The sequence below is a fragment of the Rutidosis leptorrhynchoides genome, chromosome 1, assembly GCF_046630445.1.
Source record: "Rutidosis leptorrhynchoides isolate AG116_Rl617_1_P2 chromosome 1, CSIRO_AGI_Rlap_v1, whole genome shotgun sequence".
In the NCBI taxonomy this organism is placed as follows: domain Eukaryota; kingdom Viridiplantae; phylum Streptophyta; class Magnoliopsida; order Asterales; family Asteraceae; genus Rutidosis; species Rutidosis leptorrhynchoides.
This window is the reverse complement of record NC_092333.1, coordinates 347,805,108-347,877,196: the sequence shown is the minus strand read 5'-3', so window position 1 is coordinate 347,877,196 and position 72,089 is coordinate 347,805,108. Positions and strand designations below refer to the sequence as shown.

General features: G+C 33.4%; 1 non-coding gene across 1 annotated transcript; it reads right to left on the bottom strand.

Annotated features, from left to right (window-relative positions):
- Nucleotides 1–32,245: 32,245 nt before the first annotated feature.
- Nucleotides 32,246–32,352, bottom strand: LOC139887167 (small nucleolar RNA R71). The gene has a single exon (XR_011773008.1). It is a non-coding gene; the product is annotated as a small nucleolar RNA R71 (small nucleolar RNA).
- Between the last annotated feature and the right edge of the window lie 39,737 nt (nt 32,353–72,089).

The window sequence follows — 72,089 nt, the reverse complement described above, 5'->3', positions numbered from 1 at the left end:
GGTTTACAATACAAATATGTTACAACGAAATAAGTTTCTTGAATGCAGTTTTTACACAATATCATACAAGCATGGACTCCAAATCTTGTCCTTATTTAAGTATGCGACAGCGGAAGCTCTTAAAAATCACCTGAGAATAAACATGCTTAAAACGTCAACAAAAATGTTGGTGAGTTATAGGTTTAACCTATATATTATCAAATCATAATAATAGACCACAAGATTTCATATTTCAATACACATCCCATACATAGAGATAAAAATCATTCATATGGTGAACACCTGGTAACTGACATTAACAAGATGCATATTTAAGAATATCTCCATCATTCCGGGACACTCTTCGGATATGATATAAATTTCGAAGTACTAAAGCATCCGGTACTTTGGATGGGGTTTGTTAGGCCCAATAGATCTATCTTTAGGATTCGCGTCAATTAGGGTGTCTGTTCCCTAATTCTTAGATTACCAGACTTAATAAAAAGGGACATATTTGATTTCGATAATTCAACCATAGAATGTAGTTTCACGTACTTGTGTCTATTTTGTAAATCATTTATAAAACCTGCATGTATTCTCATCCCAAAAATACAACAACAGCACAACAACAACAGTACCCAATACCACTTGAGTGGTGTATGGGGGAGGTGAGATGTAGACAATCCTTCCCTTATCCGAGAATAAAAACAAGTCATTTCTCCACCCAGAAAAGTAGAGAAAGTCATCCCTCTCTTTATTCGGCGGATAAAGAGATTGCTTCCGAGTGGACCTCCGGCCTTTTTTTTTATTTATTTATAAAAATAGTAAAAAAAAAAAAAAAAAAAAAAAAAATATATATATATATATATATATATATATATATATATATATATATATATATATATATATGTATATATATATATATTGAGACGCCATGAAAGTGATAGAATCAAAATTTCATGGGTTTAAAAGTCTCCCTGAAAATCAATTTAGGCTCTAAGCGGCTAAAAAATAAAAATACTAATACTAGTACTAGTGTTAGTAAAAAATAGTTAAAAGCAATAGTAATAATATTAATACCACAAATAATATTAATAATTAATATTAACACACCCATAATACAATAATAGTAATAATAATAATAATAGTAATAATACTAATAATAATAATAATAATAATAATAATAATAATAATAAAAATAATAATAATAAAAGTAATAGTAGTAGTCGTAATAGTACCAGTACTAGTAATACCAAGAGTATTATAGTAGTAGTAACAATAATAAAAATAATACTAATAGTAATAGTAATAATAATAATAATAATAATAATAATAATAATAATAATAATAATAATAATAATAAAAATAATAGTAATAATAAAAATAATAATAATAAAAATAATAATAATAATAAAAACTAACAATAATAATATAGAGATAATAATAATAATAAATATAGTAATAATAATAATAAAAAAAGTAATAAAAAGCAAAAAAAAAGCAAAAGTAAGAAACCTAATGAGAAATACCATTAAAAATAAAAAATAACATAATAGGACGTAACCCTACTCGACTATTCTAATTCTAGCCCTCCACGCACCCCTATCAGAAGTCATGTCCTCAGTCAGCGAAAGCTCTCTCATGTCGAGCCTAAGTCTATCCATCCACCTACGTGTAGGTCTACCCCTTCTCCTTACGCCATCGACCGTGAGTGCCTCGACTCTCCTTACCGGGGCAATACGAGGTCGCCTCATCACATGCCCAAACCATCGAAGCCGTTCTTCCCTTAGCTTGTCGATGATGCTACAGACTCCAAGGTTTTCCCTAAACACACCATTTGGGATCCTATCTAACATGGTTTTACCACACGTCCACCTAAGCATCCTCATTTCTGCTACTTCCATCCTTCTCTCTTGGGCCTTCGTCATTGGCCAACATTCTGATCCGTACAACATGGCAGGTCTAATAGCTACTTTAAAGAATTTCCCTTTTAATTTGAGTGGGATCTTCTTGTCGCACAAGACCCCTTTCGCCGCTCTCCACTTCAACCAACCTACCTTAATACGATGAGTCACGTCTTCGTCTATCCTCCCCGATTTGTGGAGGACCGAACCTAGATATCTAAACGACTCTTGTGGGTGCAAGATCTGGTCCCCAATGTTGATAATCCCTCCACCATTTAGTTCATCCTCAGTCCTACTGAATTCGCACCTAAGATATTCTGTCTTTTGTCTGCTGATCCGTAACCCATTTTGTTCTAAGGCCTCCCTCCATTGTTCTAGTCTTCTGTTAAGCTCCTCATTTGATTCTGATACAAGCACGATATCATCGGCAAAAATCAGACACCAAGGGATGTTCTCTTGTATTCCTCGAGACAGCTCGTCGAGAATCAGAGCGAAAAGGAAAGGACTAAGGGCCGATCCCTGGTGCAAGCCTACTTCTATCGGGAAATACTCTGTGTTTCCCACAGGCGTCCTGACACAGGACTTCGCCCCATCATACATATCCATAATAGCTCTAATATATCTACTTGGGATACCCCTAACATTAAGTGTCTTCCAAATCAGCTTTCGCGGTACGCTATCATAGGCCTTTTCTAAGTCTAAGAAGACCATCTCTAGGCCCTTTTGTTTCTCCCTATACTTCTCCATAACGCTTCTTAAAATATGAATTGCCTCCATCGAAGAGCGCCCTGGCATGAAACCAAATTGGTTTTCTGAAACCGTAGTCTCGCGTCGAAGTCTAGTCTCAATCACTCTCTCCCAAAGCTTCATAGTATGACTAAGTAATTTTATGCCTCTATAATTACCGCAGATTTGGGCATCCCCTTTATTTTTGTAAATAGGGATAATCTCGCTGAGTCTCCATTCCGTAGGCATTTTATAACTTCTAAGCGTCTTATTGAAAAGACACGTCAACCACCTGACACCATCCTCGCCCAGGCACCGCCACGCCTCTATTGGGATCTGGTCTGGTCCTACAGCTTTGTTTCTACCCATCTTTCGTAGTGCCGAACTTACTTCTTCCTTCCTGATTCTCCTACAGAAACTGTTGTTCCGGAATTGTCCTATTCCCAAGTCCTGCGGAACTTCTTGGCGCCCAGGTCCTTCACCCACGAAAAGAGTTGAGAAATACCCTTCCCATCTTTTCCTAATTTCTTCTTCCTTCACTAAGGTTTGACCGGCTTCATCCTTGATAAACTTGATGTTATCTATATCCCTCCTCCTACGCTCCCTAGCTTTTGCAATCCTGTAAATATCATTTGCTCCTTCTTTGGAGTCTAGTTTCCTATACAAGTCTTCATACGCTTTATCTTTTGCACGTGCAACGGCCTTCTTAGCTTCTCTGTTGGCTTCTTTATACCTCTCTTCTGCCCTAGTTCTATCTTCACGTGTCCCGTCCCGGCATGTAATGAGCTCCTTAAACCTCTGTTGCTTAAGTGCGACTTTGGTTTGAACCTCATCACTAATCCACCATGATTCTCTATTAGACTTATGTCCTCTCGATGTCCCTACTGCCACACCTAAGGTTTCCTTGGCAACATCCCTAATAGCAGATGCCATCCTATTCCACATCTGATCTGCGTCCACTTGAGTAACGGTATCCATTCCTGCCTCTACTCTTTCCAACACTGAAGTTTTAAAAGTTTCGGCTTTCCCTTCAATCAGATTCTTCCAAAGGATCCTAGGTTGGACGGGTCTCACTCTTTTAGTAACCCGCCTCTGCAGAACCAAGTCCATGACCAATAATCTGTGTTGGGTGGAACAAGTCCAGGTAGTCAGGGCTCTACAGTCTCTGCAAGCTCTAAGGTCCCCTTTGCGAAGCAGCAAATAGTCAATCTGGGTACTATGTCCCCCACTGTGGAAAGTAGCTAGTTGTGCTTCCGTCTTCCTAAAGGAGGAGTTTGCAACAACCAGTTCGTGGGCAACAGCGAATTCGAGAATAGATCGTCCTTCTTCATTCCGAACTCCGTACCCAAAGCCCCCATGGACACCCGTATATCCGTCCGAGATCGTTCCTATATGACCATTAAGGTCTCCCCCAATAACCAATCGATGGTCGGCGGGGCAACTCCTCACAACTTCATCTAACGCTTCCCAAAAGCGAACTTTTTCATCATCTCCTAAACCAGCATGGGGTGCGTAAGCGCAAATGACCATGTAAGTCTCCTCCTGGATAACTACCCTAACCGACATAATCCTATCGCTACACCTATCCACACCCACAATATTATCCTTATAAAGGGGTCCTATAAGGATCCCTACCCCGTTTCTAGCTACTCTAGAACCCGAGAACCACAACCTGTAGTCGTCCACGTCAACCGCCGCTTCACCCCTCCATCTGGTCTCTTGAACACACAATATGTCCACTTTACTCTTACGTAGCGTATTTACAAGTTCACGGGCTTTGCTAGTCAAAGTTCCTACATTCCAACTACCTACTCTAATCCTAACGCGAGTATCTCTACTCCCTCTAGACCTACCCGCCCCTAAACTAATAGGACATGACCTCAAGTAACCATGCGTATGTGACGAGTTAATCTTACCCTATAAACAGCGCACTAAGTAGAAAAGAGTTGCTAAAGACAAAGTAGAAACAACTAGCAAAAACGCTAACGATAGCAAGAGTGCAAAAAAAAAAAAAAAAAAAAAAAAAAAAAAAAAAACAAATACCGTAATAAGTAGTAACAGGAATAACAGGATTCCTACAGGTTGAAAATCAAAGCTATTTAACACTAACCTTCTAACCAAACGAGGCAGCTAGTTACAAACAAAGGTAAGTAGTACCCTTAACCCGTTAAAAACAAATACAGGGTAAGTGGGGTCTCAAAATTTTTTTTAAAGGAATCTATATTATAAATTATAAATACAGAATAATGCTAAAAAAAAAAAAAAAAAAAAAAAAAAAAAAAAAAAAACAGTAGGTATATGGGAAAAAATTGTAACTAAAAATAATAAGTAGTTATATGTAATGAAGAATCAAATAGAAGTGTAAACAGCACCGTTAGGTGCAAAAAAGGTAGTAGAACAGAAAAGTTAAGGGTCAGAGAAAACAAACACGGCCTTGTAAGAACAAGGGAGTTCCGGCAACCGGCGGCTACCGGCGGCACAGAGGTAGCAGAGCAGATAGCAAATTAGCGAGGTTTCTGGTTCGCAAGGACTTTTGCTCCAAGCTCGGTAATATTCCCTGCAAAAAAAACCTGGAAAAAAAAAAAAAAAAAAAAAAAAAAAAAAAAAAAAAAAAGTGACCGGAGTACTATTCCGGCGACCTGACAGGCAGCGCGTGGCGGCGCGTGGAGAGAGGTTTGTCGGCGAAAGTTGTACTCTCAGGTTCGGAAAATTGCTGCGAGTTTAATGATGACGATTTCGACTTCCAATTCGATCGGATCTAAGAGCAAAATGTGTTCAAATGTATGTGTTAAAAGTGGGACTATAACTCACTTTCACAGATTTTTTACTTCGTCGGGAAGTAAGACTTGGCCACTGGTCGATTCACGAACCTATAACAAATATGTATATATATATCAAAGTATGTTCAAAATATATTTACAACACTTTTAATACATTTTGATGTTTTAAGTTTATTAAGTCAGCTGTCCTCGTTAGTAACCTATAACTAGTTGTCCACAGTTAGATGTACAGAAATAAATCGATATATATTATCTTGAATCAATCCACGACCCAGTGTATACATATCTCAGTATTGATCACAACTCAAACTATATATATTTTGGAATCAACCTCAACCCTGTATAGCTAACTTCAACATTCACATATAGAGTGTCTATGGTTGTTCCGAAATATATATAGATGTGTCGACATGATAGGTCAAAACATTGTATATGTGTCTATGGTATCTCAAGATTACATAATATACAATACAAGTTGATTAAGTTATGGTTGAAATAGATTTGTTACCAATTTTCACGTAGCTAAAATGAGTAGTTTTTACCAATTTTGTTTTGCTCGCCATTTCTTCGTCTCTAATCCGTTTTGAGTGATTTAAGCGGCCACGGTTTCGTATTGAACTTGACTTTATGAAACTAAACAGAAAAGGTATAGGTTTATAGTCGAAAATACATGTTACAAGTCGTTTTTGAAAGAGGTAGTCATTTCCGTCGAAAGAACGACATCTTGATGACTGTTTTGAAAAACATACTTTCACTTTGAGTTTAACCATGATTTTTGGATATGGTTTCGTGTTCATAAGAAAAATCATTTTCCCAGAAGTATAGCTTTTAAATCAAAGTTTTTCATAGTCTTTAATTATCCAAACCAAAACAGCCCCCGGTTGTAACTACGACGGCGTAAATCCGGTTTTATGGTGTTTATCGTGTTTCCGGGTTTTAAATCATTAAGTTAGAATATCATATAGATATAGATCATGTGTATAGTTGATTTTAAAAGTGTAGTTAGAAGGATTAACTTTATTTGCGAACAAGTTTAGAATTAACTAAACTATGTTCTAGTGATTACTAGTTTACCACTTCGAATATGATAGCTTTTTATGTATGAATCGAATGATGTTATGAACATTATTACTACCTTATGTTCCTTGGATAAACCTACTGGAAAAGAGAAAAATGGATCTAGCTTCAACGGATCCTTGGATGGCTCGAAGTTCTTGAAGCAGAATCATGAAACGAAAACAAGTTCAAGTAAGATCATCACTTGAAATAAGATTGTTATAGTTATAGAAATTGAACCAAAGTTTGAATATGATTATTACCTTATATTTGAATGATAACCTACTGTAAGAAACAAATATTTCTTGAGGTTGGATGATCACCTTACAAGATTGGAAGTGAGCTAGCAAACTTGAAAGTATTCTTGATTTTATGTAACTAGAACTTGTAGAATTTATGAAGAACACTTAGAACTTGAAGTTAGAACTTGAGAGAGATCAATTAGATGAAGAAAATTGAAGAATAAAAGTGTTTGTAGGTGTTTTTGGTCGTTGGTGTATGGATTAGATATAAAGGATATGTAATTTTGTTTTCATGTAAATAAGTCATGAATAATTACTCATATTTTTGTAATTTTATGAGATATTTCATGCTAGTTGCCAAATGATGGTTCCCACATGTGTTAGGTGACTCACATGGGCTGCTAAGTGCTGATAATTGGAGTGTATATACCAATAGTACATACATCTAAAAGCTGTGTATTGTACGAGTACGAATACGGGTGCATACGAGTAGAATTGTTGATGAAACTGAACGAGGATGTAATTGTAAGCATTTTTGTTAAGTAGAAGTATTTTGATAAGTGTCTTGAAGTCTTTCAAAAGTGTATGAATACATATTAAAACACTACATGTATATACATTTTAACTGAGTCGTTAAGTCATCGTTAGCCGTTACATGTAAGTGTTGTTTTGAGACCTTTAGGTTAACGATCTAATTAAATGTTGTTAACCCAAAGTTTATAATATCAAATGAGATTTTAAATTATTATATTATCATGATATTATGATATATTAATATATCTTAATATGATATATACATTTAAATGTCGTTACAACGATAATCGTTACATATATGTCTCGTTTCGAAATCCTTAAGTTAGTAGTCTTGTTTTTACTTATGTAGTTCATTATTAATACACTTAATGATATATTTAATTATCATATTATCATGTTATATATAATATAACAATGTATTAATATGCTTCATATATATTTAGTAAGACGTGGTTATAACGATAATCGTTATATGTATCGTTTCGAGTTTCATACGTCAATAGTCTCCTTTTTAAGTATATAACTTATTGTTACTATTTTTAATGAGATACTTGATGATCATTATATCATGTTAAAAATATATATTTATTCATTTATGTATCATCATGTCATATACAACTTATAGCGTTCGTGAATCATTGGTCAAACTGGGTAATCAGACGTTTACAAAATTTCCGTTTCAATTAACCAAGTCTTAACAAGTTTGATTGCTTAACATGTTGGAAACATTTAATCATGTAAATATAGTTTTCATTAAACATATAATCATAGAAAGGTTCGGAAAAGTTCGGGTCACTACAGTACCTACCCGTTAAATAAATTTTGTCCCGAAATGTTAAGCGATTGGAGGTGTTGGCTCATCCTCTGGAAATAAGTGCGGGTACTTCTTCTTCATCTGATCTTCTCATTCCCAGGTGAACTCGGGTCCTCTACGAGCATTCCATCGAACCTTAACAATCGGTATCTTGTTTTGTTTAAGTCTCTTAACCTCACGATCCATTATTTCAATGGGTTCTTCAATGAATTGAAGTTTTTCATTGATTTGGATTTCGTCCAACGGAATAGTGAGATCTTCTTTAGCAAAACATTTCTTCAAATTCGAGACGTAGAAAGTGTTATGTACAGCCGCGAGTTGTTGAGGTAACTCAAGTCGGTAAGCTACTGGTCCGACACAATCAATAATCTTGAATGGTCCAATATACCTTGGATTTAATTTCCCTCGTTTACCAAATCGAACAACACCTTTCCAAGGTGCAACCTTAAGCATGACCATCTCTCCAATTTCAAATTCTATATCTTTTCTTTTAATGTCGGCGTAGCTCTTTTGTCGACTTTGGGCGGTTTTTGAAAGGACCCGTTCATATACATTATAAACGATTCACAATAGTTGATTACATCGCGAGGTATTTGACCTCTATATGATACATTTTACAAACATTGCATTCGTTTTTAAAAGACAAACTTTCTTTACAACGAAAATTGACGGTATGCACACCATTTCATAATACATCCAACTATAATTGACTTAATAATAATCTTGATGAACTCAATGACTTGAATGCAACGTCTTTCAAAATATGCCATGAATGACTCCAAGTAGTATCCTTAAAATGAGCTAATGCACAGCGGAAGATTTCTTTAATACCTGAGAATAAACATGCTTTAAAGTGTCAACCAAAAGGTTGGTGAGTTCATAGGTTTATAATAACAATCATTTCAATATATTAATAGACCACAAGATTTCCGTTTATAAATATATGTACACTCGCAAGTGTATAAAATTATTCTATAAGTTGTAGGCACCCGGTAACAAGCCTTAACGTTCATGTTTTACCCTCTGAAAGTACACCGAATCAGGTGTGTTATATAAACCTCGAAGTACTAAAGCATCCCATAGTCAGGATGAGGTTTGTCAGGCCCAATAGATCTATCTTTAGGATTCGCGCCTACCGTACATAGACAAATGGTTTAATGTTACCAAGCTAAGGGTATATTTCTGGTTTAAACCCACATATAATTAGTTTTAGTACTTGTGCCTATTTCGTAAAACATTTATAAATCAGCGCATGTATTCTCAGCCCAAAAATATATATAAAAAGGGAGCAAATGAAACTCACAATACTGTATTTCGTAGTAATTATGTATATGACGGCACTGAACAAGTGCAGGGTTTGTCTCGGATTCACGAACCTATATTAAGTATATATATTTATATGTTGGTCAATATCTGTCTAACAATTTAGGTCAAGTCGTAGTGTATCACAATCCTAATGCTCGAGACCTACATGCAAAAGTCAACAAAAGTCAACTTGACCCAAAATGACTTTCAAAATCTATACATGTTTATTATATAACTTATATATAGTAGTTTTATATATTTAAATATATTTATCAGATCTTATTATACTAAATAATACAAGTCATTTATTAATAAATAAAAATTTATATTAAAATTCATATATGATAAAAATATACTTTTATATATCTCAAGTAATAAAATTTATAAAATTCACTTAATATTATAAAAATATAGTGGTATGTATTATTAATGTAATTACATTACATGTGGTAAAAATATCTTTGTACGCATATTTATTTGATACAATAATATTGATAATAATAATAATAATGATTAAAATAATAAAATGATAGTTTCAATAAAAATATTAATTTTTAGTAATAAAGATAATTTTAGTAATAACATCAACTGATAACATTTATAATAATCGTTTTAATAATAATATTAAAATTAATGATAATTCAGTTGACCATATCTTTTAATCCGTTCATCGAAACCACACGATTTCTAAATGAAAAGTTATTAATTTTTTTCTTCAGCTTTTCAACGACATGCATATCATATAACTTATCTCAGTAGCATATGTATCAAATTCGTGATTTATCATAAACTATTTAACGACGAAACTAAGCATACAAACATGCATAATCATGTATACTCGAGCACTAGTCAGGGATACACTATTAATATATAAAAGATAAGATATGAATGCTCACGTATCAATATTGTGATTCAATATTGCAGGAAAGTACGTAGACGCAATGAAAATGATAAACGTTAGGTTGACCTCACGAGCAATACCCTCGATCAATACCCATAACCTTCATAGCTATAACCCATAATTTCCTTAGCTATATCCCATTTGAAAACTTATTTTGAAATCGTCTGAATATAACTCCGTCGTAGTATTTTATGTATACTAATAATATCTTGAAATAGTACTAAGTAAATATATATATATGTAATTCGATTGAGAGAGTTTAGAGAAATATATTTTCAAGTTTCTATGAAATAATGAAACCTATTCAATTCTATTTATAATAGATTTTTGAATTATTAAAGTATGAATTATTAAAGTGAATTATTAAAGTATGAATTATTAAAGTGAATTATTAAAGTGAATTATTAAAGTATGAATTATTAAAGTGAATTATTAAAGTATGAATTATTAAAGTGAATTATTAAAGTGAATTATTAAAGTGTGAATTATTAAAGTGAATTATTAAAGTGAATTATTAAAGTATGAATTATTAAAGTGAATTATTAAAGTGAATTATTAAAGTATGAATTATTAAAGTGAATTATTAAAGTATGAATTATTAAAGTGAATTATTAAAGTATGAATTATTAAAGTTAAAGTAAAGTAAAAGTAAAGTAAAGGTAAAGTTAAAGTATAGTAAAAGTATAAAACTATATACGTATAATACGCGTATAAATATATATAATATTAATTTAAATCGTTATATATATTTAATAAAATAAAATATAAATATCGTTATCTTTATCATACTGGTTAAGTAATGAGTTGTCAAAAAGAATAGATTTCTTAAATCACAGTGGACCTCATAACATAGGCCCGTAATCATATCATAATGTATCTGATAATTCAATCATTTGATATTATCTCTTAATTCTGTCGATAAATATATCAAAACAAATATATTTATGTAAAGTATCATATATCTAATACTTTGTTAATGTTTTCAGTTAATATTATATATTATATATACATATCTATATACACATAATTGTTCGTGAATCGTCGAACACGGTCAAAGGGTAATTGATTACATGAATGTAGTTTCAAACTTTTTAAGATTCAACATTACAAATTCTGCTTATCGTGTCGGAAACATATAAAGGTTAAGTTTAAATTTGGTCGGAAATTTTCGGATCGTCACAGTACCTACCCGTTAAAGAAATTTCGTCTCAAAATTTGATCGAGGTCGTCATGGCTAACTATAAAAATGTTTTCATGATGAATATGAGTTGATAAATAGAGTTTTATCATCATTGAGTAATATAGAAAAAATAATTTAATTACGCGAAGAGTATAAGTGAAGCTATCGCAAGAGAGTGAAATGAGTAAACGTATATTCATTTTAACCGATGACGTAGTTATGATTGATTTTCGGAATTCATGGGATTTAAAGAAAATCTTTGCAATAAGATTTGGTTCTTCGACGATTAAGGAAATCAGGATCTTCTTTGATTAAATGCGATAATCTGTCTCGATTTCTCTGTCTGATATTTTACTATAATTCCACCCCCTTCGTTTCTTTATTTTCACATCTCACACCTTCTAGTCTTTCTCCCCAATTCATACTTTAAAGCATTCGTTAATATGCTTCATCCAGTATTGATTCTTGATATACTCTTAACTTTCATATATGTCATTCTTCTTTTTCATCTACCATCGGAGGAAGTTATTTTCTTCTACCATTACCTTGGGGTTATTGTGTTTTTCATTCTCCCGTGTCTTTATATTGCTATACGCATTGATATACACGGTTTGTAATTTCAGGGTTGTTATCGGGCTTTATATTCTCCATTATATTTCGGAGCTTCATGCTTTCGTTTTCTCTTTCCGACCTTAAGTCAAGCGGATAATGGTCCAGAATTCGTAGATATGAATTTTTGGATGAACATAGTTAATGTTCCAAGAAGAAAATCGTAATGGCATGATCTTGATTTGGCAAATTACCAGAATATCCGAAAATATAGAGCTATCAAGATGATATGTTCTTAATATGTTTGGAAATTGGGTAGAATGTAAGAGTCGTGTAAACAGTACATGATGACGGTATGTTCTATGAATCATCACGTTCCATTAGAAACTCAGCATGACTTACTGTAATATAATCACGTTGATCAAGTGTCATTATATTATACTAACTCATGCTTGAGTTCCCAACACTACTTCAAAGACATTCCTATTTTAAATTCAAATTTTTTTTTTAGAATTTAGAAACTAACACAGTTTCTTTTTATGTTGTAACGCAGATATTCTGAAGAGATAAAAGATTTCAGATAAGAATAGTTGTGAAAATATCTTCAGGAATATCGAATATATTATAATAAAAGATACGATAATATAGATGATGAAGAAGATTTGTCTGTGAAGGTTTAGAATAAGAAGTAAGTTGTTTGCTAACGATTTCAGTAGACACTGAATCATTTGGATCCTTTGAAGGCAGGTTTAGTCTTTGTGATTTGTCCACAGCCTCCTTCATGGTCTGCTCAATCCGTTTTCCAGTTTCAAACCTTCTCTTTTTCTCAGCTTTACCACCATACTATTCTTTATCATCAAACTTTTGACTGTTAAAGTCGTTTACAGTTTTTGCTGCTTCATCAGCATTTTTCCAATTTCAGAGAACTAGTTCATGGTTTGGGATATTTTTCAGAAAATTCACATTCGAAGTATGTAAGTCTAGGAGATAGACGTTATATGTATAACTTTTGACGTAAAATTGTCGCGAAATTCAAAATACTGATTGCTAATTCCCAGTAGTTGGTGTGACAATTATTCTTACAGGATGTAGGTGAGTACATGATGGGGTTTTAATGAATAAGTATAGTGGCTTTTCGGAGAGGCTTAAGTCGAAGGTTAATGAAGTTGTTGATAAGTTTACTGCTAATGTGGCGAGATATGAAAGGTTCCCCGGTAACAATGATGAAGGGGTAATTGTTATAATAAGGTTTATTCGTATAAACAAATGAAGGTGATTTGCTGGAGCTGTGACAAAACTGTCTATTTTGGAAAGAGATTGAAAAAATTATATTTGGTAATAAATATCAAAGGATCTGACATGGATACATGTTAAACTATAACTTTGGTTTCGAGAGCTTTTCAGATGCATGACAGTGGGTAATATGTGGTTGGATCATCATCTCGCATGTCTTTAGGAATTTCGAAGTGTTTGAACACATATTGTAATTGTTAATATACATATGATGTTCTAAGATTTTGAATGATACAAATATTTTTGTGAGTTCCATGAATAGAAATGAGGTTCTAGGACAGTTTTGAAGTCAAAGTATAGTTTTGAAAGATGTAGGAATTTAAGAGTGACGATTTCGGTTATATCTTGAATCGAATTCTGAGATTTCAAAATCAGAATATGTAATTAGATTTTGAATGAGTATGGTTGTTTTGATTTTTATAAAAGAATGTATATTGTTGTGAAAGTAGGGAGTATAATGGATGATTTGCTGAATCAGATTCGAAGAATGTAACATATTAATTGTGAATTTATATATCTCTCGGGTATTACCTACCCGTTAAAAAAAATGTCACAATTAATATTTTGTACAAAAGATTTTTATTACAGTCTTTATGAAAATATATGTGTATATTTCTTCAGATGTAATATAGATTTAATGAGTTAATATTAAATTAAACTCACTTGATTTATGGTTAAGGCTAGGATAGATAATTTCTAAACTTTAGAAATTACGTAATCGTCGTAGAATGTTTTCCCAATGAAGTTATGAATTAATACTTCATCGTTGTGGTATTCCTTAGTATCTACAGGGCGTATGACGTCGATGCTCATGGGACAGATTATGAAGTTGAGGTTTGCGATGCGGTTGTTGTTGGTGGTGGTAATGGTACTGTTGATGTTGTTGATGGTGGTACTGGTTATGTTGTTGGTGCTTCTGCTGGTGTTTGTAACCTTTGCACCATATTCTCCAAAGCCACTACCCGAGCGCGAAGCTCGTTGACTTCTTCTATTATACCGGGGTAATTGTCGGTTCGGACGAGCGGATAAATAAGATCTAGAATTTAGTGTAGTATACAATCATGACGAGATACTCTAGAAATGAGAGAGAAAATGGTGTTTCGGACAGGTTCGCCGGTAAGTGCTTCAGGTTCATTGCCAAAAGGGCAATGTGGTGGATGGAAAGGATCGCCTTTTTCTTGTCTCCAATGATTAAGGAGGATACGAACCCATCCCCAATTCATCCAGAATAGATGATGGCTGATTGGTTGATCCATTCCAGTCACACTGCTTTCGGAGCTTGAGTGGGATTCCATTTCGGAATCCGAGGAACTTGAACTGATGACGAATTCCATTTCGTACGATTTGATAAAGGATTTTTCGATATTTAATGATTTTCCGGCTATCGGGTGGTATTCTAACTACATAGAATATCTATATATATAGATCAAAATATTTCATAGATTACGGAGGAATTTACGGAATATGTCAGGCAAAGTTTACGGTAATAGATACGATAAGATATGATTTAGCAGATACGCTAAGATATGAATTTTGTCTATAGACTATTCATGCAATCAATGCAGCAAGACGTGTCTAGACTAAGAATGATAAGCAGGTAATTTCCTAAGGATGGTAAGTAGATGATTTCCGACTAAAAATGATAAACAAAACTTTTGACATGCAGACACGGTCGAAGTCCAGACTCACTAATGCATCTTAACAACTATCAGTTAGACACACTAACGCAAGACCTGGTTCGCTAAGACCACCGCTCTGATACCAACTGAAAGGACCCGTTCATATACATTATAAACGATTCACAATAGTTGATTACATCGCGAGGTATTTGACTTCTATATGATACATTTTACAAACATTGCATTCGTTTTTAAAAGATAAACTTTCTTTACAACGAAAGTTGACGGCATGCACAGCATTTCATAATACATCCAACTATAATTGGCTTAATAATAATCTTGATGAACTCAATGACTCGAATGCAACGTCTTTCAAAATATGCCATGAATGACTCCAAGTAGTATCCTTAAAATGAGCTAATGCACAGCGGAAGATTTCTTTAATACCTGAGAATAAACATGCTTTAAAGTGTCAACCAAAAGGTTGGTGAGTTCATAGGTTTATCATAACAATCATTTCAATATATTAATAGACCACAACATTTCCGTTTATAAATATATGTACACTCGCAAGAGTATAAAAGTATTTTATAAGTTGAAGGCACCCGGTAACAAGCCTTAACGTTCATATTTTACCCTCTGAAGTACACCAGATCAGGTGTGTTTAAAATAACCTCGAAGTACTAAAGCATCCCATAGTCAGGATGGGGTTTGTCAGGCCCAATAGATCTATCTTTAGGATTCGCGCCTACCGTACATAGACAAGTAGTTTAATGTTACCAAGCTAAGGGTATATTTCTGGTTTAAACCCACATATAATTAGTTTTAGTACTTGTGCCTATTTCGTAAAACATTTATAAATCAGCGCATGTATTCTCAGCCCAAAAATATATATATAAAAAGGGAGCAAATGAAACTCACAATACTGTATTTCGTAGTAATTATGTATATGACGGCACTGAACAAGTGCAGGGTTTGTCTCGGATTCACGAACCTATATTAAGTATATATATTTATATGTTGGTCAATATCTGTCTAACAATTTAGGTCAAGTCGTAGTGTATCACAATCCTAATGCTCGAGACCGACATGCAAAAGTCAACAAAAGTCAACTTGACCCAAAATGACTTTCAAAATCTATACATGTTTATTATATAACTTATATATAGTAGTTTTATATATTTAAATATATTTATCAGATCTTATTATACTAAATAATACAAGTCATTTATTAATAAATAAAAATTTATATTAAAATTCATATATGATAAAAATATACTTTTATATATCTCAAGTAATAAAATTTATAAAATTCACTTAATATCATAAAAATATAGTGGTATGTATTATTAATGTAATTACATTACGTGTGGTAAAAATATCTTTGTACGCATATTTATTTGATAAAATAATATTGATAATAATAATAATGATTAAAATAATAAAATGATAGTTTCAATAAAAATATTAATTTTTAGTAATAAAGATAATTTTAGTAATAACATCAACTGATAACAGTTATAATAATTGTTTTAGTAATAATATTAAAATTAATGATAATTCAGTTGACCATATCTTTTAATCCGTTCATCGAAACCACACGATTTCTAAATGAAAAGTTATTAATTTTTTTTCTTCAGCTTTTCAACGACATGCATATCATATAACTTATCTCAGTAGCATATGCATCAAATTCGTGATTTATCATAAACTATTTAACGACAAAACTAAGCATACAAACATGCATAATCATATATACTCGAGCACTAGTCAGGGATACACTATTAATATATAAAAGATAAGATATGAATGCTCACGTATCAATATTGTGATTCAATATTGCAGGAAAGTACGTAGACGCAACGAAAATGATAAACGTTAGGTTGACCTCACGAGCAATACCCTCGATCAATACCCATAACCTTCATAGCTATAACCCATAATTTTCTTAGCTATATCCCATTTGAAAACTTATTTTGAAATCGTCTGAATATAACTCCGTCGTAGTATTTTATGTATACTAATAATATCTTGAAATAGTACTAAGTAAATATATATATATGTAATTCGATTGAGAGAGTTTAGAGAAATATATTTTCAAGTTTCTATGAAATAATGAAACCTATTCAATTCTATTTATAATAGATTTTTGAATTATTAAAGTATGAATTATTAAAGTGAATTATTAAAGTGAATTATTAAAGTGAATTATTAAAGTATGAATTATTTAAGTGAATTATTAAAGTATGAATTATTAAAGTGAATTATTAAAGTGAATTATTAAAGTGTGAATTATTAAAGTGAATTATTAAAGTATGAATTATTAAAGTGAATTATTAAAGTAAATTATTAAAGTATGAATTATTAAAGTGAATTATTAAAGTATGAATTATTAAAGTGAATTATTAAAGTATGAATTATTAAAGTTAAAGTAAAGTAAAGGTAAAGTTAAAGTATAGTAAAAGTATAAAACTATATACGTATAATACGCGTATAAATATATATAATATTAATTTAAATCGTTATATATATTTAATAAAATAAAATATAAATATCGTTATCTTTATCATACTGGTTAAGTAATGAGTTGTCAAAAAGAATAGATTTCTTAAATCACAGTGGACCTCATAACATAGGCCCGTAATCATATCATAATGTATCTGATAATTCAATCATTTGATATTATCTCTTAATTCTGTCAATAAATATATCAAAACAAATATGTTCATGTAAAGTATCATATATCTAATACTTTGTTAATGTTTTCAGTTAATATTATATATTATATATACATATCTATATACACATAATTGTTCATGAATCGTCGAACACGGTCAAAGGGTAATTGATTACATGAATGTAGTTCCAAACTTTTTAAGATTCAACATTACAAATTCTGCTTATCGTGTCGGAAACATATAAAGGTTAAGTTTAAATTTGGTCAGAAATTTTCGGGTCGTCACAGTTTTCAACCGTTGTTGAATTTGGATGATCTTCTCAGTAGTTTCTTGTATTATCTCCGGACCCGTAATCTGTCTATCCCCCACTTCACTCCAACAAATCGGAGACCCGTACTTTCTACCATAAAGTGCTTCAAACGGAGCCATCTCAATGCTTGAATGGTAGCTATTGTTGTAGGAAAATTCTACTAACGGTAGATGTCGATCCCAACTATTTCCGAAATCAATAACACATGCTCGTAGCATGTCTTCAAGCGTTTGTATCATCCTTTCACTCTGCCCATCAGTTTGTGGATGATAGGCAGTACTCATGTCTAGACGAGTTCCAAATGCTTGCTGTAATGTCTGCCAGAATCTTGAAATAAATCTGCCATCCCTATCAGAGATAATAGAGATTGGTATTCCATGTCTGGAGACGACTTCCTTCAAATACAGTCGTGCTAACTTCTCCATCTTGTCATCTTCTTTTATTGGCAGGAAGTGTGCTGATTTGGTGAGACGATCAACTATTACCCAAATAGTATCAAAACCACTTGCAGTCCTTGGCAATTTAGTGATGAAATCCATGGTAATGTTTTCCCATTTCCATTCCGGGATTTCGGGTTGTTGAAGTTGACCTGATGGTTTCTGATGCTCAGCTTTGACCTTAGAACACGTCAAACATTCTCCTACGTATTTAGAAACATCGGCTTTCATACCCGACCACCAAAAATGTTTCTTGAGATCCTTGTACATCTTCCCCATTCCAGGATGTATTGAGTTTCTAGTTTTATGAGCTTCTCTAAGTACCATTTCTCTCATATCTCCAAATTTTGGTACCCAAATCCTTTCAGCCCTATACCGGGTTCCATCTTCCCGAATATTAAGATGCTTCTCTGATCCTTTGGGTATTTCATTCTTTAAATTTCCCTCTTTTAAAACTCCTTGTTGCGCCTCCTTTATTTGAGTAGTAAGGTTGTTGTGAATCATTATATTCATAGATTTTACTAGAATGGGTTCTCTATCCTTTCTACTCAAGGCGTCGGCTACCACATTTGCCTTCCCCGGGTGATAACGAATCTCAAAGTCGTAATCATTCAACAATTCAATCCACCTACGTTCCCTCATGTTCAGTTGTTTCTGATTAAATATGTGTTGAAGACTTTTGTGGTGGGTATATATAATACTTTTGACCCCATATAAGTAGTGCCTCCAAGTCTTTAATGCAAAAACAACCGCGCCTAATTCCAAATCATGTGTCGTATAATTATGCTCGTGAATCTTCAATTGTCTAGACGCATATGCAATTACCTTCGTTCGTTGCATTAATACACAACCGAGACCTTGCTTTGAGGCGTCACAATATATCACAAAATCATCATTCCCTTCAGGCAATGACAATATAGGTGCCGTATTTAGCTTTTTCTTCAATAACTGAAACACCTTCTCTTGTTCATCCTACCATTCAAATTTCTTCCCTTTATGCGTTAATACAGTCAAGGGTTTTGCTATTTTGGAGAAATCTTGGATGAATCTTCTGTAGTAACCAGCCAATCCTAAAAATTGACGTATATGCTTCGGAGTTTTTGGGGTTTCCCACTTTTCAACGGTTTCGATCTTTGCCGGGTCCACCTGGATACCTTCTTTGTTCACTATGTGACCGAGGAATTGAACTTCTTCCAACCAAAATGCACACTTTGAAAACTTAGCGTACAGTTTTTCTTTCCTCAATACTTCTAGCAATTTTCTCAAATGTTCTTCGTGTTCTTGATCATTCTTTGAGTAAATAAGTATGTCATCGATGAAAACAATGACAAACTTGTCAATATATGGCCCACACACTCGGTTCATAAGGTCCATGAACACAGCTGGTGCGTTAGTCAATCCAAACGGCATAACCATAAACTCGTAATGACCATAACGCGTCCTAAAAGCAGTTTTTGGAATATCATCCTCCTTTACTCGCATTTGATGATATCCAGAACGTAAATCGATCTTCGAATAAACCGACGAGCCTTGTAGTTGATTAAATAAGTCGTCAATTCTCGGCAGTGGATAACGGTTTTTGATGGTAAGTTTGTTCAACTCTCTTTAGTCATTACACAAGCTAAATGTACCATCTTTCTTCTTGACAAACAAAACAGGAGCTCCCCATGGTGATGTGCTTGATCGAATGAAACCATGTTCTAATAGTTCTTTCATCTCGCTGGGTGCGAGTCTGTAAGGAGCACGAGCTATTGGTGCAGCTCCTGGTACAAGATGTATTTGAAATTCAACAGATCGATGTGGAGGTAGTCCCGGTAATTCTTTCGGAAATACATCGGGAAATTCTTTTGCGACAAAAACATCATTGATGCTCTTTTCTTCAGTTTGTACTTTCTCGACATGTGCTAGAACAGCATAGCAACCTTTTCTTATTAGTTTTTGTGCCTTCAAATTACTAATAAGATGTAGCTTCGTGTTGCCCTTTTCTCCGTACACCATTAAGGGTTCTCCTTCTTCTCGTACAATGCGAATTGCATTTTTATAACAATCGATCTCTGCTTTCACCTTCTTCAGCCAGTCCATACCAACTATTACATCAAAACTCCCTAACTCTACTGGTATCAAATCAATCTTAAATATTTCGCTACCCAGTTTAATTTCTCGATTCCGGCATATATAATCTGCTGAAATTAATTTACCGTTTGCTAATTCGAGTAAAAATTTACTATCCAACGGCATCAATGGACAACTTAATTTAGCACAAAAATCTCTACTCATATAGCTTCTATCCGCACCCGAATCAAATAAAACGTAAGCAGATTTATTGTCAATAAGAAACGTACCCGTAACAAGCTCCGGGTCTTCCTGTGCCTCTACTGCATTAATATTGAAAACTCTTCCGCGGTCTTGTCCATTCGTGTTCTCCTGGTTCGGGCAATTTCTAATAATGTGGCCCGATTTTCCACATTTATAACAAACTACATTGGCATAACTTGCTCCGACACTACTTGCTCCACCATTACTCGTTCCGACACCATTTGTTCCTTTCGTTCTGTTAAACCCTGGTCAGTAGACCTCACACTTTGCCGCGCTATGACCATTTCTTTTACACTTGTTGCAAAATTTGGTGCAGAACCCCGAGTGATACTTTTCACACCTTTGGCATAGCTGCTTCTGATTATTGTTGTTGTTGCGGTTGTTATTGTTGTTGGGATGATTGTTGTAGTTGTTGTTGTTGTTGTTGTTGTTGTTGTTGTTGTTGTTGTTGTTGTTGTTGTTGTTGTTGTTGTTGTTGTTGTTGTTGTTGTTGTTGTTGTTGTTGTTATTGTTGTTGTTGTTGGGCCGTTTGTTGTAGTTGCGATTGATGTTGCGATTGTTGGGATAGTTGTTGCGATTATTGTTGTAATTGCTATTGTTGTTGTATTGGTGATTCTTATCACTGTTTTCCTCCCACTTTCTTTTGACTTGCTTCACATTGGCCTCTTCAGCCGCCTGTTCTTTAATTCTTTCCTCAATCTGGTTCACTAGTTTGTGAGCCATTCTACATGCCTGTTGTATGGAGGCGGGCTCGTGTGAACTTATATCTTCTTGGATTCTTTCCGGTAATCCTTTCACAAACGCGTCGATCTTCTCTTCCTCATCTTCGAACGCTCCCGGACACAATAGGCATAATTCTGTGAATCGTCTTTCGTACGTGGTAATATCAAATCCTTGGGTTCGTAACCCTCTAAGTTCTGTCTTGAGCTTATTGACCTCGGTTCTGGGACGGTACTTCTCGTTCATCAAGTGCTTGAATGCTGACTACGGTAGTGCGTAAGCATCATCTTGTCCCACTTGCTCTAGATAGGTATTCCACCATGTTAACGCAGAACCTGTGAAGGTATGCGTAGCGTACTTCACTTTGTCCTCTTCAGTACACTTACTTATGGCAAACACCGATTCGACCTTCTCGGTCCACCATTTCAATCCGATTGGTCCTTCGCTTCCATCAAATTCCAAAGGTTTGCAGGCAGTGAATTCTTTGTAGGTGCATCTGTAACAACCTAAACCAACCCGCGACCAGACCACGTGAAAATACAAAATAAAAAAAAAAAATTCTGTGCAGCATACCCGCGCGGCGCGCCAGGTAGGGGCGCGGCGCGCCAAAGTGGACTGTCCGGAAAGTGTTTAAATGCGAAAAAGATTGACTAGTTCCCGACACTTTTAGACGAAACGCTTTTTACCATACATCCAAATATGTAAAACTAACATGTTTCAAACATAAAATCAATATTTTACAAGCGGGGCCTACACGACCCAAATTACAAGTTTAGTACAAGTTAAGAGTTTCAACCACCAAAAAGTTTAAGTTCCAAACTACGCAATGAGCATGGCGTTTGGGATAGTTACCAACTATCGGTCAAACTCCAAGAGCTACTAAAGCCAAAAGCGTCCCCTAGCATCAAGCGAGATCTCTAGTCCAAAACGATGCCCTTACCCTTGTCCAAAACTGAACCTATAAAATGGTAAACAACGAGAGGGTAAGTAAAGCTTAGTGAATGCAATAATTATACGAATACATATATAATTATACCTACTTGCATACACTTACACACCAACCCGCAAACACGCTAGCATACACATTTAGCTTATCGTAACAATAACAAGCTATAAATCTCCAATACCACAAGCTAGCATAACAACCGCATAAGAATATAACTCGAATAATATAATATGCTTACAACACAAATAACCATGGTTAACCAATAGTACAAGGGAACGGCGCTAGCGAAAACGCCATCGGTGTTCACAACATCCGTTAGGGCACTTAACACCTCGCACCACTAACCCCTAGGGTGTCACCTTAACACCTCGGCACTTCACCCCGAGTGGCATCTTAACACCTCGATGCTTCACTCATCATTTTACGGAGTGGTGTCTTAACACCTCGACACTACACTCCTAGGTGGCATCTTAACACCTCGATGCTACACCCGAGTGGCATCTTAAAACCTCGATGCTACACTCTTCACGTGAAACGTCGTGTCTTAACACCTCGACACTACACATTTCACGATACAACAAATAGATACATTATATACCTACGCATATAATTATTCCACTCACCTCAAAGTCTTGTGAAAAGATACCCGAGCTTGCAAGACCTCAAAGTAACGTACCTATCATTAAATACACATCATCAAACGCAAACTCAAGTTGGTCAACCAAACCCTTTCACCATTCCAAGCCATTTTGACCCAAGGTGCAATTTCAACCCATTTGCACCCTTAACCCTAAATTGGGTCAACACACACCAAAACCCTAATCATTCGTCAAGATGGGTTTAAAACACATTTAGGTCGCAAGGCTAACTCATTTTCATACTTGCTAGGCCACTTAGGTCATTAAAGACCCATTTGACCCATTTCAAGGTCAACACACCCATTTGGGTCATCCATACCCAATAACACCCATTTACATATTATTAAAGTGTTCTAGCAACTAACTAACCAAATTTAAGACTCAAAAGTCCAATTAACACATTCAAACCCTAGGTTAGTCATCAATGGGCCTTCATAACCCATATTCACCCAAAATCCCCAAAATACTAACAAAATGGGTCTTTGGTTCATCACTAGCCCAAACCCTAACCCTTAAAGCAATTAAAGTAAGAAATCAGGTTTTATAACTTACTAACATAATCACCACGTAGCCATCGACTAGATGAACGACTTTATAACTTGCACCAAGACCCGATTCAACCTCTTTCACCCTTTAATGGAGCTTTCTCTCTCAAGGATTGCACTCTCTCTCTAGAGTTTAATTGGAGAAGATAAGGTTGTTGGGAATGGAGTGAATGAAGCTTCAAAACTGATCCAAGGTATTAAATTCGGGCTCCAATGTGTTTTGACCAAAATGCCCTCAAAATATCTATTTTAAAAGAAGAGGAGAATCTGTCGCAGACAGATGGCGCGGCGCACCACCAGGCCGCGCGGCGCGCGACACCTCTAGTTCAGCTTCTTTCTTGCTTTTAAATATATACAACCAAAACCCCGTTTCAAGTATCGTACATTACACTTATGTGCACTACAAATACTCGGGTTTTACAACTCTCCCCCACTTATTCAGATTGCGTCCTCGCAATCCAAGCCGCATGACACGAGGGAAGATAAACTAACACGAACTCTTCGGGTTCCCAAGTGAACTCGGAACCTTTACTTCGCCGCCATTGAACCTTGAAAGTTCTCACCTCTTTATTTCTCAACATTTTCACCTTCTCGTCAAGGATAGCAATCGGTTCCTCGACATATTCTAACTTGTTGTTTAGCTCAATCTCGTCTAAAGGCATCCATGAGGAATCATCCGCAAGACACTTACGGAGGTGGGAAACATGAAATGTATTATGGATCCCCGCAAGCTCTTCGGGTAATTCCAATTGATATGCAACTTCACCAACACGAGCTAAAACCTTGAACGGCCCAATAAAACGAGGAGCTAACTTTCCCCGTTTTCGAAATCGAATAATACCCTTCCATGGCGAAACCTTAAGCATCACCATATCGCCTTCTTGGAACTCAATCGATCGCCTACGTCTATCGGCATACGACTTTTGCCTATCTTGAGCCTTCTTCAAATGTTCCCGGATCAAATCGATCTTGCTATTAGTCTCTAAAACCAAATCGGTACTCCCGATCTCTCTTTGACCCACTTCCCCCCAACAAACGGGAGTTTGACACCTACGCCCATAAAGCATTTCGTAAGGTGGCATCCCGATACTAGTATGATAACTATTATTGTACGAGAATTCCATCAAAGGCAAATGCTCATCCCAACTACCACCGAAGTCAATGATGCACGCCCGTAGCATATCTTCCAAAGTTTGATTCGTACGTTCGGTTTGACCGTCCGTTTGAGGATGATACGCCGTGCTCAACTTCAATTGCGTACCCATATCTTCATGAAACTTTTCCCAAAACCGAGATGTAAAACGGGTATCTCGATCCGAAATAATAGATATAGGAACCCCATGTCGCGAGACCACTTCCTTGATAAACAACTTAGCCAAGGCCTCCGACAATATCGCTTCTTTAATGGGAAGAAACAAAGCGCTTTTTGTCAATCGGTCAACTATAACCCAAATCGAATCGAATTGGGTTCTCGCCATTTTAGGTAACTTTGTAATGAAATCCATGGTAATGTGTTCCCATTTCCACTTCGGGATTTTTAACAGTTGCAACTTACCACACGGCTTTTGGTGTTCAGCTTTTACTTGTAAACACGTGACACATTGCTCAACATACTTCACAACATCACGTTTCATGCCCGGCCACCAATAATCTTTCTTCAAGTCATGATACATTTTCGTCGCGCCCGGATGAATGGAATATTTTGACTTGTGTGCTTCATCAAGTAGCACCCGTCGGTAATCACCCATCTTAGGCACCCACACCCTTCCTTGAAAAGACAACAACCCACGCAAGCCCATAGTAATAAACTCCGATTGGCCTACAATTTGCTCCGCATGCTTGTTGTGAACATACGCCTTAATTTGGATCTCACCAAGCTTCTCAAGAAAATCGTTGGTAATAATCAAATGTAACGATGCTACCTTTATCGCCGGATGTTGACTCTTTCGACTTAACGCATCCGCGACAACGTTCGCTTTGCCCGGATGATAAAGTATATCACAATTGTAGTCTTTCACCACATCCATCCACCTACGTTGGCGATAATTCAAATCTCGTTGATTAAAGAGATGTTTCAAACTCTTATGATCCGAATAAATCATACACTTGACACCATACAAGTAATGGCGCCAAATTTTCAATGCATGCACAACCGCCGCCAACTCGAGATCATGAGTCGGATATCTCGTTTCGTGTTCCTTTAATTGTGGAGAGGCATAAGCGATGACTTTACCTCTTTGCATCAGAACACACCCGAGCCCATTTAGCGAAGCATCACAATAAACCGTCATATCTTCCACACCTTCCGATAATACTAACACCGGAGCTTGACACAACTTCTCTTTTAACAATTGAAAAGCAATTTCTTGCTCGTTCTCCCAATTAAACTTAGCATTATTTCTCGTCAACTTCGTTAATGGAGAAGCAATCTTAGAAAAGTCTTGGATAAACCGACGATAATAACCGGCCAATCCGAGGAAACTTCGGATTTCCGTAGGCGTAGTCGGTCATCCCCAACTCTTCACCGTCTCTATCTTCCCCGGATCTACTTGAATGCCGTCTTTGTTCACAATATGACCAAGGAATTGGAATTCCCTTAGCCAAAATTCGCATTTGGAGAACTTAGCATACAACTGCTCCTTTCGTAAAGTCTTCAATACTTCACGCAAATGACGTTCATGTTCGTTCATACTTTTCGAGTAGACTAGTATGTCGTCAATGAACACAATCACCGACTTGTCCAATATAGGTTGGCACACCCGGTTCATAAGATCCATGAATGCCGCCGGTGCATTCGTAAGACCAAAAGGCATAACCACGAATTCAAAATTCCCATAACGTGTTCGAAAGGCCATTTTCTCAATGTCTTCCTCACGGACCCGCATTTGGTGATAGCCGGACCGTAGGTCAATCTTTGAGAAATACGTCGCACCTTGGAGTTGGTCAAACAAATCGTCAATCCGAGTCAATGGATAACGATTCTTGATCGTCACTTTATTCAACTCCCGATAGTCAATGCACATCAGCATACTTCCATCTTTCTTTTTCACAAATAATACCGGAGCGCCCCATGGCGAAGCACTCGGTCGAATAAAACCCTTCTCGAGCAACTCTTGGGTTTGATTTAACAACTCTTGCATTTCTGTTGGTGCTAAACGATAAGGAGTTTTAGCAATGGGAGTAGCTCCCGGAACCAACTCAATACGAAACTCAACTTGTCTTTTCGCCGGAACACCCGGTAATTCATCCGGAAAAACGTCTTCGAATTCACTAACAACCGGAATTTCACGAATGGGTGGTGGCTCACCACGAGTATCAACAACATGAGCAAGGAAAGCCATGCCACCACTAACAACAAAACGACGTGCCCGTGCAAAAGTGCATATCGGCACCGATCTCCTTCGCTTATCACCATGAATAATTAACTCTCCCCCACTTGGGGTCTTCACACGAATAAATTTTTCATGGCATGCAATATCGGCCCTATTACGATCGAGCCAATCCATACCCACAACAATATCAAAGTCGCCCAAGGTCATTGGAATGAGATCAATTTTAAGGGCTTCGGCACCAAACACAACATCACAATTTTTGCACACATCGACCACTAGCACCGTTTTGCCGTCCGCTATTTCAACTTCTACCGGACGACTTAACTTAGCTAATGGTCTATTAAGTTTAGGCACAAATTTAGGAGACACAAACGACAAATTTGCACCGCTATCGAAAAGAATCCTTGCCGGATTAGAATTAACCATGTATGTACCTGAGACAACTTCATGCGATTGTTTGGCTTCATCATTGGTCATCAAATAGTTGCGACCCCTAGCCGTACCCGCCGCCTTCTCTAACCGCTTCACATTATCGTTTCGCAAGTCGGGACACTCCGGCTTCTTATGCCCTTCTTTTCCTTAATTAAAACAAGTGATTTTGTTTCCGGAAAATGGTTTCGGACATTCACGAGCCATATGACCCGGTTGCCCACAATTGTAGCACGCATAAGAAAAACCACCGGTAGCGCCCTTCTTCACGCTATTGACACTTTCGAAACCCTTCTTGTTCTTGTTCTTCTTGTTTGAAGAGTTAGAGTAACCAAAATCTTCAAACTTTCTCTTTGAAAAAGTGAAATCACTCTTCCTCGGAACCTCCGGTTCAAAACCCCGAGCCAACTCGAATAGTTCTTCAAAAGTCTTAGCCATTCCCCGACTAATCTTACCCTTGTACTCATCATTCAAGGTACGGTAGAAATCCTTCATTAACTTTTGATCATCACCCACATATTCTGGGCAAAAACGAGTCTTTTCCAAGAAGATAGACTTGAGTGTAACTAAGTCCATTGACCCTTGTTGCAAATGGTGCAACTCGTCCCGGATTCTATCGAGATCGGATGAAGTTCGGTATTCTCTGAAAAATTCTTTCTTGAACTCCTCCCATGTCAAGCCCATACATTGTTCTTCGCCATATAAGTTGATCTTATCTTCTCACCACAACTTAGCTTCCTCCTGCAACATGCTTGAACCAAACCTTGTTTTCTTCTCGGGAGGGCATTCCGCGGTACAGAAAGCTCCCTCGATATTGGAGATCCAACACGTACTCTTCAAAGGATCTCGCACCCCATTAAACATCGGGGGTTGAGTGTCCTTGAAATTCTTATACTGGAAGTCTCGCCTTCCTGATAATGCTAAAAATGAACATATATTTCATAGCATTATCCCTCAAGAAAGACAAGCTTTTAGTTGCAACTGTTCTATTTACAAATGATATTCGTTTAAATAATAAAAGGTGAATACAAAAGACAGATTCGACCAATTGAAGACGCAAACGACCAAAAAGCTCAAAAGTACAAAATACAATCAATGAGGTTCCAATTATTGATAAGAAACGTCTCAAAATTACAAGAGTACAAGATTCAAAACGCAAAGTACAAGATATTAAATTGTACGCAAGGACGTTCGAAAATCCAAAACCGGGACCAGAGTCAACTCTCAACGCTCGATGCAACGGACTAAAAATTACAAGTCAACTATGCACATGAATATAATATAATATATAATTAATTCTTAAAATTAATATATATATTATATTAAATTTAAAAACCGTCGGCATAAAAAAACAAAGACTTTTGAGTCTCCCCAGCTGGCCATGCGATCGCATGGCCTGGAGGAAGAAACTCCATGCGATCCCATGGTGCACAGTTCCAGCCCACATGCCTATAAAAATCGATCTTTGGTGTAACACAAAACACATCTTTTTCTTCTCCTCATTCAACGTATAATATTTATATTTATATTATAATTTTAATTTTAATTTTAATTTATAATAATAAGGGGGTGTTAGCGAATGTTGTAAGGGTGTAAGTCAAAATTCTGTCCGTGTAACGCTACGCTATTTTTAATCATTGTAAGTTATGTTCAACCTTTTTACATTAATGTCTCGTAGCTAAGTTATTATTATGCTTATTTAATCCGAAGTAATCATGATGTTGGGCTAAAAATATTAAAATTGGGTAATTGGACTTTGTACCATAATTGGGTTTGGACAAAAGAACGACACTTGTGGAAATTAGACTATGGGCTATTAATGGGCTTTATATTTGTTTAACTAAATGATAGTTTGTTAATTTTAATATAAAGATTTACAATTGAACGTCCCTATAAATAACCATATACACTCGATCGGATACGATGGGCAGGGTATTTATATGTATGAATAATCGTTCATTTAACCGGACACGGGAATGGATTAATAGTCACTAGAAATATTAAAACAGGGGTGAAATTATGTACAAGGACACTTGGCATAATTGATAACAAAGTATTAAAACCTTGGGTTACACTCAGTCGACATCCTGGTGTAATTATTAAACAAAGTAATAAAACCTTGTTACAGTTTAAGTCCCCAATTAGTTGGAATATTTAACTTCGGGTATAAGGATAATTTGACGAGGACACTCGCACTTTATATTTATGACTGATGGACTGTTATGGACAAAAACCAGACGGACATATTAAATAATCCAGGACAAAGGACAATTAACCCATGGGCATAAAACTAAAATCAACACGTCAAACATCATGATTACGGAAGTTTAAATAAGCATAATTCTTTTATTTCATATTTAATTTCCTTTATTTTATATTTAATTGCACTTCTAATTATCGCATTTTTATTTATTGTTATTGTATTTAATTGCACTTTTAATTATCGTACTTTTTAATTATCGCAAGTTTATTTTATCGCACTTTTATTATTCGCAATTTCATTATCGTTATTTACTTTACGCTTTAAATTAAGTCTTTTATTTATTTAATATTTTACATTTTGTTTTAACTGCAACTAAAGTTTTTAAAATCGACAAACCGGTCATTAAACGGTAAAAACCCCCCTTTATAATAATAATATTACTTATATATATATTTGTATTTTTATAAATTTAAACTAATATAGCGTTAGGCTTTGTGAAAAAGATTCCCTGTGGAACGAACCGGACTTACTAAAAACTACACTACTGTACGATTAGGTACACTGCCTATAAGTGTTGTAGCAAGGTTTAAGTATATCCATTCAATAAATAAATAAATATCTTGTGTAAAATTGTATCGTATTTAATAGTATTTCCTTGTAAAATTTAATAGTATTTTATACCCCTTAGCTTTAACATCAAGTATTTTTGGCCCCGCTGCTGGGGAACTTTCTTGCTTAAAAGCCGGAAGCGCAACGCTAAAAAGAAAAAAAAAATTATTTTTAGTTTACTTTTAAAAAAATACGCTTTTGTAAAAATACGTTTTAAATATTCGAAAATATAAAAAGAAAACAAAAATATAAATATTTTTAAGAGTTTGTTAAATATTTAAGTTCTATAAAAGTTTCTTTATCTTTATTTTATAAAAATATAAGTTTTATTTAATTTATATAAATATATTACATAAATATATAAAACAGAAAATTAAAAACAGAAGAAAAAAAATATATAAAAACACTCGGGCCTGCTACTGTAGCAGCCCGTAACCTGGCCCAAAACCTCAGCTCATGCGATCGCATGAGCCCGAAGGCATAAACTCATGCGATCGCATGAGAGTGTCTGACACGCCAACTGCAACCCTAAAACTGTATTAATTACGGGTATTATTATTATTATTATTTAATAAACCCTAATTAGGTTTTATTATTTAATTAGTTATTAGTTTTTAGATTTAATTTATATATTTAGTTTAATTAGTTTAATTAAATTTTAAAATTAATAGTTTTATAAAATAAATAATATAAAAATAATATTTTTATAAAAATTGTACTTTTTACAACTTTTAGTATATTTTTATTTTTTTTTAATTGTTTTAGTGTAACTTTTGTATTTTTCGCTCGTATTTAGTTTTAATTCATAGTTTTTGCCATAGTTATTTTTATTTCTAGATTTTTAGGATTTGCCGTAAAATCCCTTAAGTGCTTTTTCTTTAGACTAAGATATAGGTGCTTTAGAATTTTGCGACGCTTTTTTAAGTTTTAGTTCCTTTTTAAGATATTGCCATTTGGGATACAGTTTTACTTGTAAGCTTTAATATTTTTAGACGCCTTTTACCAATGTATCAATTATCATTCCAATTAGTAATCTCAATTTGCGATTATAATTTTAAGTTAGTGATAGTAATAAGGTTGGGTTAGTCAAGTATTTTTAAGTTTTATAAGTCACTCTTTTTCTTTCTTATTTTTTCGATCTTTTCTTTTCCGACCTTTTTCGACGCGCTCTTTTTCTTTCTTATTTCTCGCCATTCTAGTTTTAGGACATAGATTTTTATTCTACTTCTTATCTAAATTTCTTAAAATTACGAAAATTTATTTTAAGTGGTTAAATTGATAGACATCAAAATTTTCTGGTTCGTAGTAATAGTTGGATTTGTACGTGGACCGGGTTATTGGAGCTAAATAGTACTCAATTATATTGAGACCAAATGAATCCTGCCCCTCTGCTGCATCTTTTGGCTATTCGAAACGTGGGCAAAATCAGAAAAGTCTATTAATTGAATAACTTATATAATTTTTCTTTCCTTTTAAAAACTAATAGGATATTCAGTGAATGCACCGAGCAAGACGTTCACCACCTTTTGTACGGTCACCACCTGTAACTCGATCAAGACATCTAGCAAATATTACCGCCGTTGATTTTTCTTTAGAATCGTCATCCAGTCGACCAAGTACTCCAATTCAAATTTCCGATAATCCATTTTTTGAACCCGACCTCACAATTGAGAATCCAGAGAATATTCAGGGACGATTCATAGATCCTGAACCATTAAATTTTCCTCCGGAACCACCAGTCATTCAAACAGAGATTGTTGAGGAACGAACCATTAAATCAGAATCCTCTAGTGATTCCGATTCAACAAATTCAATTATGGAGAATCTGGAATCTTTAAGTATGGAAGACCGAATGAGAGCTAAACGCACTGGCCAAGGTCACGCAATTACTCATCCAGACATTAATGCGCCAGATTATGAAATCAAAGGACAAATTCTACACATGGTGACTAATCAATGCCAATTTAGTGGTGCGCCGAAGGAAGATCCAAATGAACATCTTCGTACCTTTAATAGGATCTGCACTCTATTTAAAATCCGAGAAGTGGAGGATGAATAGATATATCTCATGTTATTTCCCTGGACTTTAAAGGGAGAAGTCAAAGATTGGTTGGAATCGTTACCTGAAGGGGCGATCGATACATGGGACGTTTTAGTTGAAATTTTTTTTAAACAATTCTTTCCGGCATCTAAAGCCGTAAGACTTCAAGAAGAAATTGTTACGTTTACACAGAAACCAAATGAAACTCTATATGAGGCGTGGACAAGATTTGGAAAGTTATTAAGAGGATGTCCGCAACATGGTTTAGACACCTGTCAAATAGTACAAATATTCTACCAAGGATGCGACATCACTACAAGAAAAGACATAGATATAGCAGCTGGTGGTTCCATTATGAAGAAAAAAGGAAACTGATGCTTACAAAATTATTGATAACACTGCTTCCCACTCACATGAGTGGCACCAAGAAAAAGATATCGTTAGATCATCTAAAGCAGCTAGAGCCGATTCTAGCCATGACTTAGATTCCATTTCCGCAAAGATAGATGCTGTGGAGAGACGAATGGAAAAGATGACTAAAGATATCCACTCAATACGAATTAGGTGTGAGCAGTGTGGAGGACCACATTTGATAAAAGATTGTCTCAGTATTGAATTAACAATGGAACAAAGAGAGAATATTTCATACATAAACCAAAGGCCTGGAAATAATTATCAGAATAATTATCAACCGCCAAGACCGATCTATAATCAAAATCAGAATTATAACCGAAATATTCCATACAACAACCAACAAGGTCCTAGCAATCAACAAGTATCTAACAATACTTACAACCAGCAAAGACCTAATTTTCAAAACAAACCACCACAACCCGATGATAAAAAGCCGAATTTAGAAGATATGATGACAAAGCTAGTTGAAACTCAAACGCAGTTTTTCACATCTCAAAAACAAACTAATGAACAAAATGCTCAAGCATTTAGAAATCAACAAGCTTCTATTCAAAACTTGGAACAAGAAGTAAGTAACCTAGCAAGGTTAATAGGTGAAAGAAAACCGGAAAGTTTACCTAGTGATACAAATGCAAACCCCCGAAATGAAACAGCTAAAGCCATTACCACAAGAAGTGGTACAACACTTAAACCACCTGAAATACCTGTAACTTCTGATGAAGCTATTCCTACTCCACAAGAACCACAACCTGATCAAGATAAGGAAAAAGAACCGGTAGTTGAAAAGGTTAATGAAGATAACATAGTTAAGGCTAAACCTTATGTTAAACCATACCAACCACCACTTCCTTACCCGAGTAAAATGAAGAAAGAGAAACTTGAAGCCGAGCAATCTAAATTCTTGGATATGTTTAAACAGATAAATGTAAATCTTCCTTTCATTGATGTGATTTCAGGAATGCCTAGATATGCTAAATTCTTGAAAGATCTAATCTCAAATAGAAAGAAAATGGAAGAACTCTCGGCTGTTACTATGAATGCTAATTGTTCAGCAGTGCTGTTGAATAAGATACCAGAAAAACTATCTGATCCAGGAAGTTTCACAATTCCATGTTTTCTGGGTAGTCTTAGTTCAATAGAAGCATTGGCAGACTTAGGTGCTAGTATAAATTTAATGCCGTATTCACTATACACTAAACTAGACCTTGGAGAATTGAAACCAACCAGAATAAGTATACAACTAGCCGATCGATCAATAAAATATCCTAGAGGGATAATGGAGAACATGCTAGTTAAAGTTGGTACTTTAGTATTTCCAGTAGATTTTCTTGTTCTGGACATGGAAGAAGATTCTCAAGTTCCTCTCATATTAGGAAGACCATTCTTAAACACGGCTAAAGCAATGATAGACGTGTTTGGTAAGAAACTGACCCTAAGTATAGAGGATGAGAGTGTTACCTTTTTAGTTGATAGAGCAATGCAACAACCGCAATCTGCAGATGATACATGTTATTATATTCAAACTATAGATTCACATGCAGAATTGTTGGAGGAATTTCCAGAATTACAAGGAACAGGAGAATGTTCTTTAGGAGAAGGTAATGAACCAATTGATGAAGCTGAAATGTTAGCTACACTTATTGCTAATGGATTTGAACCAACAACAGAAGAAATTCAAATGCTAAAAGAAGAAGACAGATATCGATACAAATCATCGATAGAAGAACCTCTGAAATTAGAGTTAAAGCCACTTCCAAACCATTTGGAATACGCTTATTTACATGGTGAATCTGAATTACCTGTAATAATATCGTCTTCTCTTACTGAAAATGAGAAATCACAACTCATTTCTGTGTTGAAAGCTCATAAACCAGCCATTGCATGGAAGATTCATGATATTAAAGGAATAAGTCCTTAAAACGTATGTGTGATGACCCGGAAATTTCTGATCAAATTTAAGCTTTAATCTTTATATGTTCCCGACACGATGAGCAAAAATATGTAATGTTGAGTCTCGAAAGTTTTGAAAACTATATTCATATAATCAATTACCCTTTGACCATGCCTAGCGATTCACGAACAATTATATATACATATACATATGTGTGATTATTAAACTGGGATATATTATATAAAACATCGAACGGATTAGTGGATATGATTATAAGCTATGAGATCTATTTTATGAACCTGAAAATGCTATCAAGGTATTGAATAGATAATACTTTACATGAATGTATTTGTTCGATGTAAGTTTATCGACGAGATTAAAAGATAATATCAAATGATTGAATTATCAGATACATTGAATTATGATTAAGAGTATCTGTTATGAGGTTCACTTTGAATTAGGTAACCCTTATTATTAACCGTATTCGGAAAATGGTAAAGTGAGTTATAAGTGAAGACAAATGTGTCAATTAACGGGAACTAGCCAAATGTTAGTGGAATTTTCTGTTCGACTTTCTATATAAACGTTAACTAGTTAACCTTCGTATTATTTAGAGTGAAAGTGAAACTTTGGGAATATAGTTATATTATTTAGAAAGTTTAAGGAAAACAAACTAAACGTTGACGCATAAGGAAATTATATTTTTTTAAAGTATAAACGTTATAGGATATAATATTATAAACAATCTTCAAATATACTTTGAAATATAATTAAAATCTAAATATTTTATTAAAGTATTTCAAACCTATATATTATAAATATATTTTAATTTAGTCAAAAGACGTTTTGGTTTAAGTTAATGTTATTAAATATACTTCGATAACTAACGGGGGGTATGAATTATAAAAGTAAATGACCAAAACACTCAAAAGATTAAGTTACACTCTGAGTGAGTTAGTTTTTAATTAATTTAAGTCTAGTTATTAATAAAGGTACATGTCACAAAACGTTTAATTTAAAATAAAATATTTTGACAAACAACGAGACTTTAATTTATAGAAGGAAATGACCACAACGCTCAATTTTATAAGTTATATTTTTATAAAGGTAATTTATTGTTGAGTAAGTCTAATTTTTTGTAAAAGGTACGCGTCACGTAACGTAAAAGGCTAGTTTTCTAAATGTACGAAAGTGCGCCCGAAAAACCGAAAGTGGTACATGAGTCGTGAGACCACGACAGTGTCATTTTTGTGAAAATTATATTTTTACCATGAACGTAAATATAATATAATATATAATTAATTGTATAGATTAAATAATAATTTATAATTAATATATTAAATAATATGATGCGTAATAGAAAAAGTACGGTGGCTAAATTTATATTCTTACACGTTTTTATTTATTTATTATATTAATATGTTATATTATTATATTATTATTATATTAAAAAAAAAGGGAAAAGTGGCTAATTCATGGATCCATTTAACGTGTAAAGGTGATGTTTAGAATGACAGGAAATGGGGACGTGAGTTGAATTGTATTTGTTATATATATGTCATTTAGTTCAACCAAGTCTCACACATACTAACATCAAATTATTATTCTATATTAGTGTATTATTATTATTACTATTATTAGTAATATTAAGATATACATAAAATATTACGACAAGGTCATGAGCGAGTTATTTCAAAACTGGTTTTATGAGCTGGATAGGGCTAAGGAAATTATGGATTATAGCTAAGGAGGTTATGGGTATGGATCGGGGATATGCTCGTGAGGTTAAACTAGTGTTTATCATCTTCGTTGCGTTTACGTACCTTTCCTACAATATTGAACCTCAATATTGATACGTGAGTACGCTTAAATTAATTTTTACATATTAATAGTGTATCCCTAACTAGTGCTCGAGAAAATAGGAGTGTGCATGCTTGTATATTTTATATTACCCTTAGATAAGTTATGTTGAATCTTAAAGGTTGTTATACTAGGGATGAAATAAGGTATAAGATATGCATGTCATTGGAAAGCTAGTGAAAAATTAATAACTTTTCCTTTAGATGCCAAAGGGATCTGATGGACGGATTAGAAATTATAGCCAATTGAAATTTCGTAAAAATGATTATTATTATCGTCGTTAATATGGTTGTTCTAATTTTTTTATATAATTGTTAATATTATTATTATTATTATAGTTATTATTATTATCATCATTATTATTATTTATTATTATCATTAAGAATTGTTATTTTTATAATTATTATCGTTAAAGTTATAATTAGTATTATTATTATTATCACATAAAATAGTTATTAGTATATTCATTATCATAATATTTATCAATGCTAGTTTATCAAATAAAAATGTAATATAAATTATATAATTACCTCAATAGAATCTATCACAATATTTTTATGATATTAAATGCACTTTATAAATTTTATTACTTAAAATATATAAAAGTATACTTTAATATAAAATTGTATTTATTAATAAATGAATTATATTATTTACTCTATTAAATCTTTTAAAAATATTTTTAAAAATATAAAACGACGATATTTAAAATTATATAATAATCATTTTTAAATTTTGGAAATCATTTTGAGTCAAACTAATTTTTATCGACCTTTGTATATTAGACTTGAGCATTAGGATTGTGATACACTATGACTTGGCCTAAATTGTTAGACAAATTTTGACCGACATATAAATATATATAATTAATATAGGTTCGTGAATCCAAGGCCAACCTTACACTTGTTCAATGATGTTATATGTATTTTTACTACAAAATACAGTATGTTGAGTTTCATTATTCCCTTTTTAAATGCTTTTGCAATATATATTTTTGGGACTGAGAATGCATGCGCTGTTTTTTATAAATGTTTTACGAAATGGACACAAGTGATTGAAACTACATTATATGGTTGAATGATCGAAATCGAATATGCCCCTTTTTATATAGTCTGGTAATCTAAGAATTTGGGAATAGAAACCCTAATTGACGCGAATCCTAAAGATAGATCTATCGGGCCCAACAAGCCCCATCCAAAGTACCGGATACTTTAGTACTTCGAAATTTATATCATGTCCGAAGGAGGATCCCGGAATGATGGGGATATTCTTATATGCATATTGTGAATGTCGGTTACCAGGTGTTCAATCCATATGAATGATATTTTTGTCTCTATGCATGAGACGTATGTTTATGAGAAATGGAAATATGAAATCTTGTGGTCTATTAAAATTATGAAATGATTATTTATGTTAAACTAATGAACTCACCAACCTTTTGGTTGACACTTTAAAGCATGTTTATTCTCAGGTACGAAAGAAATCTTCCGCTGTGTAATTGCTCATTTTAAAGATATTACTTGGAGTCATTCATGACATATTTCAAAAAACGTTGCATTCGAGTCGTTGAGATTATCAAGATTATTAAAGTCAATTATAGTTACATATATTATGAAATAGTATGTCTGCCGTCAACTTTTGATGTAATGAAAGATTGTCTTTTCAAAAACGAATGCAATGTTTGTAAAATGTATCATATAGAGGTCAAGTACCTCGCGATGTAATCAACTATTGTGAATCGTTTATAATCAATATGGACTTCGTCCGGATGGATTAGGACGGGTCCTTTCAGTTGGTATCAGAGCGGTAGTCTTAGCGAACCATGTCTGCATTAGTGTGTCTAACTGATAAGTTGTTAGGATGCATTAGTGAGTCTGGACTTCGACCGTGTCTGCATGTCAAAAGTTTTGCTTATCATTTTGTGTCAAAAATTACCTGCTTATCATCCTTAAGAAATTACCTGCTCATTATTCTTAGTCTAGACACGTTTTACTGCATTGATTGCATGAATAGTGTATAGACAAATCCATATCTTAGCGTATCTGTTACTGTAGACTTTATCTGACACGTTTCCTTAATTTCCTCCGTAACTTATAGGAATTTAGTATTGTATATGCATATGTAAATTATATATTGCAGGGTACTAATCTACATCCTATAATCTATTTCTTATCGAAAATCCTTCATCTGATTGTACGAGATGAATTCCTCAACCAGTTTGAGTCTCTCAGATTCCGATAGCTAATCCGATAGTTATTCTGATAGCTATTCCGACATAGATGTTCACCTAAGCTCCGAAAACAGCGTCATCGGCATGAATCAACCAATCAACCATTATCAATTCATCTGAGGGGTTCGTAGTCGACTTAATTAATGGAAACGCGCAGAAGGCAATCCCTTCCACCAACCGAATTCACCTCTTGACAATGAATCTGAAGCGTTTACCGGCGAACCTATTCGAGACACCATTTTCAGTCTCATTTTCTGGGTAACTCGACAAGATTATATTCTATCCACAATTCTGAACCTTATTCATCCGCTCGTCCCGACCGACAATCATCCTGGAGTAATAGGTCAACGAACTTCGCGCTCGAATAATCAATTCGAAGAATATGGTGCAAAATGTACCAGCTTCAGCAACATCACCGGCATCAACAGCACCACCATCAACAACAGGATCATTACCACCACCAACAATCACATCCGCATCACACACCTCAATATCCCAATCTATATATCGGATATCAACGTCACACGTACCAAAGATACCAAGGAGTACCAACAACAACAAACGATGAAGTATTGATTCATAACTTCATCGGAGAAATATTCGGTGGTGATTATGTAATCTCTAAAGTTTTAGAGATTATCTATCTCAGCCTTAACCAAAAACTAGATGAGTGGACAGAGAGGATCGAGAGAAGAACCGAAACCCTAACAAGACTAGTGCGTAAGGTACAAGCTAGACTTGTTTTACCAACAGCATCAGTAGTACCAATAGCCTCACCAACACAGTCAATGCTGTCAACATTGTTAGAATCGTCAGCACCTCCAACCTCACAAATCTCGCCAGTTTAAGAATCACTGTGGAAACCATTACGAATTAATAACGAGTATATTGTATCAACGAGTTATGAAGTATTAACTCAGTCTCTCCAAAGAATTTATATTTATATTCTATATATATATATAAAAAAATTTTAACCATAATAAATCTTTCTGTACTAAGCTATTATGTATGGAACTTAACTATCTGGTTAATTCATATTACTAATTTGCTATGATGTACATTCTTCGTTAACAATTTAATCATTGTTAACTACAATCTCTGCTTCAACTCAATAAATTTTATTTCATAATAAATCAAGTGTATCATTCAATAACATGTTTGATTATACACTTTCATCTTTGATATACCCGAAATTTACGGGAAAACAACATTCGTATCTTGCGAAGTTAGCAAGAGTTCTATGAGCATCAGCATGATTCACTAAGGAAATACCTATAAATATTGAAGCATTGATTACATTAGTGAAATACTCCGCAAAGATTATGTAATCTCAAATGTTTTAGAGAAAATTCATTTCTAATTCAATCCGAAAATCAAATGAGCTTAGTATGATATTAACTCATTGAATCTGTATTATATCTGAAGAAAATATACCCACATATATTTTCATAAAGATTGTAATGAGAATTCTTGTTCAAAATATTATTTGTGAAATTTTTTTTTACGGGTAGGTAATACCCGAGAGATATATAAAATCACAATTAATATGTTACATTCTTCAATTCTGATTCAATAATCATCAACTAAACCAATATACATTCTTCTATAGAAATCAAAACAACCATACTCATACGAATCTAATTACATATTCTGATTTTGGGAATTTCAGAATTCAACTCGAGATACAACCAAAATCATCACTCTTAGATCTTTACATTTTTCAAAGCTATACTTTGACTTCAAAACTGTGATAGAACATCACTTTTAATCGTAACACATAAGATGGATATGAAAAATCATTCGGGATTTAGGACGATTTCATCATTTGGATATTGACTATGACAATCTGCAATTAAAACCCTTCGAAATTCTAGAAGACACTTCAAATAATAAACAATTGAGATAATGATCCAACCACACGTTACCCGAAGTTTTGTACCTAAAAAAACTCTCAAAACCAAAGTCATAATCGAACATGTACCTGCGTCGAATTCTTTATCATTTATTAGCAAAAACAACATTTCGATTCCTTTTCAAAGTAGCCAATTTTGTCACAGCTCCAGCAAGTCAACTTCGATTTTTCAGTCGGACCAGTCTTATTATAACCCTGATAGATACGTTGCCCTTTCGTCATTATTACTGGGGAACCTTTCATATTCCACCATATTACCACCAGCGTTTAATCATCTAAAACACGATTCTTCTGAACCCACCTCGGATTGATAACCAGAGATTCAAATATTATAGCATTAAATGCACAGGAAACATAAAAATGGTAGATGGTTTAAACGGTCAAAAGTTTGATGATAAAAGATAGTGAGTTGGTAAAGCTCAGAAAAAGAAAGGATTTGGTACTGAAAAACGGATTGAGCAAAGTATGAAGGAAGCCGTGGACAAATCACAGAGACTGAATCTGCCTTCAAAGGATCCAAATAATTCAGTGCCTGCTGAACTCGTTAGCAAACACCTTACTTCTTATTCTAAACCTTCACAGACAGATATTCTTCATCATCATCATATCTTAAATGTTATAAGATATCTTCGTATCTTCCATTATACATATTCTCCATATCTTTGGAGATATTTTCACAACTATTCTTATCAAGTATCATTTATCTCTCCGTAATATCTGCAACATAAAAGAAACCGTGTTAGTTTCTAAATTCTGAAAAATTTGAATATGAATGTTTTTGAAGTAGTGTTGGGAACTGATGCATGAGTTAGTATAATATAATGACACTTGATCAACGTCATTATATTAAAGTAATTCATGCTGAGTTTCTAATGGATGTGATGATTCACAGGACATACCGTCATCATGTACCATTTACACGACTCTTACATTCTATCTAATCTCTAAATATATCAAGAAAATATTTCTTGATGATTCGGTCTTTTTCAGGGTATTCTGGTAATTTAACAAATCAGGATTTACCATTACCCTTTCCTTCTTAGAACAATTACTATATTCCTTCTTAAATCCATACATATGAATTCCGGACCATTACAAGAGCTATTTAATCGCAAGAAGAAGAAACGAAAGGACAAAGCTTCGAAATGGAAATGTGGGGTATAAACCGCAGCAAATAGAAGAGAGCATTAACTATGGATGATGATGATTATAGAAGACAGAAGCAGGGACATCGAAATATCAGGGAAGATATAAAAATCTAGCAACAACCCGAAAAATTACAAACCGTATATATCGATGCATATAGCAACGTAAAGACACGGGAGAACTAAAAACACTATAAACCCTAGGGTATAGTAAAAGTAAATAGATTCTTCTGGTGGTAGATTAAAAAGAAGAATGACGGATATGAACGTTAAGAGGATATCAAGGATCAGGATGGGATGGAGCATATTAACGAATGTTTTAAAGTATGAATTGAGGAAGAAAGAATAGAGGGTGTGAGTCGTAAGGAAATAGAGAAGGCGGATTTATAGGGAAATATCCGACAGAACAATCGAATCAGATTATCGCGTTCAACCAAAGAAGATCTAAATCTCCTTAATTATCGAAGAATCAAATCTTATTATGAAGATTTTTTCTAAATTCCTTAAATTCAGGAAAGCAATCTTGAACACGCCGCCGGTTAAGTCAAACCTGCATTTATTCATTTTTCACTCTTTTGCGATAGCTTCACTTATACTCTTCGCATAATCAAATTGGGTTATCTATATTACTCAATGAGATAAAACTCTATGTATCAGTTTACATTCGTCATAATAACATTCTTACTGTTAGCCATGACGACCTCTATCAAATTTCGGGACGAAATTTCTTTTAACGGGTAGGTACTGTGATGACCCGGAAATTTCTGATCAAATTTAAGCTTTAATCTTTATATGTTCCCGACACGATGAGCAAAAATATGTAATGTTGAGTCTCGAAAGTTTTGAAAACTATATTCATATAATCAATTACCCTTTGACCATGCCTAGCGATTCACGAACAATTATATATACATATACATATGTGTGATTATTAAACTGGGATATATTATATAAAACACCGAACGGATTAGTGGATATGATTATAAGCTATGAGATCTATTTTATGAACCTGAAAATGCTATCAAGGTATTGAATAGATAATACTTTACATGAATGTATTTGTTCGATGTAAGTTTATCGACGAGATTAAAAGATAATATCAAATGATTGAATTATCAGATACATTGAATTATGATTAAGAGTATCTGTTATGAGGTTCACTTTGAATTAGGTAACCCTTATTATTAACCATATTCGGAAAATGGTAAAGTGAGTTATAAGTGAAGACAAATGTGTCAATTAACGGGAACTAGCCAAATGTTAGTGGAGTTTTCTGTTCGACTTTCTATATAAACGTTAACTAGTTAACCTTCGTATTATTTAGAGTGAAAGTGAAACTTTGGGAATATAGTTATATTATTTAGAAAGTTTAAGGAAAACAAACTAAACGTTGACGCATAAGGAAATTATATTTTTTTAAAGTATAAACGTTATAGGATATAATATTATAAACAATCTTCAAATATACTTTGAAATATAATTAAAATCTAAATATTTTATTAAAGTATTTCAAACCTATATATTATAAATATATTTTAATTTAGTCAAAAGACGTTTTGGTTTAAGTTAATGTTATTAAATATACTTCGATAACTAACGGGGGTATGAATTATAAAAGTAAATGACCAAAACACTCAAAAGATTAAGTTACACTCTGAGTGAGTTAGTTTTTAATTAATTTAAGTCTAGTTATTAATAAAGGTACATGTCACAAAACGTTTAATTTAAAATAAAATATTTTGACAAACAACGAGACTTTAATTTATAGAAGGAAATGACCACAACGCTCAATTTTATAAGTTATATTTTTATAAAGGTAATTTATTATTGAGTAAGTCTAATTTTTTGTAAAAGGTACGCGTCACGTAACGTAAAAGGCTAGTTTTCTAAATGTACGAAAGTGCGCCCGAAAAACCGAAAGTGGTACATGAGTCGTGAGACCACGACAGTGTCATTTTTGTGAAAATTATATTTTTACCATGAACGTAAATATAATATAATATATAATTAATTGTATAGATTAAATAATAATTTATAATTAATATATTAAATAATATGATGCGTAATAGAAAAAGTACGGTGGCTAAATTTATATTCTTACACGTTTTTATTTATTTATTATATTAATATGTTATATTATTATATTATTATTATATTAAAAAAAAGGGAAAAGTGGCTAATTCATGGATCCATTTAACGTGTAAAGGTGATGTTTAGAATGACAGGAAATGGGGACGTGAGTTGAATTGTATTTGTTATATATATGTCATTTAGTTCAACCAAGTCTCACACATACTAACATCAAATTATTATTCTATATTAGTGTATTATTATTATTACTATTATTAGTAATATTAAGATATACATAAAATATTTCGACAAGGTCATGAGCGAGTTATTTCAAAACTGGTTTTATGAGCTGGATAGGGCTAAGGAAATTATGGATTATAGCTAAGGAGGTTATGGGTATGGATCGGGGATATGCTCGTGAGGTTAAACTAGTGTTTATCATCTTCGTTGCGTTTACGTACCTTTCCTACAATATTGAACCTCAATATTGATACGTGAGTACGCTTAAATTAATTTTTACATATTAATAGTGTATCCCTAACTAGTGCTCGAGAAAATAGGAGTGTGCATGCTTGTATATTTTATATTACCCTTAGATAAGTTATGTTGAATCTTAAAGGTTGTTATACTAGGGATGAAATAAGGTATAAGATATGCATGTCATTGGAAAGCTAGTGAAAAATTAATAACTTTTCCTTTAGATGCCAAAGGGATCTGATGGACGGATTAGAAATTATAGCCAATTGAAATTTCGTAAAAATGATTATTATTATCGTCGTTAATATCGTTGTTCTAATTTTTTTATATAATTGTTAATATTATTATTATTATTATAGTTATTATTATTATCATCATTATTATTATTATTATTATTATCATTAAGAATTGTTATTTTTATAATTATTATCGTTAAAGTTATAATTAGTATTATTATTATTATCACATAAAATAGTTATTAGTATATTCATTATCATAATATTTATCAATGCTAGTTTATCAAATAAAAATGTAATATAAATTATATAATTACCTCAATAGAATCTATCACAATATTTTTATGATATTAAATGCACTTTATAAATTTTATTACTTAAAATATATAAAAGTATACTTTAATATAAAATTGTATTTATTAATAAATGAATTATATTATTTACTCTATTAAATCTTTTAAAAATATTTTTAAAAATATAAAACGACGATATTTAAAATTATATAATAATCATTTTTAAATTTTGGAAATCATTTTGAGTCAAACTAATTTTTGTCGACCTTTGTATATTAGACTTGAGCATTAGGATTGTGATACACTATGACTTGGCCTAAATTGTTAGACAAATTTTGACCGACATATAAATATATATAATTAATATAGGTTCGTGAATCCAAGGCCAACCTTACACTTGTTCAATGATGTTATATGTATTTTTACTACAAAATACAGTATGGTGAGTTTCATTATTCCCTTTTTAAATGCTTTTGCAATATATATTTTTGGGACTGAGAATGCATGCGCTGTTTTTTATAAATGTTTTACGAAATGGACACAAGTGATTGAAACTACATTATATGGTTGAATGATCGAAATCGAATATGCCCCTTTTTATATAGTCTGGTAATCTAAGAATTTGGGAACAGAAACCCTAATTGACGCGAATCCTAAAGATAGATCTATCGGGCCCAACAAGCCCCATCCAAAGTACCGGATGCTTTAGTACTTCGAAATTTATATCATGTCCGAAGGAGGATCCCGGAATGATGGGGATATTCTTATATGCATATTGTGAATGTCGGTTACCAGGTGTTCAATCCATATGAATGATATTTTTGTCTCTATGCATGAGACGTATGTTTATGAGAAATGGAAATATGAAATCTTGTGGTCTATTAAAATTATGAAATGATTATTTATGTTAAACTAATGAACTCACCAACCTTTTGGTTGACACTTTAAAGCATGTTTATTCTCAGGTACGAAATAAATCTTCCGCTGTGTAATTGCTCATTTTAAAGATATTACTTGGAGTCATTCATGACATATTTCAAAAAACGTTGCATTCGAGTCGTTGAGATCATCAAGATTATTAAAGTCAATTATAGTTACATATATTATGAAATAGTATGTCTGCCGTCAACTTTCGATGTAATGAAAGATTGTCTTTTCAAAAACGAATGCAATGTTTGTAAAATGTATCATATAGAGGTCAAGTACCTCGCGATGTAATCAACTATTGTGAATCGTTTATAATCAATATGGACTTCGTCCGGATGGATTAGGACGGGTCCTTTCAGTATGTGCAATGCCAACGAAGACTAAATCCGAATATGCAAGATGTAGTTGAAAAAGAAATTATTAAACTGCTAGACGCAGGTTTAATTTATCCAATTTCTGATAGTCCATGGGTAAGCCCAGTTCAATGGGTGCCTAAGAAGGGTGGCATGACTGTCATTACAAATGAGAAAAATGAGCTTATTCCTACTAGGACTGTAACAGGATGGCGTGTATGTATTGATTATAGAAAATTTAATGACGCCACCAGAAAAGATCACTTTCCCTTACCTTTTATTGATCAAATGTTGGAAAGATTAGCCGGAAATAGTTACTATTGTTTTCTTAATGGTTTTTCCGGATATTTTCAAATTCCAATAGCACCCGAAGATCAAGAGAAAACCACATTCACGTGCCCTTATGGTACTTTTGCTTACAAACGCATGCCATTTGGACTTTGCAACGCCCCTGCAACCTTTCAAAGGTGTATGATGGCGATTTTTCACGACATGATAGAAGAATGCATGGAATTTTTCATGGATGACTGAAAAAAGTCTTCGGTGATACATTTGAATCATGTCTAGCTAATCTTGAACGAATGCTGATTAGATGCGAACAATCAAATCTAGTACTTAATTGGGAGAAATGCCATTTCATGGTTAAAGAAGGCATCGTTCTTGGACATAAAATTTCAAAAGAAGGAATTGAAGTGGATAGAGCTAAAGTAGATGTAATTGCTAAACTTCCACATCCCACCAATGTTAGAGGAGTTAGGAGTTTTCTAGGGCATGCCGGTTTTTACCGACGTCTCATAAAAGATTTTTCTAAAATTACCACTCCTATGAATAAACTCCTAGAAAAGGATGCTCCATTCATCTTTTCAGATGAATGCATCAAATCTTTTAATATTCTTAAAGAGAAACTCACTAATGCGCCGATCATGATAACACCAAATTGGAATCTATCGTTTGAACTAATGTGCGATGCAAGTGATTTTGCAATGGGAGCCGTTTTAGGACAAATGATTGAAAAACGATTTCAACCTATATATTATTCTACTAAGACGTTACAAGGAGCATAAACGAACTATACAACTACTGAAAAAGAACTCCTTGCTATTGTCTTTGCTTTTGACAAATTTCATTCATATCTCGTTCTAGCAAAAACGGTGGTCTATACCGACCATTCTGCTCTTAGATACCTATTTTTGAAACAAGATGCCAAACCAAGATTAGTCCGTTGGATCTTACTCTTACAAGAGTTCGATATTGAAATCCGAGATAAAAGAGGAGCAGAAAATCTCGCCGCTGATCATCTTTCTCGTCTTGAAAATCCTGAATTAGAAGTTCTAAATGAATCGGCCATACAAGACAACTTTCCTGATGAATATCTATTGAAGATAGATTATACTGAAATTCCATGATTTGCAGACTATGCAAACTGCTTAGTATGTGGATTCCTTGAAAAAGGATTATCGTACCAAAAATGAAAGAAATTCTTCAGTGATATAAAACACTATTTCTGGGAAGATCCACATTTGTTTAAAAGTTGTCCCGATGGAATAATACGCCGATGTGTATTCGGAGATGAAGCTAGTAAAATTTTAAACCATTGTCACACAGGACCAACAGGAGGGCATTATGGGCCTCAACTAACAGCAAGAAAAGCTTTTGATGCTGGATTCTATTAGCCTACAATTTACAAAGACGCACACCTTCTTTGCAAATCATGTGATGCTTGTCAAAGGGCCGGAAAAATAAGTCAACGTGATGAAATGCCACAAAATGTCATTCAAGTATGCGAAGTATTTGACATTTGGGGTATTGACTTTATGGGTCCATTTCCAAAATCTCATAATAATCTCTACATTCTCGTAGCCATTGATTATCTATCTAAATGGGCAGAAGCACAAGCTCTCCCAACTAACGATGCACGAGTTGTAGTCAACTTTTTAAAACGTCTTTTTGCAAGGTTTGGAACACCGAAAGCTTTAATAAGTGATCGGGGAACTCATTTCTGTAATAATAAACTTGAGAAAGTTCTTAAAAGATATGGAGTAACTCATAAAATCTCCACCGCATATCATCCACAAACAAGTGGACAAGTTGAAAATACCAACCGAGCTTTAAAACGTATTCTGGAGAAAACCGTTGGATCAAATCCGAAGGAATGGTCCATTAAATTGGAGGATGCACTCTGGGCTTTTAGAACAGCCTACAAAACTCCAATTGGAACCACACCTTTTAAACTCGTCTACGGAAAAGCATGTCATCTTCCAGTAGAAATTGAACACAAAGCATTTTGGGCATTGAAGACATGTAATCTTGATTTACATGAAGCTGGACGTCTACGATTAAGTCAACTAAATGAATTAGAAGAATTAAGACATGAAGCATACGAAAATTCGTTAATCTATAAAGAAAGAACGAAGAAATGGCATGATAAAAGAATCAAAAGTTCAAAAGAATTTAAAGAAGGAGACAGGGTTCTTCTTTTCAATTCACGATTCAAGCTATTTCCTGGAAAATTGAAATCAAGATGGTCTGGACCATTCATAGTCAAAAGAGTTTTCCCATACGGAATGATAGAATTAATAAATTCAAATGGAATTGAATTTAAAGTTAATGGTCACAGAGTTAAACATTACATAGATAATCCGATGGAAGTCGACAACGAAGTTAATCACAATTTCGATACCACAGCTAACTAAGTGTGGGGAGAATCAAGTCTTTAAAGGATAATATGTATTTCTGTTAGAGTTAGATTTTCTGTTTTCGTGTAGTTCTCGAAAATGGAACCCGAATGGTCTTTCCCTAGCAGACCCTAAAGAACTAGTCTTCTCCCCCCATTCTGAATTTTTATTTTTTTAGGTTTTTACAAAATGAAGACTGCCTGTGAACTAAACCATGGTCTAATGCTACACGCTTTGATCACTAAACGTAATAATGACACACTTCCGAGTGAACTAGTATCAGTAATCAGAAAAAGATTGGACGGAGTAAGAAAAGAATCCAGATGCGAAGATAATAAGTTACAATTTGGTAAAGGAAAATCAAAATCCGCAGTGAAAAGAAGAGCACGACACCTTGAAAGATGTCACAAATGCGGAAAATGGTCACATGGAGGTAAATGTTCAAATAATCAAACCTATTCAAATACCGAATTTGTTACTTTATGCAGAGACAGACCGTTCATATGTTTAGAAGAAAAAACACTGAATGCTCGAGGTTACGCCTATGTAGCTATGGAAAACCAATTAAACCGACTATCTTATGAATGGGATAGATCATATAACTAAGAATACTATCTCACAGGTAAGTCTGTACAGTTTTTATTTTTTATTTTTATTTTTAACCTTTTGATAATAAACGCTAATTTGTTCGCTATAAAGTATTAAATTGGTATTGAATAAAATTAGGTTTGGCGACCGAAATTATTGATATCATACAAAAATTTATTACATCACTGCGAAATTTAACGTTTATTCTTAAGGTATAAATATCTTTAATCAATCAACCCAAAATATTTCAAAAATTCGTCATGAGTTAAATTAGGTCATGGAACCGAAATTACTTTACCGAAAAGAGGGGCGCATATTTTTGATAATATTTGATTGATTAAAGTGGGATAAAAGACCAAAAAGATTTTTAATTTTATTTTTACCATGTTTTTAAAATTAATATATAAATCTTAAATTAATATTGTAAACTTTTTAAATTAATATATTTAAAATTGTAAATATTTGAACAATTGATATTTTTAAGTTTGTATGTATAAAAACAAAAATATAATATAAGTTTGGTGTGAATTTTTAATTTTTTAAAAAAATGTGAATTTTTAATTTTATGCATATTTTAAATTTAAGTTGTGTGAATTTAAAAACAAAAATTTACTTTATTTCGCTAAGTTAAAAATATGATTTTTAAAATTCGTCGTGAGTTGAAGACTATGTCGTTGAACCGAAATTGCTTTACCCGAGGGAGGGACGAGAACTTTTATTATCATTATTTTTAATCTTATTGAATTAAAGTATGCCAAAAACATTAAAAAAACTCAAAAATCTTTACTTTTAAAACCGCGCTTTGAATTGACAAATTTTAAAATTTTGTCGAGGGACGGAGTAGGACATCGATCCAAAACACCCTCGCTCCTAAAGGAAAACAAATTTTTAAAATTTAATTAATTATAAGTTTTATAAACTATAAGGTTTTATATATAAAAAAAAAAAAGCCCAGAACACTGTAGCCGGGAACCCATGCGATCGCATGGGAATCACCCTATCCCTCCATGCGATCGCATGGAGGCAAATTCTAGGCCTGATACATACAGACAGCGAGTCTGTCTTCCTCACACCAACACACACAAAAACACGAAACTCTCTCAAGTCTTCACCAAATTTCATCATTTTTCACCGTAATTCATCATTTTTCTTGCTCTAATCATGCCTAGATTCTCATTCTTCAGCAAAATGGTAAAAATTACACCCCTAAACTCATAAATTTGCTAGTTTTTGTGATAATTCCAATTTTTTACCTAATGCAATTTTGTTAATTTCTAGTGTAATTAGTGTTAAATTGATAGTGTTTTATGCATGTATAACCTATATTGATGCTATTTAACATGATTTGAAACCAAAAACTTCAAAAATTTTAGAAATCTAGGGTTTGTTTTCTTGAGCAATTTGGGACTTTTTGATATAAACAGGTTATGGCCGATTTTCGTCATGAATTATTGCTAAATTGAGTAGTGTAACATGTTTAGATAGTTAAATGATTTAAACATTGATCCTAAACATGATTTTTGGAGATTAAAGTGGACTTTTTAAGTCCAAAATTCATGAACTTGATTAATTTGATATATTTGCCATTTGAGACTTGTTTAATTATTAGTAATGACTATTTTGACATGTTATTTGAGTTAAATGCTTATGAACTTTGTATACATTTTCATATGTGCTTATTTGAAAAGTGTAGAATTCTGAAAAATTGTGAAAATGTGTATAAGTTTAATTTTGATTTAACATGTTATAGTGATTGTTTTAAGTTGTTATTTTGCTAACACTAATGCATATTTGGATGCACAAATTTTGTGTTTAATGTGTTTTGCAGAAAGCCGATACTGGAGGTTCAGGAGCATCATCATCTAGACGACCAGCACCAGCACCAGAACCAGAACCAGAAATGCAACACGAACAAGAACCACAACAACAGCCTGATCAGCACATATCTTATTATGATCCGGTACAGTTTGTTGATGAATTCATAGTATTCCCAATGAGGCCGTCAGTAGAATTCCCAACGATTCCTGAGCACACTCTGCATCCTAATCTAAGATTTGATAGGAGATGGAGAGATTACGAGACATATCAAAGGAACAAATTCAAATTGGTAACAAAAAATGTAGAGGTGCCAAGGGTAATCGATTGGGCCCCTTTGGAAATGGTCCATCTAGCTGACCGTGTTAGACAGCTTTTAGTTCAAAGGTATGGCAGTTCTTCTTTTACAGATTGGGAACGTCTTTTCACCATTCGTAGGCCTGTATATAAGGAATGGTGTGTTGAGTTGATGAGTACTGTATCACTTGATACAAATATAGTTAGAATAGATGATAGAAGATTTCTTAGGTTTATCCTTGGCGGTAGGATGTACAGAATGTCCATGCTGGACATGGCCAGGGCTTTACAGATATATACTCCTGGTGAGTTGCTACTACCCGATTGTACAAACTTGATTCATTATGGTGAAAGGGTAGATAGCAACTTTGACGCTGACGCCATTTGGAGGCGTATGTCACATTTTGATGTTTTTACACTAGCAGGAGGACACTCCTATACACATATTGACAGAGCCGAGCTTCGTATTATTCATAGATTTTTGGCTAACTCGATTACACAGAGAGGTCACAATAAAGAAAAAATTACCTTACATGATTTATTCTACCTAAAGTGTATTCGGGATCCTAGAAGCTTTGTCAATATCCCTTAATGTGTTGCTTTTTATTTATCTAAAATGGTAGAGGGAATGTAGGAAGGGAGTATAATAGGAGGAGGTATTTTTGTTACTCTCATTGGAGAGTATTTAGGTGTTGATAGGAACCAAGGGGGTCCATTACAGCTTTGTAGAGAACAGGTTGAGCCCTTAGGATTGAAAGTTTATGTGGGTGCTAAGGTATTGAAAAGTAGACGTAACCAGGCAGTACCCTATGAGGGATCTCATCCTCAGGTAGAGAGAGGCTCAGACGAGGAAATGGAGGAGGCGGAAGACATTAGGGATGTCTTTCGAGATGCTATTCTTGACGTCCACGTTCATACAGATGAGGAAGCAATGACGAACGCGGCCAGACATAGTATGTATGAGCAGTGGAACTCCGAGCGAGTATACGAGGATTATAGGCGATCCCAACACGATAGCTGGTTAGTTCATCAGCACCAAATCATGAGCCAGCTATCATATCAGTTAACAAATAACTATGTACCTACTCGACCTACTCATTTTCCGCCACACAGCCCCGGTATCCGACCACCCTTTAACCGGTATGACTATAACCAAGCCTATCAAAACACCTATAACCAAAAATGGAACCCACCTGACGAGATGAACTGGAACCCATATCCAGACTGATTTAGTTCCATTTGGTTATTTATATGATTTTTATTTTTTTATCTTTTTACTTATTCATGTTTAAACTTATGTTATTGAATATACTTATGTAATCTTTATCATTTTTATTATTATTGTGTACTAATATTTCACATTTAGGATTTGAAAGTGGGATATTAAGTCCCATTTCAAATTGCCATGCATGTTTATATTTGTATGTATGTATATTGTAAATTGTACAAAACAGGGTAAAACAGCGCATTTTCAAAGACTGGCATTAAGTTCAGCAAAAGCTACTAATTTTGACGACAAGATGACAAATAAATGTGATGTAACAACAGACGGAATGAACAAATGATATGCACCATTTATCATTCAGCAAACAAACGCCAATATGTTTGGAAACTTTGGTAAAATTTAATCATTTCTACGCTAATCAACCTCAATAATTTAAATTGTTACTGATTTCTTGCAAATGAGGGCATTGCAAGATCTTAAGTGTGGGAAGGGGTTAAATTCTTTCGGATTTTTAAATTTTTTTTTTACTTTAAACACTTGGTTACCATTAGAAATACTAGTAAAGTAGTAGTTGTATTAGAATCTAGTGCTCTCTGATAATAAAGAACATCCCTAGTCTTATATACTGACTACCCAATTCTAGTAAAATTTTTCAAAATTTTCAATTAAATGAACTCTAAATCATGTTTATACATATTTATGAACGATAAAACTAGGTGTTAACACCGAAATTATTGTTACCTCGGAAAGGACATAAATTGAGAAACAAACCAAAATGTTAGAATTCATTTAAAATGGAATAGAGGACAATAAAAAGGAAAATAAAAGCCAAGTGTGGGAAAAATTACCAAGTTATCTTAAACATATGTCACATATTTCTGTAACAAATAATTGAAGATACTTTTGCTTTGGACAAAACTAAACTGTTTTACCCGATGAAAGAAAAGAAGAGATGGATCTACACGATGAATCAATTCCATCGTTAAAAGGAAGTAAAGTCTTTCGAAAAAGACACGTGCTTCTTGATTTAGGTCATGAAGTTGTCGTCCAGACCAGCTGTAGGTTGATGAAAAATCTAGAAAAGTCATCTCTAAAATTAGCAGGAAATCCACGGACCTCAGCATCAAACAGGGTCGCCAAGTGGTCAGACTTATCCTAACCATGAGAGGATCTGTCTTGTAAAATAGGGAGGACACCGTGCAAATTAGCTTGATAAGACTAATAAATCAGACCCCCAGAAAGGATAATCTCCTTAAAGATTAAAAATCAGGTTTTAAGCCTGATATTACTCAATCCTTGAGATTGACCTTAAAGATTGAGAATTACAAACTCATGGAATTCAATGATATCTAAACTCGAGCTTGAACGAGAAAATATTTTGATCAAAATTACAAACCGATTTGTTTTCTGAAAACCCATTTTCAATGCGTTCATTACCATTGAACGTAAAATCCTAAGAGTTCACCTTGAATCCATTAGGTCACCTGAACCAAATCGGGTGTCAACCGTAAGAACGGTGGTTGCATAGCATGGTCAAAGACAGGACCTTGTGCCAGACTGAAAAATCATAAGGGTGAGCTTTACTATTGCTCCTACCAAGGATAGTAATTGCGTCCGACACGTTATAGACCATAATTAAAAGCATGTCAGGGGACATTGCCTTAACAGTTGCTTGTTCAACGCTTTCCTTTACAACCGAACGGTAGTTTACCGAAAGGTAATATACGGAGCAAGTATACTGGACGTGTTGCTTTCCTAATACAAGGTTAGCAAGTGGGTGACACAAAACCATAAGTTTTGAGCTAAAATTTTCAAATCTAAAACCCACCAAACCCACAAAAAGAATTTGCAAACACCGGTGAAGGGTTATTCCGGAAAACTTATCTAGGGTAAAAGCTAGATTTAATTTTCAAAAAAAATCAAATGTTTTCATAAAGATCCAATTTCCTAAAGGATGTAAATTTTCATAAGTCATGTGGGACTGTAAACCATATCGTTACTACCATTGTTTATACTGCCGTATTGAAATCACTGATGTACAAAGTGTGAAGAATAAAGAAGTGATTCTAGTATTTCAAGACTATATTGCTTGAGGACAAGCAAAGCTCAAGTGTGGGAATATTTGATAATGCTAAAAATGAACATATATTTCATAGCATTATCCCTCAAGAAAGACAAGCTTTTAGTTGCAACTATTCTATTTACAAGTGATATTCGTTTAAATAATAAAAGGTGAATACAAAAGACAGATTCGACGAATTGAAGACGCAAACGACCAAAAAGCTCAAAAGTACAAAATACAATCAATGAGGTTCCAATTATTGATAAGAAACGTCTCAAAATTACAAGAGTACAAGATTCAAAACGCAAAGTACAAGATATTAAATTGTACGCAAGGACGTTCAAAAATCCGGAACCGGGACCAGAGTCAACTCTCAACGCTCGACGCAACGGACTAAAAATTACAAGTCAACTATGCACATGAATATAATATAATATATAATTAATTCTTAAAATTAATATATATATATTATATTAAATTTAAAAACCGTCGGCATAAAAAAACAAAGACTTTTGAGTCTCCCCAGCTGGCCATGCGATCGCATGGCCTGGAGGAAGAAACTCCATGCGATCGCATGGTGCACAGTTCCAGCCCACATGCCTATAAAAATCGAGCTTTGGTGTAACACAAAACACATCTTTTTCTTCTCCTCATTCAACGTATAATATTTATATTTATATTATAATTTTAATTTTAATTTTAAATCATAATAATAAGGGTGTGTTAGCGAATGTTGTAAGGGTGTAAGTCGAAATTCTGTCCGTGTAACGCTACGCTATTTTTAATCATTGTAAGTTATGTTCAACCTTTTTACATTAATGTCTCGTAGCTAAGTTATTATTATGCTTATTTAATCCGAAGTAATCATGATGTTGGGCTAAAAATATTAAAATTGGGTAATTGGGCTTTGTACTATAATTGGGGTTTGGACAAAAGAACGACACTTGTGGAAATTAGACTATGGGCTATTAATGGGCTTTATATTTGTTTAACTAAATGATAGTTTGTTAATTTTAATATAAAGATTTACAATTGAACGTCCCTATAAATAACCATATACACTCGATCGGATACGATGGGCAGGGTATTTATATGTACGAATAATCATTCATTTAACTGGACACGGGAATGGATTAATAGTCACTAGTAGAATTATTAAAACAGGGGTGAAATTGTGACGACCCGGAAATTTTCGACCAAATTTAAACTTTAATCTTTATAATATTCTGACACGATAAGCAAAGTTTGTTAAGTTAAATCTCAAGAATTTTAAACTGTGTTCATACATTCATTATAACCTCGACCAAATTCCGACGATTCACGAACCGTTATATATAAATAGATATGTATATGTATATATATATTATAACTTGAGAATATTAATAAAGTATTAAACGTATAATACTTTACACGAACGTATTTGTTTCAATATGATTTTCGACGAAATTAAAAAATATATATATATTAAATGATTGAATTATCAGAAACATCGAATTATGATTACAAGTCTCTGTTGAAAGGTTCACTATGATTTGAGAAAATCTATTCCTCTTAACGATATTCAGAATAATTTGTAAAACTATTTAAAAATTAAAAAAAAAGTGTCATTTATGAAAGTTAGACAAAAATTAGTGGAGAATTGGTTTTCATAATATTCTATTAATCTATTTTTAAACGTACAAAGACGTTTTCAGTTTAAAAAGAACTTTATTATTAAAACGTATATAACTTTTATAAATATCTAGAATCACTTTTGACAACTCATTACTTAACCAGTATAATAAATATAACGATATTTATATTTTATTTCATTAAATATATATAACGATTTAAATTAATATTATATATATTTATACACGTATTATACATACATAATTTTTATACTTTTACTATACTTTAACTTTACCTTTACTTTACTTTTACTTTACTTTAACTTTAATAATTCATACTTTAATAATTCACTTTAATAATTCATACTTTAATAATTCACTTTAATAATTCATACTTTAATAATTCACTTTAATAATTCATACTTTAATAATTCACTTTAATAATTCAAAAATCTATTATAAATAGAATTCAATAGGTTTCATTATTTCATAGAAACTTGAAAATATATTTCTCTAAACTCTCTCAATCAATTTACATATATATATATATATATATATATATATATATATATATATATATATATATATATATATATATATATATATATATATATATATATATATATATATATATATATATTCGCTCTTTATTATTTCAAGATATTATTAGTATACATAAAATATTACGACGGAGTGATGTCCGAGTGATTTCAAAATAGTTTTTTTGAATGAGTCGAAGCTAAGGAAATTATGGGTTATAGCTATGGAGGTGATGGGTATGGTTCATGGGTATGCTCGTGAGGTCAATCTAGTGTTTATCATCTCCGTTGCGTCTACGTACTTTCCTGCAATATTGAATCTCAATATTGATACGTGAGCACTCATAACTTAACTTTTATATATCAATAGTATATCCCTGACTAGTGCTCGAGTATATAGGATTATGCATGCTTGTACATTCGATATTATCCTTAGATAGATTTGTTGAATCCTGAATTAGATACATATGCTACTGAGATAGGGTATATGATATGCATGTCATTGGAAAGCTAGCGAAAAATTAAGAACTTTTCATTTAGATATCGAATGGTTTCGATGAACGGATTAGAAGTTATAGTCAACTGAATTTTAGTATTATTGTTAAAATGATTATTATTACTATCATCGTTATTATTTTAATAGAAATATCATTGTTATTATAAAATATCATTATTACTATTATGTTAGTATTATCATTTTATCATAATACCATTTTTAGTAAATATAAATATTGTTATTTTTTTTATAAAATAATAATAATTATTATTACAAAATAATACAGCTTTTACTTATTATTATTATGATCAATATTATTTTATCAAATAAATAGGGGATACAAAGATATTTTTCACCACGCGTAATATAATTACATTAATAATACTTACCACTATAGTTTTATGATATTAAGTGAACTTTATAAATTTTACTACTTAAGATATATAAAAGTATATTTTATCATATATAAACGTTAATATAAATTTTTATTAATAAATGACTTTTATTATTATAAAATCTAATAAATATATTTAAATATATAAAACGACTATAGTTAAGTTATATAATAAACACGTATAAATTTTAGAAGTCATTTTGGGTCAAGTTGACTTTTGTTGACTTTTGCATATTAGTCTCGAGCATTAGGATTGTGGTACACTATGACTTGACCAAAAATTGTTAGACAAATATTGACCAACATATAAATATATATAATTAATATAGGTTCGTGAATCCGAGGCCAACCTTGCACTTGTTAAATGACGTTATATGTATTTTTACTACGAAATACAGTATGGTGAGTTTCATTTGCTCCCTTTTATATATATTTTTGGGTTGAGAATACATGCGCTGATTTATAAATGTTTTACGAAATAGGCACAAGTACTAAAACTAATTCTACATGGGTTTAAACCAGAAATATACCCTTAGCTTGGTAACATTAAACTACTTGTCTATGTACGGTAGGCGCGAATCCTAAAGATAGATCTATTGGGCCTGACAAACCCCATCCTGACTATGGGATGCTTTAGTACTTCGAGGTTATTTTAAACACACCTGATCTGGTGTACTTCAGAGGGTAAAATATGAACGTTAAGGCTTGTTACCGGGTGCCTTCAACTTATAGAATACTTTTATACTCTTGCGAGTGTACATATATTTATAAACGGAAATCTTGTGGTCTATTAATATATTGAAATGATTGTTATGATAAACCTATGAACTCACCAACCTTTTGGTTGACACTTTAAAGCATGTTTATTCTCAGGTATTAAAGAAATCTTCCGCTGTGCATTAGCTCATTTTAAGGATATTACTTGGAGTCATTCATGGCATATTTTGAAAGACGTTGCATTCGAGTCATTGAGTTCATCAAGATTATTATTAAGCCAATTATAGTTGGATGTATTATGAAATGCTGTGCATGCCGTCAACTTTCGTTGTAAAGAAAGTTTATCTTTTAAAAACGAATGCAATGTTTGTAAAATGTATCATATAGAGGTCAAATACCTCGCGATGTAATCAACTATTGTGAATCGTTTATAATGTATATGAATGGATCCTTTCAGTTGGTATCAGAGCGGTGGTCTTAGCGAACCAGGTCTGCATTGGTGTGTCTAACTGATAGTCGTTAGGATGCATTAGTGAGTCTGGACTTCGACCGTGTCTGCATTTCAAAAGTTTTGCTCATCATTTTTGTCGGAAATTACCTGCTTATCATTCTTAGTCTAGACACATCTTATTACATTGATTGTATGAATAGTGTATAGACAAAATTCATATCTTAGCGTATCTGGTAATTCATATCTTAGCGTATCTGTTACTGTAAACTTTTCCTGACATATTCCGTAAATTCCTCCGTAATCTACGAAACCTTTTGCTCTATATAATTAGAATACCACCCGATAGCCGAAAAATCATTTCATATCGAAAAATTCTTTATTCAATCGTACGAAATAGAATTCGTCATTAGTTCAAGTCCCTCGGATTCCGAAATGGAATCCCACTCAAGTTCCGAAAGCAGTGTGACCGGAATGGATCAACCAATTAGTCATCATCTATTCTGGATGAATTGGGGATGGGTTCGTAGCCTCCTTAATCATTGGAGACAAGAAGAAGGTGATCCCTTCCATCCACCACATTGCCCTCTTGGCGAAGAACCTGAAGCACTTACCGGCGAACCTATCCGAAACACCATTTTCTCTCTTATTTCTAGAGTATCTCGTCACGCTTACATACTACACCAAATTCTAGATTTTATTTATCCGCTCGTCTGAACCGACAATCACCCCGGTGTAATAGAAGAAGTCAACGAGCTTCTCGCTCGGGTAGTGGCTTTAGAGAATATGGTGCAAAGGTTATAAACACCAGCAGCAGCACCAGCAGCATAAACAGTACCACCATCAGCAACACCAACAGTACCATCACCACCACCAACAACAACATCCACATCCCATACCGCAACATCACAATCTGTATCTCAAACATCAACGTCATACGCCCTGTAAATATCCAGGAATATCAACAACAACAAATGATGAAGTATTAATTCATAAACTTCATTGAAGAGATATCTCTGCGGCAGTTATGTAATCTCCAAAATCTTAGAGATTATTTAATTCTGACCGTAAATTGGATGAGTGAACGGAGATGGTAGAGTAGAAACTTTGATCGAAAATGGTGTACGATTTACAAGCTAGAATTGTTTTACCAACAGCATCAACAGGACCGTAGCATCATTAACACAATCAGTGCCGTTAGTATCGTCAGAATCAACAGCACCTGTAACATCACAAACTCTGTCAGTTCAAGAATCATTGTAGAGATCATTACGAATCAACAATAAATATATTGTATCAACGAGTTATGAAGTATTAACTCATTTCCAATCGAAAGATTTATATGTATATTTTATATGTATAAATTTTTAAACCATAATAAATCTTCCCGTACTAAGCTATTATGTGTGAATCTTAACTACTCAGTTAATTCATATTACAAATATGCAATGATGTACGTCCTTCGTCCGCAACTTAACCATCGTTAATTACAATCTCTGTCTCAATTCAATAAAATTCCAATTCATAATAAATCAAGTGTATTATTCGAATATATGTTTGATTTTACACTTTCATCATCGATGTACTCGAAACTTTTCAAATAACATCATTCGTATCTTGCGAAGTTCACAAGAATTTCACGAAAACCAACAAATAACAAAGTAATGATTCATAATTTCAATATTATTGAAGAAATACTTTTGCAATTTATAAAGTTTTAGGGATTACTCAATTCTAGTTCCAACCATAAAACAAATGAGTTTAATTTAATATTAACTCATTAAATCTATATTACATCTAAAGAAAATATACACATATATTTTCATAAAGACTGTAATAAACTTCTTTTTGTACAAAATATAATTGTGAATTTTTTTAACGGGTAGGTAATACCCGAGAGATATATAAATTCACAATTAATATATTACATTTTTCGAAACTGATTCAGCAATCATCAACTATACTCCCTACTTTCACAACAATATCCATTCTTTCATATAAATCAAAACAATCATACTCATTCAAATTCAATTACATATTCTGATTTTGAAATCGCATAATTCAATTCGAAATATAACCAGTATCATCACTCTTAGATTCCTATATCTTTCAAAGCTATACTTTGACTTCAAAACTGTGTTAGAACATCATATGTATTAACGATTACAATATGTGCTCAAACCCTTCGAAATTCCTGAAGACACTTCAACTAAGGAACAATCGAGATGATGATCCAACCACATGTTACCCACAGTTATACACCTGAAAAACTCTCAAAACCCAAGTCATAGTTTGACACGTATCCGTGTTAGACCCTTTGGCATTTACTAGCTAAAATAACTTTTCAATTCCGTTTCAAAATAGACAGTTTTGTCACAGCTCCAGCAAGTCAACTTCGACTTCTCAATCAAAACAGTCTTATTATAACCTCGATAGATACGTTGCCCTTTCGCCAACGATACCGGGGAATCGTTTATATTCACCACATTAGCAATAAACTTACCAACAACTTCACTGATCTTTGACTTTCCAAAAAAAAATCATTATAATTATCGAAACCCTATCATATACTCATTCGTACCTTATAACAAGAATTGTCATACCAATTATTGAGAATCAGCAATCAGTATTTTGAAACCTCGCAGCATGTCTACATCAACAATTACATATACACACAACGTCTACCTCCAAGACTTACATTCTTTGAATGAGAAATTTCTGAAAAACACCCTAAATTGCGAACCAGTTCTCAAAATTTTGAAAAATGCTGATGAAGCAGCAAAAACTGTAAACGACCTTAACAGTAAAAAGTTGGATGATAAAGGATAGTATATTGGCAAAGCTCAGAAAAAGAGAAGTTTTGGAACTGGAAAACGGATTGAGCAAAGTATGAAGGAGGCTGTGGACAAATCACAAAGACTAAATCTGCCTTCAAAGATTCCAAATGATTCAGTACTTGCTGAAGTCATTAACGAATACCTTGCTCCTGACTCTAAACCCCTGTGAACAATATCCTTCATCATCCTCTAATATTAGACATTCAAAGATATCATCGTATCTTTCATTATAAATATCATCCATACTTCTGAAGATATTTTTATAATTATTCTTATCTGAAATCATTTACCTCTTCGCGCTATCTGTATTATATCATAAAAGAAACTATTTTAGTTTCTAAATTCTGAAACATTCGAGTTTAAAATAGGAATATTCTTGAAGAAGTGTTGGGAGCTGAAGCATGAGTTAGTATAATATAATGACACTTGATCAACGTGATTATATTACAGTAATTCATGCTGAGTTTCTAAATGGAACATGATGATTCACAGATCATAACGTCATCATGTGCTATGTTACACGACTCTTGTATTCTCTTTGATCTCTAAATATCAAGAAAATATTTCTTGATGATTCGGCCTTTTCCGAGGTATTCTGGTAATTTGACAAGTCAAGATCGTGCCATTACAATTTCCTTCTTAGAACATTAACTATATTCATTCTGAAATTCATATCTGCGAATACTGGACCATTACAAACGTTGCTTAATCGCAAGAAGAAGAAACAAAAGGACAAAACTCCAAAATAGAAATTGGAGTATAAATAGCAGCAAATAGAAGGGAGCATTAACTGTGGATGTCAATGATTATAGAAGACAAAAGCAGGGGCTTTGAAATATAAGATATAAAACCCAACAACCACCCAAAAATTATAAACTGTATATATCGATGTATATATCAATATAAAGACACGGAAGAACTAAAAATACTATAAAACCGAGAGTATAGTAGAAGTAAATAGATTCTTCCGGAGGCAGATGAAAAAGAAGAACGACAGACTTGAAAGTGAGGAGTATATCGAGAATCAGCACTGGATGAAACATATTGACAAATACTTTAAAATATGAGTTGAGAAGGTGTGAGTTGTAAGAAAACAAAGGAGGTGGATTTATAGTGAAATATACGACAGAGATATCAAGATGGATTATCGTATTAATTCGAAGAGAATCATAATCTCCTTAATCACCGAAGCATCAAATCCAACATAGATTACAAAGATTTTCTTTAAATTCGGAGATCAATTGTGATGATGTCAAAAGATATGACGAATCACTATAATCTTATTTCCTTCATTTACGATAACTTCCCTCATACGCTTCGAGTAATCGAATTATTTTATCCATACTTCTTAGACATGATAAAACTTCATAATTGTTACGTCATAATAACATTCTCATTGTTAGCCATAACGACCTCTATCAAATTTCAGGGACGAAATTTCTTTAACGGGTAGGTACTGTGACGACCCGGAAATTTCCGACCAAATTTAAACTTTAATCTTTATATTATTCCGACACGATAAGCAAAGTTTGTTAAGTTAAATCTCAAGAATTTTAAACTGTGTTCATACATTCATTATAACCTCGACCAAATTCCGACGATTCACGAACCGTTATATATAAATAGATATGTATATGTATATATATTATAACTTGAGAATATTAATAAAGTATTAAACGTATAATACTTTACACGAACGTATTTGTTTCAATATGATTTTCGACGAAATTAAAAAATATATATATATTAAATGATTGAATTATCAGAAACATTGAATTATGATTACAAGTCTCTGTTGAAAGGTTCACTATGATTTGAGAAAATCTATTCCTCTTAACGATATTCAGAATAATTTGTAAAACTATTTATAAATAAAAACAAAAAGTGTCATTTATGAAAGTTAGACAAAAGTTAGTGGAGAATTGGTTTCCATAATATTCTATTAATCTATTTTTAAACGTACAAAGACGTTTTCAGTTTAAAAAGAACTTTATTATTAAAACGTATATAACTTTTATAAATATCTAGAATCACTTTTGACAACTCATTACTTAACCAGTATAATAAATATAACGATATTTATATTTTATTTCATTAAATATATATAACGATTTAAATTAATATTATATATATTTATACGCGTATTATACATACATAGTTTTTATACTTTTACTATACTTTAACTTTACCTTTACTTTACTTTTACTTTACTTTAACTTTAATAATTCACTTTAATAATTCATACTTTAATAATTCACTTTAATAATTCATACTTTAATAATTCACTTTAATAATTCATACTTTAATAATTCACTTTAATAATTCATACTTTAATAATTCACTTTAATAATTCATACTTTAATAATTCACTTTAATAATTCAAAAATCTATTATAAATAGAATTCAATAGGTTTCATTATTTCATAGAAACTTGAAAATATATTTCTCTAAACTCTCTCAATCGATTTACATATATATATATATATATATATATATATATATATATATATTCGCTCTTTATTATTTCAAGATATTATTAGTATACATAAAATATTACGACGGAGTGATGTCCGAGTGATTTCAAAATAGTTTTTTTGAATGAGTCGAAGCTAAGGAAATTATGGGTTATAGCTATGGAGGTGATGGGTATGGTTCATGGGTATGCTCGTGAGGTCAATCTAGTGTTTATCATCTCCGTTGCGTCTACGTACTTTCCTGCAATATTGAATCTCAATATTGATACGTGAGCACTCATAACTTAACTTTTATATATCAATAGTATATCCCTGACTAGTGCTCGAGTATATAGGATTATGCATGCTTGTACATTCGATATTATCCTTAGATAGATTTGTTGAATCCTGAATTAGATACATATGCTACTGAGATAGTGTAGTGACCCGAACTTTTCCATGTTTATATATATTAATTGAGATTGATGTTTACATGATTAAATATTTCCAACATGTTAAGCAATCAAACTTGTTAAGACTTGATTAATTGAAATAGGTTTCATATAGACAATTGACCACCCAAGTTGACCGGTGATTCACGAACGTTAAAACTTGTAAAAAAAAACTATATGATGACATATATATGGTTATATATATAGTTAACATGATATTATGATAAGTAAACATACCATTAATTATATTAACAATGAACTACATATGTAAAAACAAGACTACTAACTTAATGATTTTGAAACGAGACATATATGTAACGTTTATCGTTGTAACGACATTTAATGTATATATATCATATTAAGAGATATTCGTACATCATAATATCATGATAATATAATAATTTAAAATCTCTTTTGATATTATAAACATTGGGTTAACAACATTTAACAAGATCGTTAACCTAAAGGTTTCAAAACAACACTTACATGTAACGACTAACGATGACTTAACGACTCAGTTAAAATGTATATACATGTAGTGTTTTAATATGTATTTATACACTTTTGAAAGACTTCAATACACTTATCAAAATACTTCTACTTAACAAAAATGCTTACAATTACATTCTCGTTCAGTTTCATCAACAATTCTACTCGTATGCACCCGTATTCGTACTCGTACAATACACAACTTTTAGATGTATGTACTATTGGTATATACACTCCAATGATCAGCTCTTAGCAGCCCATGTGAGTCACCTAACACATGTGGGAACCATCATTTGGCAACTAGCATAAAATATCTCATAAGATTACAAAAATATGAGTAATCATTCATGACTTATTTACATGAAAACAAAATTACATATCCTTTATATCTAATCCATACACCAACGACCAAAAACACCTACAAACACTTTCATTCTTCAATTTTCTTCATCTAATTGAACTCTCTCAAGTTCTATCTTCAAGTTCTAAGTGTTCTTCATAAATTCCAAAAGTTCTAGTTTCATAAAATCAAGAATACTTTCAAGTTTGCTAGCTCACTTCCAATCTTGTAAGGTGATCATCCAACCTCAAGAAATCTTTGTTTCTTACAGTAGGTTATCATTCTAATACAAGGTAATAATCATATTCAAACTTTGGTTCAATTTCTATAACTATAACAATCTTATTTCAAGTGATGATCTTACTTGAACTTGTTTTCGTGTCATGATTTTGCTTCAAGAACTTTGAGCCATCCAAGGATCCATTGAAGCTAGATCCATTTTTCTCTTTTCCAGTAGGTTCATCCAAGGAACTTAAGGTAGTAATGATGTTCATAACATCATTCGATTCATACATATAAAGCTATCTTATTCGAAGGTTTAAACTTGTAATCACTAGAACATAGTTTAGTTAATTCTAAACTTGTTCGCAAACAAAAGTTAATCCTTCTAACTTGACTTTTAAAATCAACTAAACACATGTTCTATATCTATATGATATGCTAACTTAATGATTTAAAACCTGGAAACACGAAAAACACCGTAAAACCGGATTTACGCCGTCGTAGTAACACCGCGGGCTGTTTTGGGTTAGTTAATTAAAAACTATGATAAACTTTTATTTAAAAGTTGTTATTCTGAGAAAATGATTTTTATTATGAACATGAAACTATATCCAAAAATTATGGTTAAACTCAAAGTGGAAGTATGTTTTCTAAAATGGTCATCTAGACGTCGTTCTTTCGACTGAAATGACTACCTTTACAAAAACGACTTGTAACTTATTTTTCCGACTAGAAACCTATACTTTTTTGGTTTAGATTCATAAAATAGAGTTCAATATGAAACCATAGCAATTTGATTCACTCAAAACGGATTTAAAATGAAGAAGTTATGGGTAAAACAAGATTGGATAATTTTTCTCATTTTAGCTACGTGAAAATTGGTAACAAATCTATTCCAACCATAACTTAATCAACTTGTATTATATATTATGTAATCTTGAGATACCATAGACACGTATACAATGTTTCGACCTATCATGTCGACACATCTATATATATTTCGGAACAACCATAGACACTCTATATGTGAATGTTGGAGTTAGCTATACAGGGTTGAGGTTGATTCCAAAATATATATAGTTTGAGTTGTGATCAATACTGAGATACGTATACACTGGGTCGTGGATTGATTCAAAATAATATTTATCGATTTATTTCTGTACATCTAACTGTGGACAACTAGTTGTAGGTTACTAACGAGGACAGCTGACTTAATAAACTTAAAACATCAAAATATATTAAAAGTGTTGTAAATATATTTTGAACATACTTTGATATATATGTATATATTGTTATAGGTTCGTGAATCAACCAGTGGCCAAGTCTTACTTCCCGACGAAGTAAAAATCTGTGAAAGTGAGTTATAGTCCCACTTTTAAAATCTAATATTTTTGGGATGAGAATACATGCAGGTTTTATAAATGATTTACAAAATAGACACAAGTACGTGAAACTACATTCTATGGTTGAATTATCGAAATCGAATATGCCCCTTTTTATTAAGTCTGGTAATCTAAGAATTAGGGAACAGACACCCTAATTGACGCGAATCCTAAAGATAGATCTATTGGGCCTAACAAACCCCATCCAAAGTACCGGATGCTTTAGTACTTCGAAATTTATATCATATCCGAAGGGTGTCCCGGAATGATGGGGATATTCTTATATATGCATCTTGTTATTGTCGGTTACCAGGTGTTCACCATATGAATGATTTTTATCTCTATGTATGGGATGTGTATTGAAATATGAAATCTTGTGGTCTATTGTTACGATTTGATATATATAGGTTAAACCTATAACTCACCAACATTTTTGTTGACGTTTTAAGCATGTTTATTCTCAGATGATTATTAAGAGCTTCCGTTGTCGCATACTTAAATAAGGACAAGATTTGGAGTCCATGCTTGTATGATATTATGTAAAAACTGCATTCAAGAAACTTATTTTGTTGTAACATATTTGTATTGTAAACCATTATGTAATGGTCGTGTGTAAACAGGATATTTTAGATTATCATTATTTGATAATCTACATAAAGCTTTTTAAACCTTTATTGATGAAATAAAGGTTATGGTTTGTTTAAAAATGAATGCAGTCTTTGAAAAACGTCTCATATAGAGGTCAAAACCTCGCAACGAAATCAATTAATATGGAACGTTTTTAATCAATAAGAACGGGACATTTCAGTTGGTATCAGAGCGTTGGTCTTAGAGAACCAGAAAATTTGCATTAGTGTGTCTTATCGAGTTTGTTAGGATGCATTAGTGAGTCTGGACTTCGACCGTGTTTTCTTTAAAAATGATTGCTTAACATTTTTGTTGGAAACTATATATTTTTAACATATGAATATTATGTGATATATTAATCTCTTAACGTGTTTGATATTATGTGATAGATGTCTACCTCTAGAACAAGTCCCATTGACTCACCTAATAATAATGAAGAGTCAAATGTAAATTGGAATGATTTGTGGACTGATTCACAAGTTCCCGAAGAGGAACCGGAAGAAGAGTCGGAACCAGAAGAAGAATCGGAACCGGAAGAAGAATCGGAACCGGATGAAGAAATAGAACCGGTGGGGGAAATAATAAAACGGTTAAGTAAAAGAAAATCCTCAACCAACCGACCAAAGTTAATTATGGTCAATGGTGTTTCCGCCAAGGAAGCAAAATATTGGGAGGATTACCAATTCTCCGATGAATCGGATTCCGACGAGAATTCCGATGATGTTATAGAAATTACCCCAACTGAATTTAAAAAGGCAAAAGAAAATAATAAGGGAAAGGGCATAAAAATAGAGAAATCTAATTCCAACCCCGATGAACTTTATATGTATCGTCAACCCCCGAAGTCCTTAAGTTGTAACAATGACCCGGGAACCTCTAAACCACCAGGTTTTTCTAAACCAATGTGGACAACGACGGCTCGTATTAGGGGAACATCATATATCCCTAGAAACTTGGCAAAACGAACCAAAACCGAAGAAGAAGAAACGAGCGAGTCGGAATAAGATAGTTGTATTCGTGTGGTGTAATATATGGAATATAGTGTTCTTATGCTTTATGATATATGTAAAAATTGCTTGTATTAATAAGTATTTTTTTTATGAATCTAACTCTTGTCTATTTTACAGTTTAAAAACACAAAATGGATAGACAACCCAATATTTTAAGAGACCTACCCGGAGACATGATTGATGAAATCTTGTCTAGAGTCGGCCAGAATTCTTCGGCACAACTATTTAAAGCGAGATCAGTTTGTAAGACATTCGAAGAACGTTCCAAGAATGTCTTGGTTTATAAGAGACTTTCGTTTGAAAGATGGGGGATATCACATTGGGAAACCCATAAGTTACGATGTGTTTACTTTGACGCATATATTGCGGGGAACCCAAATGCTATTTTACGCAACGGGTTAAGAAATTATTTTGACTCAATATATCCGAATATTGGACTTCGTGATTTAGAAAAAGCGGCTAACATGCAACATAAAGAAGCATGTTATGCTTACGGATTAGTAATGTTCGCTTCTCACCAAAGTGAGAACAAGAACATCGGGCTACAACTATTAAACAAAACGTTTCCACAAGTGACGGAGTCGGTAATTGGGGTAAGAAATGAGGTTTTTAGATTATTACGGGACTGTTGGACATTACGTAACCCTCGTCCCTTTGATGACGTTACAACACGCTGTCTTATCAACGGCCATAACGGTTATGTTGCACAAGACCAAGGATGGGAAGTAGTCCTAGTAAAACCAGAATGCATGACTTGTTTCTGGACGTATGAATTACGTGTCTTTATTGCCTTTGCTGAACGACTTGTGTACTAGCTAGAATTGTCTTCACAACTATCTTGTATCAAAGTTATTGTGTGCTATATTTCATGCTTTATGTAAAATAAGCGGTATTGTAAGTTTGTAAAATATTGTATAAAAGTTTGAACGCGAAATATTATTATAATCAGTTTTTCATATAGAATTGTAGTAGTTGAATTGTATATTAGCTACTAAGTATGAACTTAACGGGTAGGTACTACCCGAATTTAAACTTATAAAACGCTAATATGAAGAAAAAGCTTTTATAAATGAGTTCATATTATGCTACGAAATACTATTAACTACTCTTAATATTCTGTATGATTAACTTGTTCCATTTAACTATTTTGAAGGAAATGGCACCGACTACTCGACACACCGTGAATATGAATGAAGAGGAATTCCGTACTTTTCTAGCTTCAAACATAGCCGCAGTACAGGCTGCGCTACATACCAACAATAACCTTGGATCTAGCAGTACAGGAAATCGTGTAGGATGCACCTACAAAGAATTCACTGCCTGCAAACCTTTGGAATTTGATGGAACCGAAGGACCGATCGGATTGAAACGGTGGACCGAGAAGGTTGAATCGGTGTTTGCCATAAGTAAGTGTACTGAAGAGGACAAAGTAAAGTACGCTACGCATACCTTCACAGGTTCTGCGTTAACATGGTGGAATACCTATCTAGAACAAGTGGGACAAGATGATGCGTACGCACTACCGTGGTCAGCATTCAAGCACTTGATGAACGAGAAGTACCGTCCCAGAACCGAGGTCAATAAGCTCAAGACAGAACTTAGAGGGTTACGAACCCAAGGATTTGACATTACCACGTACGAAAGACGATTCACAGAATTGTGCCTATTGTGTCCGGGAGCATTCGAAGATGAGGAAGAGAAGATCGACGCGTTTGTGAAAGGATTACCGGAAAGAATCCAAGAAGATATAAGTTCACACGAGCCCGCCTCCATACAACAGGCATGTAGAATGGCTCACAAACTAGTGAACCAGATTAAAGAAAGAATTAAAGAACAGACTGCTGAAGAGGCCAATGTGAAGCAAGTCAAAAGAAAGTGGGAGGAAAACGGTGATAAGAATCACCAATACAACAACAACAGCAATTACAACAATAATCGCAACAATTATCCCAACAATCGCAACATCAATCGCAACTACAACAAACGGCCCAACAACAACAACAACAACAACAACAACAACAGCAACTACAACAATCATCCCAACAATAATAATAACCGCAACAACAACAACAATCAGAAGCAACTATGCCAAAGGTGTGAAAAGAATCACTCGGGGTTCTGCACCAAATTTTGCAACAAGTGTAAAAGAAATGGTCATAGCGCGGCGAAGTGTGAGGTCTACGGACCAGGGGTTAATAGAACGAAAGGAACAAATGGTGTCGGAACGAGTAATGGCGGAACAAGTAGTGTCGGAGCAAGTTATGCCAATGTAGTTTGTTATAAATGTGGAAAACCAGGCCACATTATTAGAAATTGCCCGAACCAGGAGAACACGAATGGACAAGGCCGTGGAAGAGTTTTCAATATTAATGCAGTAGAGGCACAGGAAGACCCGGAGCTTGTTACGGGTACGTTTCTTATTGACAATAAATCTGCTTACGTTTTATTTGATTCGGGTGCGGATAGAAGCTATATGAGTAGAGATTTTTGTGCTAAATTAAGTTGTCCATTGACGCCTTTGGATAGTAAATTTTTACTCGAATTAGCAAATGGTAAATTAATTTCAGCAGATAATATATGTCGGAATCGAGAAATTAAACTGGTTAGCGAAACATTTAAGATTGATTTGATACCAGTAGAGTTAGGGAGTTTTGATGTGATAATCGGTATGGACTGGTTGAAAGAAGTGAAAGCGGAGATCGTTTGTTACAAAAATGCAATTCGCATTATACGAGAAAAAGGAAAACCCTTAATGGTGTACGGAGAAAAGGGCAACACGAAGCTACATCTTATTAGTAATTTGAAGGCACAAAAACTAATAAGAAAAGGTTGCTATGCTGTTCTAGCACACGTCGAGAAAGTACAAACTGAAGAAAAGAGCATCAATGATGTTCCCATTGCAAAAGAATTTTCCGATGTATTTCCGAAAGAATTACCGGGATTACCCCCACATCGATCCGTTGAATTTCAAATAGATCTTGTACCAGGAGCTGCACCAATAGCTCGTGCTCCTTACAGACTCGCACCCAGCGAGATGAAAGAACTGCAAAGCCAATTACAAGAACTTTTAGAGCGTGGTTTCATTCGACCAAGCACATCACCGTGGGGAGCTCCTGTTTTGTTTGTCAAGAAGAAAGATGGTACATTCAGGTTGTGTATCGACTACCGAGAGTTGAACAAACTTACCATCAAGAACCGCTACCCACTACCGAGAATCGACGACTTATTTGATCAACTACAAGGCTCGTCTGTTTATTCAAAGATTGACTTACGTTCCGGGTATCATCAAATGCGGGTGAAAGAAGATGATATTCCAAAGACTGCTTTCAGAACACGTTACGGTCATTACGAGTTTATGGTCATGCCGTTTGGTTTAACTAATGCACCAGCTGTGTTCATGGACCTTATGAACCGAGTGTGTGGACCATACCTTGACAAGTTTGTCATTGTTTTCATTGATGACATACTTATTTACTCAAAGAATGACCAAGAACACGGTGAACATTTGAGAAAGGTG